Raw genomic sequence first — 72,089 nt, forward strand, 5'->3', positions numbered from 1 at the left:
ACTTATAAACTGGCATATTATGAATTTCCCCCTAGGGGACTCCACTGGCAAGCTAGGAATATTTTTTAATTTCCCTCTATCCAGTCAAACTTTGACTGTTTTTGATAAGGAAGAAGTAAGAAAACCTAAAAAATTTAGAGAATTTTTGTTATCAATGCCTTAATCCATATTAAGGCATCTAATGGGGTGTAATTTCTGAAAAGGTTGACAAATATGTGAGAAATTTTGGGCAAGTTTTTGGGCAGGCTTGGTCAAACACATCAAACAGCGTATTCTCTGCTAGGAAAATCTAGCCCCCTGAAGCTGGCATTCTCAGACTCCATTTCTCGCTATCTGATTTGACATGATTCCTTTTCTTGTTCACTCAACTCAAGAAATTCCTCTTCAAATGACATTTCCCTATTTCTGCTAATGACCTCATCATTCTGTCATTCACACAGATGCAAAAATGTGATGTTTACCTGAATTTGTCCTTCTACTAAACTCTCTTATCCAGTTTAGTCTTTTGGCTCTTTCTCAGCTCTTTTTTTTTCTTTTTTTTTTTTGGCTTTTACGAGGGTGATTTATTAGGTATCGAATTTACAATTATAAGGCCATAAAGGTGTACAAACGAATGTATCAACAAGAGGATACCTTCACTGAAGAAAGGCTGCTGGTGCCAGAACATCTGTCAGCTGGGAAGGCATGTGGCTGGCATCTGCTGGTCCTTTGCTCCTGGGTTGCATTGCTTTCAGCTTCTGACTCCAGTGGCTTCCTCCAGAATGTCTCTGGGCTTCTGTCTAATCATCTCTCTTAGCTCTTGTGCATTCTTGCTTGTTTCTCCCAGGGTGTTTCTCTCTAAGTATCTGGAGGTCCTCTCTTAGCTTTTCTGGGGCAAACTTGGGGCTTCATCTCTTAGCTTAGCACCTCCAGACATCCTTATGTCTGCATCTCCAAGCATCTGGGTCTGTGTTGGCTCTGAGCTCTCTTAAGGACTCTAGTAAACTAAGACTCACCTTGAATGGGTGGGGTCGCATATTCACAGAAATAATATAATCAAAAGTTCCCACCCACAATTGGGTGGGTCACATCTCCATGGAATCAGCCTAATCCAAGGGTGCTGCCCACAGTAGGTCTGCCCCCACAAGAGTGGTTTAAAGAACATAGTCTTTTATGGAGTACATAACAGTTTCAAACCAGCGTAATGACCAAGTTCATAATTGTTTCTAGTAACTCATCTCCTTATTTCTTCTCAATATAGTTTCAAAATATTCCCCTTATGTACACAGGTATGTTTCCTCAACAATTTCCATAATCTATTACATTCATTCATTTATTCATTCATTTAGCACAAATAATTTAGTATCTGCCATAGTGCAGGCATTGTGCCTGACATTGGGAATATACTGGTTAGCAAAAACAGTAAAGATCCTGACAAAGATCTTCTTTCCTTGACTAAGCTGCCAGCCTTATTCCTTTCCTGCCATTATCTGCTACCTCCCCATTCCTGACTAATTTTAAACCAATCAGTCTTACATATGAGGGACTGTAGTGAAAAGCAACCCAGACAGCTGAGAAAGGAAAAAAAAAAAAAAAAAGGAAAAAAGACACTCCAGATCCTAAGTATTCTAAATATCAAACTCTCCCCCACTCTCCTCTTCCTGTCTGCCTTTCACCTTGGCTACCAGGCACATGAGAGGCTCCTGAATGAGGAGCTCCTTATTTCTCTCCTCTCCTTGCCCTTATGTACTAGGACTGCTTTGTTTACTTTCAACAAACCAGTTGTTTGAATTTTCTCAGCTCTTTTTGCTCTTTTCTCTCTACCATGACTCCAGTTTAAACACTTTAGTTTACTTCTTGTTGACTATTGTAGTTAGTCTGTCCACACATCCTTGCCACCACACATCCTTTGCTTCCTAAAATACGCATCTATGTATTCATTGCACTGCTCAAAAATCTCAATTCCATCTTCTCATTGCCTACATAATAAACTCCAAACTTCTTACTCTAGCTTTCAGTATCTGCCACATTCTAGCAACAATTTACCTTTCCAGCTTTATGTTCTACTCCTTCCCCACACTGAATTATTCTTTCTTCACCAAACTCATCCCATATCCATTCTATTCTATTTTTTCTTTGTCTGAAATGGTTTTCCTCAACTTCAAGTGAAACCTTGCTCATCTTCCAAAGCCAAAATCAAAAGAAATATCAAATGTGATGACTGTTGGATCCTCCCAGCCAGAAGTTTTCCCACTCTTTCCTAAAAATCCATGGCACTTCATACCACTTCTAAGCCACATACTGAATTCTAAATTAGGTTTCAGTTATTTGCCTATATGATTCATCCCTTGTGTATTTTAAGTTCCCTGAGACAAGAAATCATATCATTCCATGTGTAGTAGTTTGCACATCTGCTTTACTTAGAGGTAGTTTTTCCTGAGTTGAACTGTAATGGAACTAGTTGAATAAGTACTTGGTTTCGGGTTGGTGGGTAGGAACACAGTATAGTGTGGTTGAGAAAAAAACTTTGGAGGCCAAATAACCTCAGATTTAAATTCAGTTTTACCAGTTCCTAACTAGATGATCATGGGCAAGTTATTCTCTCTGTGCCTCAGTTTCCTCATCTGTAAAATGGGACTAATCATAACTATTTCATAGATTCAGTGTCATAATTATATGAGGTATTGAGCATAAAATGCATAACTTAATAAATAATTATCTTCCTATCCTCTATTGTACCTAGCACAGAGTCTTGCAATAATGTACATTTATCAAACAAATGAATTATTTAGAAAAAAATGCATTATGAATTTTGAATTACATTTCAAATTTGCATGTACAATTAACAATTAAGAAAAACATTGGAAGGGTGTAGAAAAAGGAACAAAAATGGGAGATCAAAGTGAGTAGTCAGGATATTACTCTATGTTTTTAAGTGACAAGAAGAAATTTAATTTTCACCACAGACATATTGGCATAGTCATAACTCTACAGAATAGGCTGGGAATTTCTTAAAATTTTCTAATGGGAAAAATTCAATTATCTATTGTTACTTCTAACAGTTCGCATCTTAAATTACATATAAAAATATTTAAATACTGCAGCTTATGGGAGGCCTGGGCAGGCTCCAGATTCCCAGCCACTGGGGTATTTGTGAGCTGGACCACCCACTGTGAAAGTAGAGAGTTGGTACCTTTGACAGTGTGGAAATTTCTTGCAAAAAGAGCTTTAAGCTGTTGTAAACATTTCCCCCCAGGAAGACTGAGGGGGGAAATAAACACATGTGAAATTACTGGACAAACACTATTTGTAATAATCAAAGCTAATATTTATGCTGTTAACACCCCGGCTCTCCCAAATGTATGTCTGTTTATGGAGATTTGGTTGTCTAGTTTCAGTCCTCTTCTTTGGAGGGCACAAACTTATATGAAGAAAGCTAGAATTTCAAGGCAAGTCATGTTATTTAGTCATACTTTGATTTGGAATTTTGTGCTTTTTTTAAATAATCTTTCTCAAGTATGTCTTTAGCAACAAGTTGTCCCACTAGTAGCACTGAGATAGCACTTGCATTTAAAATCTCTTTCAAGTTCCTTGAGATAACCTTTAATTATGAAAGCAAAAAAGCCACCCAAATGGTGGTAGGTGAAAGCTGGAGAAGGTATGAAAAGATGCACAGAATCTTCACTCATAACTTTCTCATTTTGTAAAGACGTCCTTAAAGGTATCATCACATCTATAAGTAGGAATAGTCTGAAAATCTACATTAAAGCAGAAGTAGATGTTTGTGGAAGTGGCTGAAATCTAACAGAGTTTCAATAAATATTGTGCTGGCAAAAAAAGATTAGCAGGTATGTGTGTGTTTATGTATACAACTCTCCTAGTCATTCCCTCAATAATCCCAGGCAGCGTCATCAGAGAGCCACTAGAAAAAGAGATATTTTTACTTACACTTAGGCCTCTGAGGAACCCAAAAGGCTGTTTCAAATCATGCCTCCAAAAGAACTTCTTTCTGCTCTCCCCAGGGGAGACCATTCATGGGTTGGAGACCATTCATTGGTTCTTACTTCAGTCTACCAAAGTGAGAACACTTTGGATTGCAAGTGACAAACCCAATCTGCAATCTCTTAGGCAAAACAGGAAATTTAGTGACTTGAGTAGCAAACTCTCAGGAAGGGCACAGGTTTAACTGGACCCCAAGGATCAAGGAACAGATACATCACTAAGACTCCATCCAACTTTCATCTGGCTTCTCTCTAAGTCCACCGTCTTGCTGGAGACTGCAATCTGTACTAGAGAACCTGGCTTTTGAGTACTCATCTTTTCAATGAAAAAGACTACTTCTCTTCCCTGAGTTTCTATTAGAAAAATGTCAGGGAAGGACCAAAGGGCGAGCCCAGATCACATGCCTGCTCTTCTAATATAGGTGGCTTCCAAAAGAATATATATTTTGAGTAAGGAGAAGAGCAGTTTCCCAAGAAGGGAGAGTGGGGGTAGGGGGTTGGAGTAGTGCAGACAAAACAAATATTTTTGAAAGTTTATATTTTAAAAAATCAGAATTAGATTTATTAAATACCAAATAATGGTATCTTTTTTTCATTGCTTGTTATTTCCTATACAGTGTCTTTCTCAGTAGTGTTTATCTCATATTTCTTCCCTCTCAAATGTTTTACTTATACAGCACCACTAAATCCAATCATTTCCCTTCTCCAAATCTCTGCTTAGGATTCATTTCCTGGAACTATTGGTGAAATGTGGTGAATTGAACAAATTTGTTGATTTCTATTTCCCCCCAAATACTATTAAAATGGCAGTTAAAAAAAAAAAAAAGGAAAAAAAAATGAGCAAACAAAAATCCCTTCAAAGAAGAAGGGGAGAGGCCACAACAGGTGAAAATGACAAAAAAATTTTGGAAGATAGAAAGTGGACATGTAGAATATTATCTATTGCAGTATAACAAATTATACCAAAACTTAGCATCTTAAAACAATAAATATCTATTTCATGCAGTTTTTTAAATTCAGTTTCATTGAATTATATTCACATACCCTACTATCATCCACTGTGTATAATCGACTGTTCACAGTACCATCATACAGTTGTGCATTCATCACCAAAATCAATTTTTGAACATTTTCATTACTCAATAAATAAATAAATAAATAAAAACCAGAATAAAAATACAAGAAGAACACCCAAAACATTCCATCCTCCCATCCCCGTTATTTTTCATTTAATTTTTGTTCCCATTTTTCTACTCATCTGTCCATACACTGGATAAAGGGAGTATGAGCCATAAGGTTTTCATAATTGCACAGTCACACCATTTAAGCTACATTATCTCATACAGTTTTGATGGTCAGGAATTTGGGAAGAGCTTAGATGGTTGTGCTGGCCCAGAGCCTCTCCTGAGGTTGCAGTCAACTTGTTGGCTAGGGCTGTAGCCATTTGGAGTGTCTGCTTCCCAGCTCACTCGGGTGGCTGTAGGCAGGAAGCTTCATTTCCTCACCATATGAGACTCTCCATAAAGCTGTTCATGAAATACCTAGTAACCAAAATGTAAAAAAAGTGTAACATTATAATGGAGAAGCTAGGCAGACACAAACTTAATTAAGTAATCAACAAAATATCACCAATATTGGACAAAGTAACATTGTGTGTCTCATAATATGATACACTAAGGAGAACATAACATTTCTGTGCATAACCTGGATCTAATCATGTGAAAATACCACACACATAAAATTGAGGGACATTCTACAAAATTACTGCCTATGTTCTTCAAAAATGTTAAGATCAGAAAGTGTGTTAAGTGCACTGGCAGGGATATGGAACACAAAGGAGAGGCACCTTTACCCAATTTGATGTCAAGGTGTTAAGCCTGAGATCTGGAGTTAGCCTTGAAAAAGGAAAAAGTGGGGGGTGGGGGTGAGGGAGGCAAGAAAGGAAGGAGCATGTAATGATGTACAAGGCCCAATAAAAATCACGTGATCATTTGCCAAGTAATGTGTATGTATGTGTGCATAGATTTTATATATATGTAAAACAGAGTTTGCTATCTTTCCTATCATATCTTAAATGTCCCATAACTTGACAAGTTATGCCTGTTCTTTTAGTATAAGAAATGTACTTTAAAACATGTGAAAGAGTAGAATGACTTTACTCTTGATTGGCTTAGTCACCAAAATTATCTTTTTTTTTTCAATCACTTCTCACCTCATAACTAGGTGATATTATTTTCACAGAACTTTTAATGTATTTTTCCTTTTATTTTATGAATGATGTTTTCTAATCATCTTGACAAAAATTGATACAGGACATCAGCAATTCTTTCACAGAAGCAGAGTTGTTTAGTGATTCAGAGAACAAATCTCTGTCAGATTATGCTTGATTTGAGTCCTATTCTAGGCCTGACTCTGCCACTCATTAACCAAGCAGCTTCAGGCAAGTAACTTCTGAGAATCTGTTTTCTCATCTATCAGATAAGAAAATAATAGTATGAGGGTATAGGATTATTGTGAGAACTGATTGAGATAATGTATGAAATGCACAGTGCCTGGCTCAAAGAAAGTGTTCGATCAATAATATTCTGCATCATTCTATATTGTTATATTTATGAAAGGTTATGTATAAAATAGTGGTAAAAATATATTGGGTGCTGTGAAAATAATATTGTCCTAGTGCTTTATGAGTGTGTAGATGGATTTTTTTTTAATGATGCTTATAGTGGCTCAACCAAGCAAAGCTATTTTTATTCCACTCTATCATATTTTATGAGTTCCCAGTCATCCTCCTACTTGGTTGTTTGAATTCCCAACCATTTAACCCTCCCTGGAGTACCCTCTAAGAAATGTGTGGCTGGAAGTAGTGATTCTCCAACAGAGACAAGGGTCTTCAAAAGTCTGCAAGGAACTGCAAAATCAAATTAGTTGTAATTCCAGTTCCTACCATTTACTTGTTTGCTTATTCATTTACTTATTTGTTCATTTATTTAGCACATAAGGTAAAACATTTTTTTCTGGTACTTATTAAGAATTACCAAATACTTTAAAGGTGTCTCATTAAATGTTGATTCCACTTTCACATTGTTTCTGGTGACGTGTGTTTAGTTTATTGTTTATGGTAGCACCTGGAAAGTGAGAGTGGATAGGGTGAGTGTTCTAAGGAATATTTTGTTACCAATAAATTAATTTATAAATATTTGAGGCCAGTAGGACAACAATTAGCAGAAATAAAGACAACTTAAGGCAACAAAATGGTCTATGACTTTAGTCCAAGTTTGATGGGGCTAATACTTTTTGTTCTTATTTTTATCTAACTCCAACATTTTTAACTTTCCAGTTTCTCTCATCTGTAACTATAAGAGTCAAAGTTAAAACAATTTTGCCCATAGTATATTTTGACGTGGTATATTTTACTATATATTGTGAATAGTGAAATTAAAATTGTGAGATTTGGAAATCATAATCCTTTAACTAGTAAAATGATTCTAAGTTCTGATAATTGTAAGCTGGAAATGTCTATGTCATCTGTATGTCCTCTATACTCTCCACACAAACTCCTCTTTTCTCTATCTCCCTTATCACATATACTCCTTATATTTTTAAACAAAACTTTTATTTACTGTATATATCAAGAAATATTAAAATGTGTCCAATAGCTTATGAATCCTGGTTGTATGCCTCATCATATGAAAAATGCTTTGAATTGGTGAAGATGTTGATGGTGATGATGAAGATGAAAAAGATGGAACGTGTGTTATGGAATTCTTTAACATCACCAACTTGTTGAGAAAAGTATTAGAAATTAATCAGAGTTAATCCGAGATGCAATTTATTCCCATTCAATAAATTTTCATGTCTTGTAACTTTTATCTTTGTGAACAAAATTTTAATTATATTGTTTGTTGATTAAGCATTTGTTGAACATCTACTACCAGTATTATCCTACCAGGTATTATTCCAGGCTTCCACAAGAAGTTTAAAAGAAAATGACCCCCAAAATCTCAACTCATAATAAAACACCCTAATTGCCAAAGGTTTGTAATATGGACAAAAAGTAGTTTTCAGGTTTGGGAACAATGAGTACCCAGAAAAACAATAATGTAAAAAGGGAGAGAATTGTCATACTTAGAAATGTCAAATTTACCTCCAAGAGAGATGTTGGTGAAAGTTCAAAGGAGAAAAAATGGGAAAGAAGGGGTCAAAGGAGGATGGAAATGGGGCAGCTCTTCTGTGGAAGAAGAGAGAGCTTTCAACCATGTCGCAATTTAAAAGAGCAGCAGGATGACAAAGTATTTTCCAAACATAAGAAAAATCACCACAATGTTCTTGAGCCAATAGCATAGGATATAGCACAAGGAAAAGACATACCTTAATATGGAAAGATGCAAAGAGGAACTCTTATTAGCACACTAACTATACCAAAGACTGTGTCTGTGTTTTTCTTGGAATGCATAATTTTGACAATGCATGTATGTCCTTGAGTAGTAGTTTCAGGAGAGGAAGAGCTTCCAAGATGAGAATAGTAAACTAAACTAAGATTTACCACTTTAGTGGGCATAATGCCAAGCAAAATGTTGCCTGGAGAGAAAGGGGTGTGCTCACCATCCTTCAGGGATACCTAGCATGTAGTGGGGCTCTATTAAAGAATGTGCTCAGTCATTCTTGAGTTCTGAAAAGACAAGTTCAGATACTGCATGCTTTACTTACTGGCCCTAACATATTTATTGCTCATATAATCACTCCATATTTATCAATACAAATGCTTTACAGGTAGATGCTTGATTAGATAAAACAACTTTCCAAATCTGGAAAAGTAACTACTAAAAACTATCTGAAACCTTAATTCTAAAGATGGAACAAGTAAAGGATAATCTGGGAGCAGCCAGAGTTCTGAGCAGAGTCAACTTGGGAGAAAATAAAGGGAAGGTGAAGGAAAGGGGAAGGGAGGTAGAGAGAGACATCTCTCTCCTTCTTGAGGCTGTGTTAGCTATTACTAATCCCCTATTCTCTGATGAAGCATTTTGTGTAAATTCAGGGTCCTGAAGACTTAGGGTTGCCAGGCTGCTCCAGCCACTGTGGCCTCATTCTCTCTCCACCCTCATGGCGGCACCCCACCCAGATTCCTTTCTTGTCAAACTTGTTTCCAGTCACCCAAGCCCTCTAGTCTGTGACCTCTTGGTCAAACTGTCTGTTACCCAGGACACAAATAGATTGAGGGTGTCAGATAACATGGTAATTTGGTTGGGGATAAGACAGATTGACTGAACTCTGCAACACCCTTTATAATAACCCTTCCCCCAAACACCCGCTCCTCTAAAAGTGAATGCTGTTTTCCCACCTACATTTCCCTGCATCTCTGAGTCACTATAGGTCAGCTGGATATATGATTCATTATTCTGTTTATTTGCTTTGATGTGTTCATTGTGTCTCTGGACCTAACTGGTAGAACATTTGAGTCAATTCTCTTTTTCTTGGGAAAATAGAGTAATGCAAAACTTAAGAGATGACACTTCCGGGCTGTATTGCTTTATGGGAATGACATAGAACATTGTGTGCACTGGAGTTAGAGGAGTGACCCTATATGAAGTGATGAATACCCTCTAACCACATTTTCTCTTGAAACTAACTGATTGGTGATGTCCAACTAATGCACATGTACAGTATTCACCACATGCTTGATGCCTGCTGAGTGACAAACCTTGTTCCCTGGATATCTCTGCTGCCACCCTCCACCCCCTCCCAGAAATCCTCAGGAGCACCATATGGCCTGTAAACATCCTGAAGGAGAAGCAAGCAGCCTTTGAAAAAGCTAAGATGTGATGAGAGTAATGGAGTGATGCAGACTTCACACCACACATGCACATCACCTCAGCAACTTTCTCACATGCCAAAGTAGAAAGCATCAGTACCCCCATTCTCTCATCAATGGGTACAAGTGAGTTCTAGCTTTGTGTGTGGAGACTGATATACCTTCCCACTTGCTGAAAAAGGTCAAGGTCTTCTTGGCTGATCCATCTGCATTTGTGGCTACTGCCCCTTTGACCGTCACCACTATTGCTGCTCCTGCTGCCACTGCAGCCCTAGTTAAGGTTTAAGCAAAGGAAGATGCAGAGGTATGGGGCAAGGATATGGGATTTGGTCTCTGACTAGTCAACAAAAAGCAGCCAACTCAACTAACTTTATTTGTGAAATGAGGAAATAAAGGCTTACTTCTCTTTAAAAGAAAAAAAGTTTTCTTGGTAAGAACTCTACTTCATCAAGGAACAGGTCAGAGGCAGAGTTTAAGGGAAGGGGTATTTGCTGTTCAAAAAAAAAAATGTTTGCTGAGAAGTGATTATGGACCAGGCACTGCATTTTGAGTATTGCAACTATTTTGCATAAGAACTAAATTTAAATCTTTCTAAGAGTGACAAGAATTTGCACATTGGTTGGCAATTCCTGAAACCTCTATGTAGCATCACATCTTTCTCTTACTTGCACCCCCCTTATCTCTTTTTTTGAGTTGTGTTTGTATAGGGTAGGGGGATGGAACGGATAAGCAGAGGGAGAGAGACAGAGGTAGAAAAATAGAAACACCTTCCTATTCTGGGATTTGCCGAGCAGCAAGAGATGCTTATGTTTCCTGGGCAAGGACACAGGAATCTTGAATTCTTCCTTCAGCTGTTATCTTTTTGTAAATTCTGTATACTTCTCTGGGCACGTGAGACTAGCACAAAAGTCAGTGAAGATGCAACATTGTTACTATACCTTACTTATATTTAAGGAAACAAATAGATTAGAGTCGGAAAGGGGCACCCAGGCACCGGGGGCGGGTCAGGCGCCTGGATTTGCACTGCGGCGCAGGCCAGAGCTTGCGCTTGATCTCAGCCCCCAGGCCAGGCGAAGCGTCCCTTGCGCAGCCGCGTCTCTGGGCTTCCCACCGCGTGGCTCTCGGCCTGGATTCTCAGTTCCTGCCGCTGCCACTCCCTACCCGCCCAATCTCTGCCTTTCAGAGTCTCCCGGAGTTGATCCCGGGAGTCCACCGCTCAGCCTGGGTGCGGCCATCCTCGGCCCTGTGAGCACCGTGTCTCCCCATTAACCTCTGTAAGAAATAAAAAGCTGTTTCAGGCCTTTCTGTATGCCTCCAAGTGTGAGAGGATAGAGAATTCGCTCGTGTGGGAAGGACTTGTTAACCTCAGGCTCCGCAAGAAAGGTTGGCTCCATAACCCCCACCCCCACCCCGTTCCTCCAGCCCCGCATCCGTCTTCAGCCGCCTGCGGCCGGATGTTCCCTGAGAAGTAGCAGCCAGAAGGGTCTGTGCATGGGCTGGGGACACCGCCGGGGCTGCGCTAGGCACGGAACTCTCTATAGGTCCTCTCTCTGAGGATCGGATAGATGATTCATTTTTATATGTAACGTTTTACCCCACTCTATAGCTTCGGTCGGTTAATGTTCAACCCCCAGGGTTGAGGGAGGCAGGTAGTGATGACCCAGTCAAGGTATATGCCCACTCGGGATTGGAAGCGCAGAGGCCCATGAGAGGGTGGGAAGGGGAAATGGCCAGCGACCCCTTGGGCCCGAGCCTTTTTGGCAGGCCCTGAAAGGGCAGACAGGAGGTCAGGTCTGCGGCCTTAGCCCAGCGCGATCCTTGAGGCGCAGCCCTGAAGGCCGTGCCCTCGCTGGGCCCTAACCGCGCACTACACCTCCGCCCATGCCCGGAGCCGCGCGTGCGGGGACAGCCAGAGAGCAGGCGCGAGGGTGGGCAAGTGCAGGGTGGGCGAGAACCCAGCCGGTGGGCGCCAGACCAGCATGTGCAGGGCGGAGCGGGCGGGCGCTCGGGCCCAGCGGGATCCCGAGGACCGCCCTTGCTGCCCCAGTGATGGGGCTCCGTTGCCGCTTGGGGCTGTGGGCGCGGCAGTAGTTGAGGATGGGATTCCGGTTTTGTTGTCTCGAGGGAGTAACAGTCACCAGGTGTGGGGACCCGTTCGTGCGACCCGGGAGGTGCACTGGTGGCCAACTCTTGCGCGGCCGCACCGCCGCGGTGCATGTGGGTCTCTCGGAAAATCCCGTCAGGAAAATGCTGGGCAACATGCCTTGCCGCCGCCCTTCCTTCATGTCGCTGGCCAAAACAAAAACAAAAACAAAACAAACAAACAAAGAACCGAACAGCAACTCTTCCGGTCAATGGGAAGTATTAGGATGATAGGACGTGGTTGTGCCCGAGCTTCAGATCACATGGCCAGTGAGGCCGAGGAGAAGCCGCCCCTGCGGACACTTTCAGGTGGTGCGGTGCGGCTGCAACCTCATGCCCTGCTAAGAGTTAGGCCGCACGGCCCCCACGGAATCCATCCGTCCAAAAGGTCCCGGTCCTCTGTCCAAGCTTCCAGCCCCTGGTACTTGGCGGTTGACAGGCTGGTCCAGCTGCCCTAGAGAAGTAGACTCTGGGTTGGGGAGCCTAGCTCCGGGAGCGCGGGGGAGCAGCAGCTGAGCATTCGCCGGCAGGGTTTCTTTTCTGTCTGTCAGAGAAACAAACAAGATACCCCGCCTCATAAGATAAAAGCAGATTTCACCGATACCACTCAGGGACTGGAGGTGCTGAGGTCAGTAGAGTCCTGTGAATGAACATTGCCCGAAGTCCCCGCCCTTAAAAGAAGGGTTTTATTTTACTATGTTTCGTTGGATATTATTTTACTTTCTAAGAAAGTAACCTGTAGGCTTGGGCTCTGGCTGCAAAGACCCTTCCTTGGCACCCGGGAAAGTCTGCTGGGTCTCCACCTCTGTCCACATCAGCGACCCTCGTCCCCTTCGCCCGCCCACAGCGGGAGTGAATCTGTCAAGAAGTCTCACAGTCACTCCGGTGCGGGCAACCGCGTGAAGTGACCCCCTAGAAAGCCCTGCCAGTCCACCAGGTAGGTTGAGACAGACGCCATCAGGCCTCAGCTGGGTGCAGCAAACCCACCCAGCAACCTCCCAGAGAAGTGGAGTCGAGGGGGCTGTTGATAGAGGCAGACCTGGGGAAAGCACCCAAGTCCTAGGTTGCTACTAGTCTGGGTTCCAAGTCACATTCGATACGACGCCCCACCGCCTTCTCAGGGACAGCAGAGACGGTTCTAGGTTTCGTCTATCCAGAACGCTGCGGAGGAAGGTTCCTGCCCAGGACTGCTTGCGAGGGGGTCCCGCGATGCTGTAAACTGTTGGCGAGAGGCTTTACTGCTTCTGGACGGAGGAAACGTTGGAACAAGGGTTAGAGGGCGTTTCAGAGCTCTAAGGAAATCACTCCAATCCTTAGTCTTGCTGCGTCAAGTACCAGCATGGAGCAGGCCATTTCCTACGTTGATAAAACAGAAAAAGTTTTGCCGTGGATAAAAAGGAGGGGAAGAGGGAATAGGAGGACCGAAACGGGCTGGGGGTGGGGGAAGCAACTTAAACATTTTTGCCGGAAGAATAAATAGTAGAATCAGGTCTGGAAAGATCCATCAAAGTCGCAGGCAGCAGACACATACCCAGCTCAGGGAGGGCTCAGCCACTTACCCAGAGTCTGAATTTCTAAGTCCTTCTGAGGGAAAAAATATATATGCAATGCCCCCACACTACTTCCACAATGTAACTACCTTTGCTAAATATTCATTAAATGTTAAAAAAATAAAAAGAAATTTAGTGGTTGTTTTAGCCATTCCTTGGCTGAGTAACTTAAGTCTCAAGAGTATCATGCTTTCCACAGCTGTCACTGAACTATTAACGAAGAATTGTTATAACAGAGGTAGCAATGCCCATTTAAAAAAAAGTGAATTAAGTAGAATTAAATACCTCTTCAATGGGATATTTTATTTCTTGCTAGCCTCTTCTCTTTAAACAAAAAACGTTTACATAAAATGCATAAAATACTCAACGCAGAAGTGAATGGAGTTATGCGTCCCAAACACAATAAATTCTGGTTTCTGTCTTCTCAGATAGAGAGTCAACAATGAGAGGGTCTCCTTTTTTGGGGTGGGAGAAGGGGGAGGAGGGGTGGCGAGGACGATAAATAAACTTCCAAGATTAGTATAAAATGTCTCCTATTTCCTCTGCTAAGACCTGAAAAGGTAAATCAGTTGTGTTTACAATCGTGTTTCTACTTAACCCATAGTTTTAAAATATCTCATCTTGAATTAACTTTTTGCCAGACTGAGTTAAAAGGCAATTGTCATATTGGGAGGAAGGGTATTTTTTAAAATCCCTCTTGACAGTCTGCCGCCACAAATTTCTCGCGTTTACTTCAAGACCTCTCCTCCCTCTGTCAGCCACGTTTGTTGCTTCACCATGTGCTTAGATTAGCTGCAGTTTACTGGGGGGTTTTATAAGTCAATCAACAGGGCTTCTACATTCGTAAAGGCCTCTTATCTGATTACAGCCCTCCGCCTTTTTGCTTTCTAAAAAAAAAAAAAAAAAAAAAAATTAAATCGGCTAGCCAGTGGCTCCCGACTTGGCCCGCGCAAACTATGGGCGGCTGGGGAGCCCCGGCAGTGCCGGCGGGGACGCCCGTGGATTAAGATGTGGATTGCAGGACAGACCTTTGTTTGGTCACATTCGCGATGGGGGTGGGGGAGAGGGTGGCCCACCTTCGAGATCGCGCCGAGTGTTTATAGATTCTCCTTAAAAGAGCTCCTCGCTATTCCCAGGGCTAGTTTTATGGGACTTTCTAGGAATATTGAGACTTTTAAGACGCTGTTTGTTTTTTCCCCGTTAATTTTTTTTTTTTTTTTTTTACACTCCTGAAAGGTCTCGGGAGTTTCGGCACCTCGCAGGAAGAAGGTGAGGTGGGAGAAAGAGCAGGACCGGGAGCCGAAGGGAAGGATTCGCCTCCTAATTAAACCGCCTACACCGATCAGGCTTCCCAACATTTTCTAAAATTAAAATTTTAACCGGGTTGTGGACATTAAAACTCAGATTTAAGAACTGGGAGAAAACCGAGATAAATACGGGCTGTATTCGGCTTTCCCCCGGTCTCCACCAACCTGAATTCGGTATTTGGGAAATGAAGAGTTCGGGGGCTTAGAAATTTAAGAAGTAAAAACAAACAAAAAAGAAAAGAAAAGAAAAGAAAGAAGGAAAGGGAAGAAAAGAAAAAGGGCAGGTCAGAGGTACCCAGGGGAGAGAAGGTGCAAGTGAGTGACAGGTGAGGGAGGGGAGGAGAGAGCCCCTCAGACCGAGGTCGTCCTTGCGGGGTTCCCGCCCCCAGGCCCGGCCTTTCTCTGCGCGCGCTGGGAGGAGAGGCTGTGAAGGGCTGAAGCCGGCGAGACCTCGGCTCCTGGGGGCCCCCGACCTCACCCTCGCCATCTTTGAACCCAAGCAGAGGAGGTCGGTGATCATGCTATGGATTACGTTAAAGTTTCCTTTAAGCACTTTAATACACAACTAGCTCAGAAATCATTAAGAGACCTAGAGAAGAAGAGAAAAATACCCTCACACTCACCGGTAATGTGTTGACATGCAGCAAAAATCGATTGAGTGGAACCGAGGTGGCGGCAGCAGCGACGGCTGGAGGGTGGGGGTAGGCGTGCGAGCGGGAGGGGCGAGGGGACAGACTCCACCGGCTGGGGAACTAGGTTTTGCTCGCTTGGAAGAAAAAGAAGGTGCGGAAAAGAGCCCGCCATCGGGCGGGCGAGCGAACAGGGATGGGTATAAGAATGGGGGAGGAGGGGGAGAGGGTAAATCTTCCCTCTGGGAGTCCGAGGAGAGGAGCTGAGATGGGAGAAAGGGCCTCTCATCTCTCCCGAGTCTCCGCCCCCAGTCCTCACCACTCGAGGCGGGGAAGTGACAACTCTTCCCAAACCTCGACTTCCATTTTTGTTTCCTGCAGATCCATTGACTTCCTCGCGTAGAGTTCTAGTTCAGCAACTAAACCAGGCTGAGAACCTCTACCTCTACCCAGAGCTTCCACTGTGATTCCCGGGCCTGCAGAAGACGCAAATCCTCCCAGCAGGTCTCGTTAGTGCTTCCAGTCCCCATCCCCAGATCCCTTCTCCCAGTCCCCCGCCTGTTCCCTCTGCTGCCCCTCCCCCCCACACCAGGCGGAGACCCGGAGGCCCGCACGGATGGGCCCCTTGGCTCCAGAAGCCAAAGTCCGCCGGTGGGGACCGTTTTCCTCTCCACTGCTCTCAAGTGAACCACAAGGACGGAGGTGACCCTCGTCCAAAGGGCTTTTATCTGCCTCCCACTGCCGCGTGATCCCGGCTGCAAGTCCGAGACACAGCTTAGAAAAGAAAGAAAGAAAAAGTTAAAGTGTGCGTTGAGCACTGATCTTGAATCCGGGACATTATCTGCGATCTCTTTAAGTGGCAGCGGTAGTTCCATGCGGAACAAAGACTCAGTGTCTGAACTCCAAAGCTTATAGGTAAAGTTTCAGTCAGAAAAAAGCTGCCTAAGCGCAAAAACACAGGTTTTCTCGGCTCCAGAATACCGGCGGCTACTTTTAGCTCTCCATTCCAGGGTGGTGTTTGTCCTCTGCTACTGATTGGGGGGTAGAGGGGTGGGACAAAAAGTGACAAAAGTAACAAAAGACTTAAGCACTTTTTTCTTCTCCATCGACCCTTCTAGACCCCCGGTGATGAATTCTTTGGGACTAAATTGTATTTGCTATTTGTAATGAAATCATATATATTCATATATATAATCATATATATTCATATTCTATATATAGAAGCAAAAACCACCAACAAAGGAGGAGCGAATGCTTAGATTTCCTTTAAACACTCAGGCCGACCGTTTAGATGTCAGAAGATGGGAGGGAGGGCCAGGGCTGTAATTCATCTTGATTTGCTTCATTGTCCCGCCGTTTGCAAACTATAATCCTGTATAATTTCAGGAACAAGCAGGTTTAGAATTAATGGGTCAATATTATTTAAAACAAAACACAGGGAGCGTGACCTTTGCCTCAACTACATATTGGTCGACAAGACTCAGGAAACTCCACTCTAACCTCTCAACCCCTGGGCTCTTTGAGAAACTGAAAGGCTGTGATTATTGGAAACGGTCTTTGTTTCTTTTAATGCTTCAAAAGGATTTGGAAATAGTAATGCAATATAACGTGAAGGATCTCTCTACTTAAGCCTGAAAGATAAACGTGGAGGCCTAAATATTTTGAACTGGAGGTGTATCCTTGTAAACTTATTATAGATGTTTTTCTCTAGAGAAGAATGTATATAAACTATGCATGTATACATACACACATGCTTCTCCAGAACAATTTACTGGAGGTGCCAGTTTTTCCCCCTAAAGGAGTAAATGAGAGCCATTCCAAGGTGGCTTATTTTCTGTCTTTCTCCTTTCTCTCTTATATTATTTGCTTGCAATAATGGAATCCTCTGGGTTTAAGCCAAAAAAAAATCTGAGAGACAAGACCAGACTTTGCAGCCTTTTTTATTTTTTATTTTCTGGGAGTGTCTTTTTTTTTTTTTTTTTTAAAGTTTCTGATGAATGGCTATAATTTATTTTTACCAAATTTAAATGAGTACTGCTGCCTTGTATGTTTAATTGGACAGGCAGAGGGCTGGTTAATTTAGAAGGCAGTAAATGAGAAGCCCCGGTCAGAAGACAGAGGAGGGCAAAAAGAATCCAGAGCAATTTGTATGCAGTATATTTTACTCCCATGAAATAAAACACATTTTTTTCATATTTGCTGAAAAGTAAAACAATAGTATGTATGAAATGTTATACACAGGGTAAGTTGTACATAGCAGTTTCAGAAACATCATTGCATCCACCAGAGAAACTATTCTAAAACTGATATTCACACATTTTTATAATAATATGTTAGAAACATACAGTGTGGCATTTAGTATATACATTCCCTTGCTTGCAAGCGAAAAATCCTAATCGCCTCTGTATAACATGCTTTATTTTAAAGCCTAACCTTTAAAAACACTGTTGTGATATTACTAACAACTGCTTTTATAAAATTAATTTGACATTTCGATATATATACATCCTTTCAGTCATTTTAATGTTAACAATGCTAAAATTAAAAAATAACAAGCTTATAGTAATGTTAAAATGTCATATCCAGTCAAACATTTGTTTATGTGTCCTTGCAACTGTTGGAAATACTTTTAGTGAAAGATGTCAGACGCTGAGGAATTTCCTTTGAAATCAAAGGAAGGCTCTCTAATTCAGTGGTTTTCCTTCTCTATATCTTCTCTTTCCCTCACTCTCTTTAGTGCCCACGACCTTCTAGCATAATTCCCAGTCTTTCAAGGGCGGACTTGCTCCCATCCGGCACGGTCCTAGGATCCCGGTATTCCGGAGCCGCTCACACCGGCCGGTCCACCGCGTACTGGCAAGCACTCAGGTTGGACGCCGGGTTCTGCACACTGGCGTAGCCGAAGCTGGAGTGCTGCTTTGCTTTCAGTCTCAGGCTGGCCAGGCTCGAATTACACGTGTCCCTGTAAACGTATGGCGGAGTCGGTGGTGCGTAAGGACAGGCAGGCGTCGGTACCGCGGAATTCAGCGACGGGCTGCTCAAGTTGTTCAAGTTATTCAAGCTGTTGAGGCTGGAACCTGGGACGCCCGTCACCGCTGAGGGCACCATGCTGGACGACATGCTCATGGAAGAAATGGAGTTGGGCGGGGAGAACATGCTCTGCGAGGACAAGGGATTGACGTTCATCGAGTTGAAGAAGGGGAAACTCTTAGTGGACAGGGAAGCCGACGTGAGGCCTTTGGCGGCCCAGTTGTTATACGAGTAGCCAGGGTACATGTCGTCGTAGGAATGCATAAGCCCGTTGAACTGCGGCCCGAAACCATTCTTGCACAGCTCTGCCTGCTGGTTGCGCTCCCGTTTTCTCCACTTGGCCCGGCGATTCTTGAACCAAACCTGGGGGCGGCGGGCAGAAGACAAGGGAGCAAACAGATGCCACAGCGCAGATTAGTCAAACCTTAATCCCGGAAAGCACCAGAGCCCCCTACACACATACACACACACACACAAACACACACACTCCCTCGCCGCCCCACTCCTCCAGCTTCCCCAAGGTCCCAAGCCACCGGCCCGCACCGGGATACGGAGCGGGAGATCCATCCTGCTCAGGCCTGAGAGCCGGGAGCTGTGATCGGAGCCACAAACCTCAGCGGAACGCCGGGCGGCTTGATCACTATCCTAAGCCTTCCTCTGGATCCAAAAACACTTACTGTAATATAAACGCCGGGCAACCGCTTTCCTTCTCAAACATTCCCCAGTCACCTTGCAAACTTGCTTGCATTCCAAAGCCACAGACCCCGGGACTAAGGCAAGGGACTGGGCGGGAGGGGAGGCCCGCTCTCTTCCACACACCTCCTCCCTTTCCTGTCGGACTTCCACTGTCGCCCCCTACCTCCTGGAACCTGCGCCCTCAGCAGGCGCCAGTCCGCCACCCCCTTCCTAGCAAAACAACCAAATAAAAAGCAAAAGACCAACTCTCCAACAGCTCGTTAAAGCTCCATGAGCTTGGCGATGAATCGCCAGGAACCCATAACGGGTCACCCTGCAACCTCCCCCTCTCTTCCCCCCGCTACATCCCATCCTCCACCCACTACTGGCTTGGCCGGCGCGCCAGGTCTTGCTCGGACTCCGGGCTGCCCGACTGCCTGGTCCTGCAGGCGGCCGGCCAGGCAGGCTAGCCTCCGCCAGCGTCCGGTGGCCCCGCCACAACCCCGCTCCCAATCCACATCGGTCCCGCCCGTCGCCCCAGATGGCGGCTTTTGTGTATTGGAGCGAGGCCTGGCCCGAGATCTCAGAGATGACACCAGTGATGTTTCACATTACACATCTCCGCCGAACCCAGCCGCCTAATCCATTTTTTTTTTTTCCTTTTCCCTTTCATTCTCGGTTTCCTTTTTATCCCCCTTCCTCTCTACCGTTCGTCTGCTATAAAAAGCACGCCTCTCACCCACTCTGTCCGGCAAGCTGCCGGCCTGGAAAAAGGCAGCCAAAGGGAGCGCGACGGCGGCAGGGGACTAGGGGGTCTGCAGTAAACTCAGGGAGGGGGAATCTTTTCCGAATGATTCCAGAGAACCCACAAATTGTGGGTTTATTTTAATTACTCGCCATTTCTACCCTAGGTCTTCTAAACTTTGCCCAGGCGAGAAGAGTACGTGCGAGGCCTGTTCCCTTCACGCGCACACTAGCTAATGAAAGACTGACCTTGCGCACAACCACGCGGCTCCGGCAGAACGCTGGCTCGGCGCAGTTAAACTAAAACTATTTCCAACCTCATCCCAGCTCTTTTACCGACCAACATAACCTCACAACCTGTACAAATGCAGCCCCGAGAGCGCCTTCCTTCCCTCTGCTTTGGGAGCGTATTTTGGTCTTTATTCTTTTCATTTTTATTGTTATATAATGTTTTCTTTTCTGCTTTTCTGCCCTAAGTGGGTGCTCTGTTATTTTATCCAGAGCACTTTTTTTTTCTTTGTAAAGGAAAGCCTATGGACCCTGTTTGTGTCTGTTTTCTGCTTCCAGATTCCTAACAAATTTGGAATTTTCCACCGCCCAGCATAAACCAGGATGTTGCCATTGGGTAATTCATTTAAGCTCATTTTTGCCAATCCATAAAGTACAGATTTGCTACAAAATTAAGGTAAGCTCTTTTTATAAAACTACAATTAAAATTAGGAAGGGGTTTGACGAACAAACTCCAAAGAGCCGAACTCCTAAGTAAATATAAACCAAACCGAAAAGCCTTTCTTTATTCTTTTTCTTTCTAAAAGGACGAGCAAAATAGAAGCTGTGTGGTTAAACTTTGTTTTCATAGGTCACAAAACTAGGCAATAGGGTGAGGGAGAGACCCGAATGGCTGAAAAACCTCAAAGAGGGAAAGGAGGGCGAGCCCAGGAAAGAAAAAGCCGGCCCGGCGCCAAGGTTTCCCAGGGAAGACCAACACTTGCGTTTCTCTGGAGAGTTTTCCTTTTTAAAGGCACACAGGTTGGAACCGTTCTCGGTTCCTGGTCTGGGAGGGATTTTATCACCACTAGCTTGGCGATTGCAAGCTGGAAACACAATGGCCTGTGCAGGGAAATGCCCCACGCGGACCAGCTTGAGAGGACCCGGGGGTGGCGCGTCAGTGAGCCTTTGCGACTACGCGAGCCTGCGTCAGGCCGGCGGCCAGGCCTGCGAAGCAGCAGCTGCAACCTTGCAACTGGGGCTTCCCTGAGGCCTTCTGCCTTTGCAAAGTTGCTTCCCATCCGCGCCCTCTGAGGAGGCGCTGCCTTCTTCACCCCCTCCGGGTCTGCCCGGCCTGCATTCCCCCAAGGCCCCCGCCCTTCCAGGCTCCGCGCGGGCTCCTACCCGAACTCTGGCTTCCGTGAGGTTGGTCCACACGGCAATTTCTTCGCGCGTGGACATGTCGGGATAGCGGTTTCTCTGGAAAGTGGCCTCCAACTCTTGCAGCTGCTGGCTGGTGAAGTGAGTCCGCTGTCGCCGTTGTCGTTTCTTCTTGGATGGGTCTTCGGCACCCACGTCCTCATTCTTCCCCTGCTGGCTCTTATCTTTTTCTGAAAACGAAACACACACAGAGGCCGGGTCAGGACGCCCACCTGCAACCCGCGAACTCCAACTGGACAGGACAAGCGAGTCTGGGGAAAGTGTAGGGCTGCCTCCCGGGGGAGGAGTGTGCGCGCGGCCGCTCCGGGCGGCGGGAGAGCTGCGTATGTGGGGTGTGCAGAAGTGAGGATGGGTGTGCGCGCCCCATCTCCTCCCCTCCCCCAGCGCCGCACGTTTTATTTACATGTTTATCTTTCTGCAGCAGCACGTTCATTTTTATAGCCTGTGCTTTCAAGTATATTTATACACCTCTGGGCAGACAAACCAAATTTTCCAGATCATGCACACGCGGCGGTTTACAAGACCGCCCCCCCCCCCAGAAACTTCAGAGTGAGATGAGGTTAGGAAAGGCTAGGAAATGTAGACTTTGGGATCTGCTTAGGCATCCAGCTTTTTAGAAAAACAGACCCTTTCCGAGGCGCAGTTTCGGAAATATTTTTCTAAACGGAAGACCTCTGGAGCTAAAAGCTGAGAGGAGAAAGGGGATAGACGTGAGGAGGCCTCTGAACTCCTCGAATCAAGATGTTGGGATTTTTGTGACCCTAGGAACAGCTGGAGGACAGGGTAGGCACAGAGAGGACGCCAGAATTGTCCACGTAATTCAGGCCACCTGAACTGGGCGAGATGAGGCAGAGCGAAAGGAGCACAGAATTGTCGAAACACCGGCTCCGGAAGTTCTGCGGAGAACAAGCTAAACGCCCACTCCCACCACGCCTGCCCCGGGAGAGGCAGAACCTCCTTCGGAGCGAGAGGGGCAGGCGGTCCGGTGTCCGCGGAGCGGCGACTTACCTGCGGCCTCGGGGCTGGAGGTGTCGGAGATGGTGTGCACCTCTAGCCTGTGCTTGGAGGAGTCCAGGGAGCGGGGCTGACCGGGGGCCAGGACCGAAGCCATAGCCAGCGACTGGGAATGGTGACAGGAGGAGGACGAGGAGGCTGCCGACAGCTTAGTTCCCGCTACTTGGTGCTCCAAGTGCAGCGGGCCTTTCATGCAGTTCATGGACGAGGGAGCGCGCGGCCCCACGAGTCCCGGGCTCCCTCCCCGCCGAGCCCCGTGGCCGCAGCCTCTCGCTCCGGGTCGCGCTCTAGGCGCGGAGTTTCGCTGCGGTGGCCGCCGGGGGTGGAACCCAGGGACGTATGCCGCGGTCAAAACAACCTCCGCCGAGTCTTCGAACCGGGTTGCCCCCGTCTCTTCCGGAAGGTTCAAGCGAAAGAGTCCGGCAGCCAAAAGTCAGCGGGCAAACGGAGACATGAGAATGTGGGTAGGACGGCACCGCTCTGAGTGTCTTTGGGGAGCTGGTTTCCCGGCTCCAAAGCGAAACAAGAGTGGGCGAAGACCCCCTTCCTCCCACCCTCCAAGTACCCCTCCAATAAGGAAAGCTAACGCCGATCGCGCTGAGAAAGGCGAGCTCTGCCCGCCCCCTGCGCGGCAGCCCTGACAGCGAAGTGTCAAGAGTGACAGGGACAGGCAGCTGATATTAGATCTCCGGCGGCGGCGGAGGCGGCGCGGGCCTCTGGACGCACCCTCCGCGGCGCGCACACGCACACCCCCCTCGGGCCGTCGAGCTCGGCCTCGCCGCAGCTCTGCTCCCGGCACCGAGGCGAGCGACAGATCAGCTCTGCGGCTATGCGCTTCCCTGTTGGCCTAACATCTTAAAACGGAGGCGGGCTTCCTGGTGCCCAGACGTCACTCTCCTGCGGACCTCCCAGCCCTCCCCGCCTACGCCTCCTGCCAGACACTTCGCGGGGAGGGAATGGCGTGGCTCCGCACCAATCAAGAGGCCGTGAGCCGCGGCAGGGACGGTCTTGTCTGCACCTATCAGCAGTAATGGGCCGGGCTAATTCCTCGCGGTGCCCACAGGGTCTACACCGGCCCGCTCCCGGGAATGCTGCTCCCTCCCGGCCAAAGGCGAACCAACTTTCAGTTCGGGCGGAGAGGTGCAGAGATGAGGATGGGAGTAGAAAGCTAGGGAGAAGGGAGTGAAAAGGTCGAGGGCTGAAAGGTAGAAGGATAAACAAGGGCAACCTCCTCCCCCTTCCTTTTTCACTGCATCCATTTCCAATCAAGAGTTTCTTCCTATGTACAAAAGAGACGTGCTACTTAAAACTAAATGTTTTTTTAGACCAACAAACCACCTCTCCGATCTTAAATTTTCCAAACAGCCTGTCAAGTGAATGCTGCGCTAATCTGAATACGCTTTACTTTAACTGCAAAGAAGGCAGAGCCCCGAAAAGGCAGGCTAATAAATTAGAAATCGAGAAGCAAATGGACCCATCAAAAGAAAATTACCTTGACTTTAAACGAACTGTTTGGAGGTTCACTCTGGATTTATATGAGAATAAAAAGTCGCCTCTGATCACGTTCTCTGTAATGCTTATTAGTCCCCAGACAGAAAACACAATAGAATAGAAACCCTAACCCAGCGTTTTCAAAATGCTGAAAGCTTATCCAGCCTACTTAACGCTGATTAAGACACATATCCTAGATCTTTCAAATTCCTTGTACACTGTATTAAGCTCGTCCTAACCCAAGAGAGCCACACTTTAAATTCAACTCTTTTGTTTGCTTTATTATCAATCAGATTCAAATCCATAAAGCCTGTAAAATCAACAACCTTGAGCTAATTATATATAAAATATGCTTTAATGAATTCCATACAATTAAGAATGTTGCCAAATAACCAATTTCAAGGATAATTTTTAAAGTCACTTTCTTTTTTTAAGGAGACCAGGGTTGTCTTGAATCGTTAAAGTCCAAGCAGGCAGAGGTAGGAGGGTGTGGGCTAAGGGGAAAAGCTGAGGAGAGAGCTCAACTCGGAAAAACAAAGAATATCCTACCATTTACATAAAACAAAGAAAAAATAAAAATATCACCTTAGGGGACATCCAACTCTTTAAATCACAAAGAAATGAAAAGAAAGAAATCCAAATGTATCACTCAAATAATTTTTGAAAGTCCTTTTGTTCCCTGACTTAGGTCAGGCAGAGAACACAAACTAATCTCCTCTGGGTTTCTGCATTGGCGATTGTTTTATTGTGGAGTTAGTGTTATCATCCCCGAATGTGTATTTGTTTGACATTACAGTCAATGATTTGCAATGCCAGTGTGAGGTATCTTCAGAAAGCTCCCTCCTTGTCCTTGTTCACAAGATTGGGAAACTTATCCAGTCTGGGGCAAAATGGATGAAGCAGACTGCAAATATGTTTGTAACCTATGTGTCTCTTCTTTGTCTTGCAGTCTCCCCTCCCCACCCCCACCCCCACCCACAAAAAAAAAAAAACCCTATCTGCAACCCCTCCTCCATTTTAAACATGCTCTAGCAGTCCAAGAAACCAAATGAGAATTTATTTGTTCTCCAGTCTCTCCCCACAAGTATCATCCCACTTTAAGTGGAATTTAAGAAGAAAGGGGAAATTTTTCTTAATAGTAAGTTTTAAATTGCTGTTTCTGGTTTTAACCTTTTATTGCAGTTCAGTCCACTCCGTGCATGCACACACCTGCTCAGAGCAGAACATGTCCCCATGTGACAGGTCTGCATTAGCTGTGGCTCATACATTCAGCTATATTGGGTCTTGCAATCTTATCAGTAAATTATACATATTACAGCAGCAGTCTGTTGGTAAAGAAGGTTAAATTAATTTACATTCTACTCATTATCTGGTGCTTAAATGATGCATTTTATCCCTGAGATTTGGCAGAGAATCTCCTTCTCAGACCTCACAGTGTTCCACTGAAGACAATGCTCTCACATTTGTAGTGGTTTTTAATCTGATAAGACTCTAATTTGTGTAAGTCTTTCAAATAAGGGTTTTAAATGTTTCTAGCCATTTTCTTATTGAATTTTCTCTAATTCCCCCAAGATCATAAAGTATATGTGTAAAGTAAATATTTCCTCCCACTGCACTGTTAGCCGATGACCTATAACTGAGTCAATATGAATATAGCTCTATTCTGCCCAATGTGTTTACTAATCATATTCCAGTTTCTTCTTTTAAACCTCTGCATAGCTGTGGGCCCCACAGTGTCATGCCATTAAAGCTTCCTCTCACCAAGAGACTCCGTCTGTCATATCAAAGGATGAAAAATAGTCCATTGAAGTTGAGCATTACCTCTTTTTTTCTGTCTTCAAGATTCAATCCTCAGAGCTGCAATTTTGGGTGAATTATCGAGGTATTCTTCAAAGCACCTTACTCTGGAAAGCTTAGAAGCTCTGCAGAGTCATATAGATTTCTAAGCTGTTCCCCATCTCTCATTAAGCCCCCAGAATTCTGATTTAAACTCCAGTGGCTCTGCTCTACTTAGAAAACTTTCATGACGGCAAATACACATATATGAAGGACCTCAACCAGATTTCAAAGTGGGCAAAACACCCAAAAGCAAATGATGGTTCCTCACAGTGTCAAAATGTGGAGAAGATGGAAACACTGGTGGTCCGCAGGCTTTCTAAAGAACCCCAAAAGATAACCCATTGAAAAGTCAAATGGAGAAAAAGGACAATTATCTGGAGAACTCAGATTACAGTTAAAAAAAAAAAAGAAACTACATATAATATACACCTTTACACACACACGCACATATACACAAACAACTGAGACAAAGAAGAGGTTTTCTTTGCATTTTTCCAGATGGAATTTCAACTCTTCCCTAATCACTTCACACACTAGGCAGCCGGGATTGGGTGACTCTCTTCCCAAGCCCAACAGGGTTCATTCCATGGTTGGCAGAAGAAAATCAACATGAAAAGGCCATATGGGGAAAAGGAGGTGTGCGGTGGGGACTAAGAGTCTCTTTTCAATGAAAAATTCGTGGTGATGGTAGTGGGCAACTTTGGAGATTTAATCTGCAATAAGACTTGTGGGTACACAGGCATAGGCAGCATAGATGAGGAAGGGGCTGGAAGTACAGAAAGCGTATATATTTTGTAGCTTTGTCTCTACTGTAACCCCCGTCCGATTCTTCTTTGATTAATTCTAGAAATTACTGTGACTACAGCCTCCTCCACAGAAGTTTTCAGTCCAGAAAAAATAGCGTGGTCCGTTCATTGAGACTGGAGGTGCCCCATATCCATCGTGAGGCAAAGAAAAGAATCACGCCGGATTTGGGATTTCGGGTCTGGAGGACATCAGGGGTCGTCTCAGGTTTTCCTGATCATTTTTTCAAAGAAAGATCCTTTCGGAGGGAAATGTGTGACATGGGGTCAGGCGTGTTTTGAGCTGGTATTTGCCACCGATTACAGTCTCAACGTCTTATTTAATTTCACACTAGTTAGCGTCAGTAGCGCAAAAAGCCCCTCTGGCCGTGGTGCCTAGCGGGTGGGCTGCACCGCCAAACTCTCAGCGGCGGCGGCCTGGGTATGCGCTGGGTCTCAATCCAGCAATCCCCGGCTTTCGGAAATAATCTGCCCTCAGAGCTCACCTGGAAGATGGCTCAATTAGAAGTCTCCCTGCTCTGTCAGACCATATTGGGGCAGGAGTCCAGCTCCGGCCCAGTCAGCTCAAGGACGAGGTCCGCCCGGACTGAGCTCGCAGCCACGTGACGGGCATGAGCGTGTGCGCGCGTGTGGTATCGGACCAGAGGTCAGACGGAGACCTTGCACCCTGCCCAAGAGGCGGTCCTTCCTCCCCTCGTTCCTCTGCCTGGCTCTTCTCCGCACCCATACAGATCTAGAAAGGGACCGGCTCCCCCCAAAGCCATGATGGCGAAGGATCCAGAATTAAAGGCTTCGCTGTGACTGATATTTTCCTCCCATTCTCCAAATGGAATGAAAAAGTGCTGGTTTGTAAAAAAGAGGCAGATACTTTTCTGAATTAAAAGTCTCGAGATGTACTGAGCAACGCTCGCCTTCTCTGAGTCCCTGCAGATGCCACCCATGTTTCTGTCCGACACACTCTGGTTGTCCAAGCATTTGAAGTTTGGGGTAACTGGTTGGGAGGGCAGAATTCGGGTAGCCGTGGGTCCCTGGAGGAGGACAGCGGGGATTAGAGGAGGAGGCGCGGGGACGGCTGAAATCACTGAGCTGACAACCAGTAATGCCTACTCACATTTGCATGTTAGCGCTACAGGTTTACTAGGCGTTTATTTAATCTCTGGAATACAACCGACTTTTTCCATCTCTTAACTGGGAATTGGTTGTAAGAACTAAGTAAAATAAAGAGGATGGTATAAAAGAGTGTTGGGGAGAGTGGCGTGTGTGTGTGCGTGCGGGTACACACATGGGGGAGGGGGGGAGAGAGAGAGGGAGAGAGAGAGAGAGAGAGAGAGAGACAGAGACAGAGACAGAGACAGAGACAGAGACAGAGAGAGAATGAGAATGAACATCGATATCCAGATCCTGAGAGAGGGAAGTGGCAAGGAACTAATGAAGTCATTTTTATATTTATTTTTTTTACAACAGTTGGATTAAAATGCTCCTCTCTCTCTTTTCTCTCCTTCTCCCTGTCCTGCTCATGTCTTTCTCCCTTTGATGTTTCTCTCACTCTCATTTATTTCTATCTTCCTTCTCCCAGACAGGCTAGTAGCTAACATTCAGCATTAGTTGTCATGGTGACCATAAATCACATAAATCCAAAAATACCCACGTATAATCTGAGATGAAGCTTTTATTTCCCTAGCGAAATAATATTTTAAAAGCTGTCAGCTGACACACACACACACACACACACACACACAAAGGAACCCACCTCATTGTTGTAACCCAAGTAATAAATTATTTCCAAAGGTTTAAATTAAAAGGTCAGCCTGTTAAAAACATGCTGGGAGAATCTTGGGTTCTCTTTGTGTCAGATCCTCGCCATGAAGTTGACTTCATGACTTCTGATCTCTCTTACACACGCATACACACACACCGTACACAATGTTGCATTATTTTCCATTGCTTTCTTTCCTCCCCTCCTAACTACCTCAGACCCCACAGACTCTACCTGTGGGTTGTAAAAGAAAGAAGTCTGAGCCTTTTGGAGACCTCGTGTGTTGAACCAATGGTTATCAATTATTTTCCTCTAAATGAAAGACAGGGGCTGTAGGGAAAAGGCGCTGGTTGGGGCCATTATGGGAGCGACATCCTAGAGCAGTTAAGCAGAATGAAATGCAGAGAAAAGGGCTAGTGGGGGAAAGTAGTAGTGGAGAACTGAGCTGTGCATCAAGGTGCCTCATTTAAGTCAAGCCCTGAACCGGTAGCTATATTCTCCCATTCCTGCTTGTTTTCCTCCTCTGAGAGGAAACTTTCCCAACCGAAGACCCTAGCGGGGGGGGTGGGGGGCGGCGAGGGAAGGAAAGGGCGGCCGCAGTTGGGCCTTTTGTCTTCTACCTTGGGCTTGTTGTTTTATGCCTATCTTGGATTACAGAGTATTCGCCTAGATGAAGAGCCATTAATTACCCATTCAGTCAATATTAGGAAGACGACAAAGCTTTTTACATGGGATTAAGAAGACATCAGATTGTTCCATTAGTATATTCCTGCTCACGAATAAGCTTTCGTTATACATTTCCTTTTCCCCGGAGTCACTCTAACAACTGCTGCATATATTAACAGCGGGCGGTGCGGAATAACAGCCCAACCAGCCCTAAGAAACTTTCAGTGCGTGCGGTTTCAGCAGGGAGCAACGCGACGCCTAAAAGACCACCGCTGCGGGTGGGAATACGCAGAGACTGACAATCGGTACAGTTTCCGCTGGAGGGGAAAAACCACAAAACAGAGAGACAGTTTCTGCCAATGAGCTGCAGATTTGACGCGGGGTGGAATGCGGGGAGAAAAGAAAATGGAAACCTCTCCTCACGCATCTCCCCTCTCTCCTCAGGTCTCACTCCCTCTTCAGCATCTAGATTGCTCTACCTCCTGACCCTGCGCTGCAGTAAGAGCCCCCCCCCCCCTTTCTAAACGTTCCCTTTCTTTCTGACAATGCTCAAGCCGGGTGCGCCGCCGGACGCACCACCATTTGCGTTTTGCTAGAGAAGGTCTGGGCTGCTCTCTCCGGTATCCGTCTTAGCATTAAAGTCGCTTAATAACGGTGAAGTGCCACCGGATTATCTACTTTCAGGGGGTACATTGGGAGTCCACGTAGTCTGTGTAAGGCAAACATTTGCTGATTGAATGAACAGGGGGTCCGCGGCCGCCCAGGCGGCACGGATTGACGCGGGGGCTCTGAAGAAGCTGCTGCCACGTAAGAAGATGTATGTCTGGGTGGGGGCTCCGCGAGGGACCGTGGAGTTCCCCCTCAGAGACAGGAAGTCTACGTCCACTAAGGACCTGAGTCTAACACTTTTCAGCCCATCCCCTCTGCCAAAGCTATTTAAAAATTAATGTTATGGCCGCGGGAGGCCGGAGAAGGTAGCTGTCCCACGTCGGGGCGCGAAGCCAGTTGCGGGCGCCAAGGCTCAGCAGCGCGGTCCAATTTCAGTCCCGAAACTTTCTGAGTCACAGACTGGGAGGATCCGTCTGTCCCCTCCTTTAGGTAAAGGCCGCTTTATGCGTCCCGCCAAACGGAGGCTCCTTTCGGTACTGCCAAAGCAAGGAAAAGCCAAGGGCCTCTGTTCTAAGGAGACGTTCTTAGCGGACCCCTGAACCTTCTTTGGGGGAGGTAGGGTAGCTATTTAACTTGCCGACTCTTCCTACCCCCACACGCTGTGCCTTGCCTTTCCTCTTACCGCCCTCTCTCAAACATCTGACCTTTGGGGACTGCAGAGGCCCTCGTTCCTCCTCTGTTTTCGGGGTATGAACCAGGCGGGAGGTCCGCCAATGTATGTCACGGGAGGGGTCTCGCTTGGGAAGTGAAGCAAAACCAGAGCCTCCCAGAAGCCGACCCTATCTACTCAGAGAGCATTTCAAACAGCCTTCAACCAGGACAAAGTAGTTTGGGTTTTTTATTTGGGGGGGGGAGGGGTAAAAATAATAGAACACCATAGCCCTTTTGAAAAATTGCATGCCATCTTTTCCTTTTAAAAGCAAATAAAAACTGTAAAAAACATTAAAGGAAATACATAGTTTTTTAAACAGCAAGCTGTGGCCAGGAGTTTGCACATTTCCATTAAGTTAAACTCACTTCTGTTCGGTAAAGAGGACTCAGGCAACCCTCCTTCGGTGATGCTATACCTTTCTTCACTCATGTCTAACATTTTTGGTCTACCAGTTCCCTAAAAGCCAATAAAATCAAGATTTTCAGCATTTCTTCCCATCACATGCCTCTTCTTAATTAATGGCATTAAACATGTTTGGGCAGCAATTTTCTTCTTCTGTCGAAAAGGTAGAAAGAGGTATTGGCAGTGTAGGGAAAGAGCCTTTCACGTGCACTAAAATAATCCGGGCATGAAAGTAATGGTTAAGAAAACAATCGTTCATTATTACTAGTTCTTTATTTATTTGCTACTTTTCAAAAGCGAACGCCCAGGGGCGTCTGCCCGGCAGGTGACACGAGCGGACATGACTCCTCGGCTCTCCGCCGCCTCCTGACCACCTACGGAGGCTCCCACCCCACCCCAGGTCTCTCTTGTCCCTGTCTGTCATCTCACACAGAACCGCCTGCCCTCAGAAACCATTTTCAGGGTCAAGAAAACTCTGGGTGGGGATCGAGGTTGGGAGGAGACGTTTCGTTTCTCTCAGGCTCCCAGAGCAGCGAGAAATGTTAGCCCAAGAGCAGCGTCTGTCCGTCACTTGCAAGCGAGATTGGGGAGCTCATGTAGTCTGCCGGAGCCAGATCTGAGCCTGCACAAGGCGTTTTCCCCAGGAGTCATAGCTGCTCTTGATTTTTAACCATAACCCAAACATAATCTAGTCTAATAATTTATTTTTACGACCGATTATCAAACAGAAGAAGAATGTAACACAACCTTAATGACAGAAATCACTGGGCGTTATCTCTGCACTGCCCCCATTTAACCCCATCGGGTTAATCCCGGACAAGTGAGCGTTTAACTGGCCCGAGCAGGACTCACGATGTGGTGCAGCGTCGAGGCTGTTCTGCTCCAGACTGCTTTTGACTTTTTATTTCAACAAACGATGTTTTTCTCTCAGATTCACGGAGAACCCCAAATGCAGGGTCTTTGTTTTCTTCTTGGTAATACGGTTTGTTTACTTGGCGGGGGTTCCAATTTGCCCCCTCCGGCACGCATTGCATTTGTATTCTTACACTTTAATCCGGAAAGAGAAGGTTAGGGGTCGAGGGCTGTGGGAGGGGGGAAAGGGCTTTATCTCCGCACACTATCAAAGATCAACAATCTCCTAAGGCTTGGCACTTAGTTATTATGGAGCCAAGAAAACCCGGAGACTAGAGGAAGGGTACATTTGAGTTTTTCATGCATTCCAAAGAAAATGCCCCCCCCCATCCCTTACACACACACACACACACACACACACACACACACACACACACGGACAAGTTTCAATTAGCAAAGGCCTGTGCAGTGGTTGGAAACGTTTTAACTTTTTACGCAAGGCTGCAAACTTTGAGCATCAATGCCCCTTGACTCGTCCAGAGTGCAACCAGCCAATCAAGCTACGACACCACCAAAACCCGAGCCCCTGCAACCAGCACAACAGGTAGGCTCGCGTCCACAGGGGCGTACACTCCATTTCACCCTCGGCTGCTCCGCACAGTCGCACCTTAGGCTTCCAAGTCTGTCGTTAGCTCCTCCAACCCCTCAAAGCGAACCTTCGCCAAACTAAGCCTCCTTTGCTCCTGTCCCGCGGTAAACCCCGCACCCACAAGCCTGGGCGGGGCACTGCTCAGAGCCGCCGAGCTGGGATGGGCCTCAGTGGTGCCGCGCGCAGTGGGACGTGGCGAGCGGCAGAGGTCGCTGTTGGACCACTTTTCCGTGCCAGCTAGAGCGCGGAGGTACGCTGGGGCGTGCTTAACAACTCAGGCCAAGGGAAGAGAGCGAGAAAGAGCGGGAGGGAGAGGTGTTGGGTCTCAGGAGGGCAGTATAATTTGGAGGAAAGGAATTAACATCCCAGGGAATGCCGCTTCCCATCCTACCCAGGGGCCGAGTGTCTCAGTTCAAGCAGCAGGCGCGCCCTGCCTGGCGGCCTCGTCTGCATGCGCCTCACCCGAAGCCCAAAGGCCCGGAGGGGGTGCCCAGCGCGCGGCCCGCTCTTTCCTCCCTGCCTTACCATTGGCGCCGGGATGCTGCCGCGAGAAGAGCTTGCTGCTGGCCGCCTCTTTCCGGCTCTCGGGAGAGTCGGTGAACTCGACCTTTTTGATTTCGGAGTCTTTGGAGAAGAGGCATTCAACCGCTGCCGGCTGCACGCCTGGGTCGCGAGCGCGCGCCCGCCCCACGTGCCGGGGAGAGAGATGCCCCAGGCGGCGGCGAAAGGGAGCGGAGTGTAGGTGGGTGGTGCGAGGGAGGACGGAGAAGAAAAAGGGACAAAGAGCAGAGACCCGGTTAGAGGAAAGAGCGGAGAGCACTCACGTCTCCCGGACCCTCTTAAGAACCCGACGCAGGGCGGCGGACTTTATCCGGCTCCCGCTCGTAGGAGCAGGCCGGAGGTTTCCGGACGCGCGGCGCGGCTCCCTCCGCACTCACCCGCCCCCCGCCGAGAGAGGCAGCGGGCATCCAGGTTGTGATTTTTTTCCAGCCTAGGCCGGCCCTCCAGGAAGCGCCCCACACCGCGGGGCCGGTGCCCCCTCGCCGCCCTCGCGTGGTGCGGCCTCGCATCCGGTGACCCGGACAGGAGAAGTGGACTCTTACCTAATTGCACACACGCCGACACTAGTTTGCGGCAGTTGGTCTCCATTCCCTGTTATCTGCAAAACAAAAGAGAGGAGGGCTGTGAGAAGGGGCCCTGGGCGAGTGCGCAGGGCTCAGTGGACACTACCTGTGGGGCGGTCAACTTCAACTTTAGCTGTTAGGCGCCTACTGTGTGCCAAGTTTCCCGCGTGTTTCTGGGATCTGAGAGCCTCTGGCTGCCCAGCCGCATCCCCACCCCCGCTCCTCCTTTGGGGCATCTGAGTGTTAACTAAGAGGGGCATCTCACTCCAGAGTTACAGGAAATGGACCCAGGGGCGGGGGGGGCCGACAAAGCCACCATGTGCTGGAGACCCAACGTGTGGACTACTTACAAGGATGTCTGTATCGTTGGTTAAAAGCCCGTGTGAACACGAGGACACCCTTAGCAGATACAAAATTTTAGGGGTAGGTGGATGGATAGGACTTTTCTCTTTGTGAAGTTGTGTGCAAAGGCCACCGTTCAGTATAGGTTTTGTCCGTTAGTTGGAGTTCCGAAAGCATTTGGAGAATGTCAGGGTCAACTTGCCACTGTGCTAGACGGCAGTTTCCCTCGGGTTTCTGTAATTCTGAAACGAAGGGGACTCTAAGGCGCTTGGCCTAGAGTGTTTCAGTAGAGAGCTAGCTTCGGGCCTCTCATCCATCAGGATCCACTTTTCCATATTTAGCCACGCTTTTCCCTGGAGATACTCACCCGGCCATTTATTTACCCTAAAGCATGATTTAAGATCCCACAGGAGGGAAACGGGGTGGACCGAGTAAGACTGAGGAAGGCAGGCAAAAGTCCCCAGAGGGCTTACTGCCCGCCAAGGACGAAGAAGTAGCTCCTAGGAGAACAGCTCCCCCAGTTCTCCCCCCTTCTCCTCCCCGGCAAGCCATATCTTTTTCAAATTTCCAACCACAGCGCAGCGAGCCAAGCGTTTAACGCGCCCCCTTTCTCCGCCACAGGCAAACCGGGAGAGGTGGGTGGCGAGGGGCTCGGTCGGGGTGGGTAGACAAGAATCAGCAGCTTTAAAGACAGAAGAAAAGAAAGAGAAGGTCCCGGCTCTCTAGGCCCCTTCGATCTCGGTGCCTGCCTCTCTCCACGCTAACCAGGGTACGCCTGCGGCTGGATGGCCCACTTCGCGCGGGTCGTTGGCTGGAGGTGGGGCGGGCGCCGCTGGGTCGGCAGGGGGGACAGAGAACGGGCAGGGAGCTGCGGGACTGATCCTGGCCTGAGTCGCATTTCCCTGCTGCTCGGTCTCTTTTGGAGCTAGCCGGGCCTGTGAGCCCCTTTGGCCAAGGTCGCTGCCTGGAGGAGGGGCTGCCTGGCGCAGTGGGGTGGGGATCCAAGGGTGGAGATGGCCAGGCGTTCCCCTACCCGCTAGCGGGGACGCGGACAGGGGCTCTGCCGATTCTTGCGGGCCCGAGGGCCCAGAAGTAGCAGTTTGGCGGCTCCAGTTTTAGTGATTCTGCAGTAAAATCACAGGATTAGTCCCTGATTGAGATGTCTGTTCGTGAGATATTACAAAATTCATTATCACAGCTCTCTACTAACTCGATATGAAGTAACACAGATGGGATTTTATTAGTCCAGACTTCAAATGTTTACTTATGATAATTTCAGGGGAAATTTGCATGTCATCATCATTTCGATAATCTTTTTTTTCTTTTCTTTTCTTTTTTAATGTCTGAACTGGCTGCATTATTAGCCCAGTGGTCGAGTACAGCAGACGGTAACTGCAAATTGTGTTTATATTTTAAAAGAATGAAATATACAAAAGAGAGAGATCGGGTCACTCCTTGTAAAGTCAGTCAGTTATTACACATTCTCCCCCACACCCCCAATTCTTCAGTGCTGAAGACCAAACAAAGGAATACAAAACAAATCTAGAACTCAGAGGGCTTGACTCTAAGGACTGAAAAGAAGGTCAAGGAGTCTTCCGTAGCTCTGTCCTATGTGTCCTTGTGATTTGAGGATTTATTTTGCAGTCAAAATCAGCTCTGAGACCTGCATTTTATGGTCATGTAATGATGGGGCCTAGTAGATAAATTGAGTGGAAATAACTGGGGGAGATAGGTTTTTAAAGGAGACCTCCAATTCCCACCTGCTGATCCTTAAACTTGCCCTGTCAAGACAAATCTTGTGTGACAAATTCGGTTGCCAGACTTCTGGGCCAGCTTCAAGGGCTAACTGATCTCACAAATTGAGATACACAACTTTTCCTGTTGGGAAGTTGTTCTCAACCCCAAAATTTGTGTCCTGTGTTTGGAATGTATATGCCAGGCAATCTTGTTTTAGCCAACTTGGGTTTTATATTGTGAGCATGCTAAAAAGCATTGCACAGCAAATGGAGCACACTGAATCACACTGGCCAAGGCATGTAGGAATCTCCTAAGAAATAAAACAATTTGCTTAAAAATATTTTTAACAATTGCCTTAAGAATGACATTGCAGGAAAAAATATATAGTTTTCACAATTCTAAATCCTTTCCATTTACTTTGTTTCCTGAAACAAAATCTTTAATGGAAAGTTTAAAAATAAACAGCACAAGAACACATGTTTTAAATGAACTAAACTGGTGAGATTAGCCAGTAAATTAATTTGCAGTGGGTAATCATATTAGGAAATTAAAATAGTACTTGATGTAGTTCTGTTTTAGTTGCCATGTTTAAGTCTTCTTTTAAACCAATTAATATTGATGCTTTAGGGATATCTGAAGACAAACATGATCAATTTAAGGAATAATAAACCTGAATAATTAAAGTGTAGTTTTGTAAAGTAAAACGTTCCATAAATGAAGCAGCGATTTAATTTTTAGGGAAAGTTTGAGTATTGAAATCTTGTATGCCTAATTTTTGTAACACCAACTAAAAGCCTCAATCTATTTTGCTGAAGTGCTTTGTTTCCTTGACATTATTGGTATTGGATTTTAGATGGATTTCCTCCAAAAGGAGAGTTTATGTGATAAAAAGCACCTTTAATTCTTATTAATGGCCCAGGAGTAGTATGTAGAAATCTCTCTAAATCAGATTAATATTCAGTAAAATATTTTAGAATTTCTGAATTTGTTTTTTTATTCCATAATAGTGAAAGTTTTCTCCATTTAGTTTACTTTTTAATCTGGCAAAATGCTCACACAAAAGAGAGTGAAAATTACACTACCTCATAACAGTTAGATTTCAAAATCCCTTCAGAAAATAAACTGATTAAATTGGAATAAAAAGAGGGACATATGTCTCAGGTTTAGAATTGCAATTTTTTCTTAGCCATTTGGAAAATAGCTTTCTCCCCTGCACCCCCTTAAAATGTGTCTCCTGAAGTGCAAGATCGGAGTTGACTGGTGATCAATTTAAAGAATTTATAATCCAACGTAATTGTGCATGCTTGGCATGGAGGCTTGGCTCCCAGGTAGTTGCTTGGGCCTGAGAGGTCACAAACTGCCAGTTAAGATGGGAGGCTTTTTTTTTTTTTCCTCCAGTGGGCAACAATGGGAAGGGGGCTAATCTTTCAGTTAGGAAACTTTGTATCCGACCCTTTATCTTGAGAATGCTAATCCTTGGCCTGAGGATTTGTCCATGCCGTGTGGGCACCGAGATTTAAGGGAAGATTCCTCGTTTTAAATGCCACCCATAGTCTCACTTCCCACTCGACTTCAATACCCCATAGATTGTTAGTGTCTATGTTTGTGGACGAAAGAACAGGGCTTTGCAAGGTTTGTTTGCCAACTGCGTTACCTCGGGGAAACCGCAGCCCCGCGAGCCACAAATCACCTACGGTGAAGATTCTCCGAAGTGGAACAAATTTCCAGACTCGCATTATCTCACATCCCTGCAGGAGAGACCGCCTTCACTTACCCGCTACCGAGAAGAGAGTTGCTGTCTCCGTGTCCCACCGCTTCCCGGGGAGATTTCCAGCGAACCGAGGCGCGGGCTGGACCGCGAGTGCCCGAAAACCGGGCCCGAGAGGACAGCAGGGCCCCGGAGGATGCCAAGTTCCGAGAGAGTGCACGGTTGCACGGTGGACTCCGAAATCTAGCCGTCTCTGGCAGTTTCTTTCTGCTCCTCTCCAGCTTTCTCGCTCGGTCTCACCCTCTCTCTCCCCTCCCTCCCTCTCACTCCCTCGCTCTTCCCTTAGCTCGGGCTCAGTGTGGGGAGTGACGTGACGTCAGCAGAGATTCCACCAAACTCCACTGCACAGTGGCGGGCAGGCGGGCGGGCGGCAGCCGAGACGGGCTGCGCGGCTGGCTAGTTAGGAGCTAGCGCAGCGCTAGGGCGAGTGCGGCGGGAGCGCTCAGGGACCGCGAGAAGGGGAGCAGGGGAGGGAGGCAGAGGCAAGCGGGCCGAAGAGTCGGGAACCGGAGAAAGAGCCTGGGGGAGCAAAAGAAGGAGCGGGAGCCCGGCAGGGCGCTTAGACCCGAGTCGTTTAAGCAGCAGGCGCACGCACTCCCACTGTGGAAAGGAGGACAAGAAGGGAGGATGGGGTGGAGAAGAAAGAGGAATCCGCGTGAAACCAGGACCCCTGATAAATCTGATGGTGGGGGGGGGGGGGACAGGGCGTCAGGGAGACCGAAACGTACTCCTTGGGAGCAAACCGGGACGGGTTGGGAGGAAGGGACAAGCAAAGTGGTCCAAGAAATGGAACAAAGGACATAGTGCGTGGGTTTGTTTGGGACAAGGTGCGTGGAGTATACGTGTATGTGGACGGGTGTGCGTGTGTATATGACCTTTCAGCCCAGCACGGTTGAGGGAGGAGGTCGCAGCAACGAGGGACTGCTTGGAAAAGTGAGGGGCCAAAAGGAGGCGGGAATGGAGGAGGGCGGGGTGGGTGGGTGGGGGTAGAGGATGACTGAGGAGAAATCTGGAAAAACGGGGTGAGCAGGGAGGAAGTGTGGGAGGGCAACAACCTGGAGCGAGCGAGTGAGCGAGCGAGACTAGTCAGCGTAGGCGGACGCTCCAGTCCGCGTATAACCAGGGCGCTTGGTCCAGCACGGCCTGGACACCCCGCCCGAGGTCAAAGGCGGGTGGACCAGGCGCTCCGCTCCGCGTGTCTGCGCGCAGGTGGACACAGCCCCGCACTGACCAGTGTTCGCGAAGAGATTGCGCTGGGCAAGGCTCGGGCGCTTATAGAGTCTAGAATTTCCTCTGCTGTACCTACACTCAACAAGTTCACCCCGGGTCACGGATATCTCATTTTTTTAAAATGACGAGGTTAAGGTTTCTGGCGAGGATGCGATTAAATTGCACGGGATGGGGGTGGGGGTAGGGGAGGAAGCTTCTCTCAAATCCACATTTGCTCCTATGAAGCGAAGAGCATGTGAAGTTAGAGGAGCAATTCTCAACCCGAAAAGTATTACCTACTTCTGAACCCTGATTTTCAGACTTCTTGCATAGAGGAAGGGCATGTATTTTGTTAGCCAGAAGGCTATTTTTGTTCCGTCCTGCCTTTGGGTGGAAGGGATATAAATATGATTTGCTTGGAGGACTAAGCGCGAAGTCTTCTGTCAAGCATATTGGACGAAGTTCTTTCAGTCCCAAGGGCGTCCTTTTAATGTATATATTTGGAAAGTGTGGGAAACGAACCATAGCTCGTGGGTTTGGGTTTTCCCACCAATATTAATTTCTGCGTGAGCGCAAAATTCAGCTGGGCCCGCCGTTAAAGAGTCCCCACCTTTGGTCCTTAATGGAGAATAAAGTTCCCTGTAAAAGTTGTATCGCTCTTTCTAAATCAATATACCAATAATGTCTTCTTGTGAGCGCATGTATGAAATATGTACATGTATATACATGTATGAAATATACATTTTTAAAAAGCCAGGTTTTAAAAATAACCCATCTAGCCACATAGGTGCTGGGCTTTCCCTACATTTGGAGGCTCTCGGGAACATGTTATATTTTTTCTTGAATTACTCAGTGTCTTAAATTCATTCTAGTTAGCAGTAAAAACAGGCAAACAAACTTGCTCAATTTGTTTTGAGTGCTAAATCCCTTTACTTTGAAATAGCTAACAGTCGACAGATGGACTCATTTTATGGAAAGGGTTAGCCTCTTCAGCCACGAAGAAAACTGACGGGAGATCTACATTTTTAAAGCCATTTCTAACCTCCACATAACATCCGTGAAAACTCAAACTTTCTCTCTTTACCCAGTGGAAATTCAAGACAGTTTTGGTTAATGGGAGAGAAATGAGGGAAACATGTCCATGTGTTTAAAATTTTTTTTTTAATTTTCTCTTCTGTTTCTGAGAATTTTATTTTAGCTTCTGAAATTTTGCTGAGGCAAGAAAATAAAATTTCTTCGTGTCCCGCAAGTGAACTCGAAAATCACAGCATACTGGAAAATGTCCGAGAAAGGCATTTTCATCTCCACCCGTGGGCGTTTAAGCTAGCTGTTTGCTGCCTTCCCACCGTTCCTCACCGCCGCCCCCCGCCCCCCGAAATGGGTTAATGCTCTCTCTCTTGCTCTTTTTTCTTTTCTTTTCTTTTCTTTCTTTCTTTCTTTCTTTTTTTTTTTTTTTTTTTTTGTCTTTTCCCTTTCATTTTATAGAGATTAAGAGACGCTCATAGCCTCGCCTCCAGCTGGTGGCGAAGATAGGGAATTGTCTCCCGGAAAAGCGGAAGAGCGAGGAAGTCAGAGACAAGAAGATTCAGAGATGCGCAGAGAGACTGGGAGAAAGGGAAAAGGGCTGCGCTGTAGCGACGCGCAGATGTGCGAGTGCAACGCCCTCCCCTCCCCCCACTTCAGGATTCAGAGGTTTTGCAAACCAGGGCTGGGATGAAGGGGCTCCGGGAAGCTCACGTTCCCCTCGCCCCCCTTCTGTCTGGAGTCTCGCCCGCCGGAGGCTGTTTAACCCCAGTCCCGGCCGCCGCAGACACTGCGCAGAGCTTTGGGTCCTCGCCTCGCCCAGCGTCAGTGCAGCTGAAGTGAGCAGCTGGTGGGAAATGCAAATGGCTCCTGGAGAAATAGAAGATACAGAATGATTCTCATTCCCTCCTCGAGTGTGTGGAAGGAGCTGGACATACGTTTCACGCTCCTAATCCTTCTTTTACATTTTTAGTCATACTCCTATTAAACAACTAATTAATGCCCAGAATCACCAGGGAATACATTAGGCATGCAGCGGAGAGGCAGGGTGCTGGGGGGCTACAAACCACCGAACTGATTTAAGACATGGATTTCAGATTTTTTTTCCTCGTCAGAGCAGTAATGGAAGAGTGAGCCATGGAGATTGCAGATTCCCATTACTTCAAATTAGAAGGAGATGAGGGGTTGTCCAAGCAAAGTAAGCAATTCCCTGCCCTGCAGATGTAAACAAGATTGTAGCATCAAAGGTACCAGCTCCTTAAGGGCCAGATCTCCTAGAATGGAAGCCGAGCGTGGGGAGACGCTGACCTTATGTATCTGTGAATTTCAAGGATGTTACACTTTTACATAAATATCTCCGGGGCGGGTCTCCTGGTAATCCCTGGTGAGACCCACTGTTCTAGAATATCTTTAAAAATCTCCGAAACATATATCCTTTTTACTTTCCCCCAAATTTGAGCTGTCTAAAGATAATCCTTCCAGGACACCAGTGCACTGGACCGTTTTCTTCTGCCTTTTGGGTTATCTGATTGAAGGTCTGGGGGGCACAAGGTATAAACATAGCTTAAAAAAAAAAAGAAAAAAAAACAAAAAAAAACTGAGCATGGGAAGAGCGGCTCGGATTAAATGGGTTCAGAGAAATTTTAGTGAGATTCTGATTTATTCTCCACCCCCCAATATTTTGACGCAAGTGACAGAACTGTTAGAACGAGAATCAAATTGTGAAGCTCAGGGAGGACGAAACTTTTTGCGATCAAATGAGGGACAAAACTGAGGACAAATATAGGGTGATCTCTGCCAACTTTCTCTTATCCAAGAGCCAGGATTTGGGAAAGGTACTGTATTATTTTAGAGCCGGCCGTGACGGGCTGCGTACTACCATTTACTTTCTTCACTCTGAATTATGATCTCAGCCCTGGCAAGCAATTTCCCCAGCTCCTTATCTGACAACAAGCAAGTATGTAAATACCAATGGCTAGCGATGTTTAACTACCTCAAACATTATTGATTTGCTGGCTGTTCTAAATTTTCTTTCCAGTCCACGTCTTGTTTCCGGATTGTCTGTTCAAGCGGTTTGATCCGTGCCTCCGATACTACAATACAATAATTGTTTAAAAAAAAAAAGCATTTAAAAGGAACCGATTGATTTGCATATAAATTAAAATCACTATGCGTTGCCTATTCCGGTGTTTTATAATCATTTCGAAATTAGTACTTAACCACTTGAGCTAAAAGAATATATAAATATCTGTATTGACTCACTAATGAATTACCTAATTAAAACGTCCCGGGGATGTAGGGCGTTGGAAAGATTGTTAAATCAAGACATATTAGGGGAGGGATTGGATATCGGAAAGGTAGCAGACCAATATCGGGAACTCAGAACTCTGTTTCACTAGGTGATTCCTAGCTTTAATTTTGGAGCACGGGTCCTTCACCTCTGTGGTTAATGATTTTGTGCTTGCTTCTAAATACATGAAGTGGAAGGAGCGCTCCAGTGGCCGCGGTCGTTCAGGCTTTTTGCTCAGACTCGGACCTTACAGTTCTAACCCCGAAGCGCTAAACTCGAGGAGCGGTCGGGCTGGCCCTGGAGATGCGTGGCCCGGCCACTCGCCAGGCCGGGCTTTCCCTTTCCCGCTGACCCTCCGGCTGCTAGACGAACAGCGGCAGCACGCTCTCAGTGCGATCTGAGAGCCGGAACCAAAGTCGACATTTAATAGATATGCTAACTGAGCACTTACCTTCGTCCTGAGAATAGGAATAAAAGGTAGCTCTTCTTAAGAGAGGCAGTGCAAAGGCACGTTAGGAGTTCAGAAAGGGCTGGCGGCTGGAAATCTGTAGCCTGGGGGCTAGCCAACATCCCCTTTCATTTCAAGCACTTATTGATTTGCTGTTGTCATCTTTGGCGACGCAGAAGGACACTTGAAAGAATTTCTGATGGGGCTCTGATCTGAGAAAGGAGGTGACCTGCCAGGCTCCCACCAAATTCTTAATTACCACATCAACTGCTTCTTATCCCCCGGCCCCACCTCCTTCCCCCATGGCAACTGAGTTTGCTTATTCTTAACTTTTTAATTATTCAGAAACTCCCTTACCTCTCTGTGGCTTCCCTTCTGCCGCAGTTTTCTATTCAAATCTCCCCTCCCCCTTTCCTGTGGTAGGGCCTGTGTATATTGATCCCTTTGACCTTTGGCACATCTGGGCTCTCCAAAATCTCTCAATCTTTTTAGATTTGGGGATGGAAGGCTCCACCCTCTCCACTATGTGCACATTTAGAGATATGAAGACTTTCACAGACTGCCCTCAAACTCAGGGGATCTAACAGATGTTCCCTTTTCAGCCCATCCCTTGAAATCTGAAGTGCCTGCCTGATTGCAACTTGGATACTACTCCTGTTTGCCCATTCCCTTTTCAAAGCAGATTGAACATATTTGCAAATGTGCTTGCAACATCTCCACCCACATTCTTTACCAAACTGTAGATAAAGAGGAACCAGTGCAGTAGATTGGTATACACATTGCATCAGGATCAGAATCCCCAATTTCAGGATTCCTCAATCAACTCTGCAGTTATCATCCACATTTGGAGGGTAGGAGGCCCACAGGAATCTGTATTATGGGACAACATGAAAAACCACAGTAAAAAGCAGGATAATTTCAGGTTCATTTAGTTAAAATACAGATTATATTTCTGTGTTTTGTTTGTAATTGCTTACTTTTAGTTACATGCTGAATTAGGAAAAAAAGTATGTCAACATGATTATTAGCATTAGAGAGGAAAAATATCTTGGGCTCATTAGTGTAAAGAAACGAAGGCCCCAAAAGCACAACTTTCAGTGTTTTAACTTCATTTATAATAATGGGAATGAATAACACACAAACTGCTTTGTCGATTTCATTTCCACCGAACAATACGAGTTTCCCTTAAAAGCAGCTACCCAGAATTTCTTCTATCTTCTGACAGCAAGTTCAGGAAGTAAAGTCAAACAGACATCCTGAACTGGGTAACTGTTCCTGTTAGTTCTGGAGTACAACATTGTTCTCCTATGGTCTTTTTGGGCAATTTGCTAGAGTTTGTAAGCCCTTACCAGACTTGACATCAATGTTGGGTCCACAGTCATAAGCAAAAAATTTGATTACTGTGCTGATTTGAAAATAACCTTTTCTGCCAGCATAATTTTGGTTTTTACATAAAAAAAATCTTTAGTTTAATATACAAAGTTCCCAGTTTTCACCTCCTTCAGAATTTCCATTCTAATTGTTGCATATAGTAATAATTTGTATTACTATGTGTATTTATTACCTTACTTTTTGGGGGGCATGTGTGTGCTGGATTCCAAAGATGACACTATCATCACCATCAGCACAAACAGTGAAATCTAAAAGCTAATCTCTTTCTTGTATAATAATTGGCTCTTGGAATGTTTCTGACTTACTCAACATTGTCCTACAAATGGACTTTGTGGACTTTCTTGGAATTGCTAGCAGGAGTTTGTAATCACCGGCACAACTTCTCCCTTGGAAGATATCCTCCTTGCTGGGCTCTCAGTTTCTGGAGGGAGAGTCTTGGAGCTATGAGGGAGGAAAGGGACATTGGAAGCTGGCAGCCACTTAGCTGAAATAAGTGTGGGGTCCATGAGGTGAGAGATGTAGTGGTTAGATCCCCCACCCTGCATTTCTCATTAATTGACACATAGATTTCCCCACTGTGGGATCCCAAAGCACTAGGTGTATATATTGATTTCCCACTTGTGGTCTTCACTGTGTGGTTTCACAGAAGATCTTTGTTCAATGATATTTTGTAATTGTAGCTTTCATACTTATTATAGTTTTTATAATCTCAATGTTTAGTTTTTGATCTGTGTAGGTGAAACAGCCCCTGGCAGATGGCCCCCTAGATGGAAGGGGAGCGAGGGGAACGTGAGTTTCCTGGAGCCCCTTCATCTCAGCCTTGGCTTGCAAACTTCTGATTCCTAAAGGGGGGTGGATGGGCATTACACTGCACATCTGCGCATCTCTATGGTGCAGCCCTTATCCCTTTCCTGCCTCTCTATGCATCTCTGAATCTTCAGAAGAAAGGGGGAAAGTAAGGACTCACCAGAACTCACATTCAGACATGTTTAAACGTCTTTGGGTAAAAAAGTATGGCAAAACCTCTTGCTGCCCCAGCTTTCTACTCTACTCCTCACATGGACCATGAGGGAAAGCTCTTGTTAATCAGGTATGACATAGTCTGAGTTTTAGAAATAATAATGTTTGCATTAAGAACAAAGTGAAGTAAGGAAGTTGGTATATACAAAATGGATCTGGTAGTTTGAATTAATAGCAATGATAATAACTAATATTTATAGAGTACTTATTTTAGCCACTGTGCTGAATGCTGTTATATTGATCATCATATTTATTCCTTATACCAACCCTACAAGGTAGGTACCATTATTTTACAGATGAGGACAATGTGGTTTAGCATGATTATGTAACTTGCCCAAGGTCACACAGCTGGACAGAGCATGAGCTTATAACCATTGAAGCACAGAGTGGGTGGGTCATTACTTCGAGTCACATAGTTGGTAAGTGGCACAATGAGAATTTGAATCTGGGTTTGTCAGACTCTAAAGTCACCCTTGCTTACTAGCACAGGTTGAAAAGAACTGGAAAGTAAGAAACCTCGGAGTTGGGGGAAAGAAATATAGAACTTCTGTATGGAACATTTCAAAAAGAGAAGGAAAATGTAGAGACAGGAAAAGCAAATATATTACCCTGGAAGTGGAGAAAGTAAGAAATGTTTTAAATTCTAGAGTGGCCAAAAGGAGGAGTGATTAAATGAAAGAGGACATAAAGACCAATCTCCAACATTTATTCTGGATAGTTCATGCCCGGAAAGAGAAAGACAAGTTCAGAGACATTTCTGAGCTCTGGAAAAATTAATGTTCAGATAGGTTGTCCTGAGCCTAATATAAGATCCCAGGAATCTGGTTTTGGGAACTCTTTCCCAAAGACTCCAAGGAACAATGAAATCTTTGAGTTGGAGCTTGAGTAGTTTTATCTTAAGAACCAAAGAGAGATGCAAGTAAGAACAGAATAATAAAAGAATCCATGTTGAAGGAACATACAAATTGAGTGAGGAGTGAAATCTAGAAATCTAGTGAAATCTAGAAAAATCTATCAGGAATCTGGTTATTGTAATAAAGTCACTTAAAATTTAAGTGAGATGACTTCTTGTGCTGAAGAAAAACTTTGAGTAGAGGGGTGTCAGGAGACAAATAAAGGGGAAAGATAATGACCCAAGGACACAGTCTTTATGTGTCCATGTGATATGTTGGGGCAGAACTTTAGGGAGCCTTCTATAAGATCCATCTAATCACAACAGGGCAGTCACTGTTCTCAAAGGTGATTCCCAATTGAGGTTCTGTCCCATAGTGGAAAATTATACAAAATTGGCTCTATGTTTGGCCTTTTCCAGAGTGGAGTGGATGCATACAAGAACGTGTGTGGCTTCCCAGTTTTATGAAGTATAGGAAAGGAGAGATGGAAAAATCAATCCAGTTTCCTTTTGCTTTCTGGCAAAAATTCTCTTATGCTTATGTGCTGTGTGTACAATATGGTGACAAGGAGGAGTGGGGTCATATCAAGAAAAAAGGTAGATGAGTTCATTTAAAGGTGGACTTCTATCTGTGCTGTGTCAGGAACCTAAGATTATCTCCTCCGATTGCTATGATATTTTTGAAAGTCAGTTTTGAGGGCACACAGACCATTATTTTTCATCTCAACAGTCTGGGGCTTGTATTTTTCTAAATGCGAAAGAGAAATGAGGATCCAGAGAAAGTAAGGACTGGAAAGGATCTAGAGGTTGCCCCCTCCTCCCTGTCCCCAGCCTATGTTTAAATTATTTCCAGAAACATAGCCAGTGCCCTTTTCAGCAAAGAAGCCCCCTATGCGGTCCTAGCAATGCTTTCTGAAGCTTTATTTGACATCTATACTGCGGGATACTGATTACGTGCTTCGACTTGGCGGGCCTGGGCTGGGGGACCTGATCAGCCCCTGGGGAGGGTGGTGGGCACGGGCGACAGCGCCCTCCACTGCCCCCCAGGCCTGAGAAAGTGAGGCCGGAGGCAGGCCCCATTTCCTCACCCAAAATACCACCGTTAGGGGAGGCTTGCCGGAGGGAACCGCCTTTTCCCCACCCCCTTATCTTGCCCGGACACTCCCCGTTGCCAGTGCAACTCCCATCACCACCAGTGCGCATACATTGTTGCCAGACACCGTTGCCAGAGCAACTCCCGCCCCTTTTCAAACTACCTCCGTGCCCTCTTAGAACCAATCCTAACCTCCGCACCCTCTCAGAACCAATCCTACCCTTTATCCCCTCAGCATTGGCTTGTAACAACCCCCGCCCTCTATGCCAGCCTATATAACCTGTGCTCACCCCTAATAAACGCTCTTGGCTTTACCCCCCTGAATAAACCCCCCTTTTGTTCTACCCCTACTGGAGGAAGAGTGTCTTGTCTTTCCCTTCTCGCCGCCCTCCACACCTTGCACGCCTCCGCCGGGGACCGGGCCCAGTCCCCCGCCTCGCCCTCGCCTCCGGGAAAGAGCCCCCGCCGCCGGTACCCTCCGAGCAACGCCGAGAGCCGAGGGTTCAGCAACCGGCCGCCCCCCCCCCAGACAAATCAACTGCGACCGCACTATACCATCAGTCTATTGACTGAAATCTAACTACTGAGAAAAATGGTGTCATGTCAAATAGCTCCAATTAATAGATGACCCTTTTTCCAGGGACCTCCAAGTATTTCATATGTCTTTTACCATCAAAAATACATGACAATATTATTAGCCTCATTTAACAGGTGGAAAGCTGTGGCATAAAGCTTTTTAAAGAGTTATCCTGAGTTCTTCAGTATGTCTCTGGCAGAACCAAATTAAAAGCAAAAAGTCAGAAAATTCTATGTTTAGAGCTTTCTTAGCAGACGTTTCACTTCCTGGGGGTTAGTTATTATCTTTCTGCCTAAGTAGAGTACATGTTTGATCGTAACTGTGTGTCCTTCTGTTTGTCTGCCTGTGAGTAGTTTATCTTTTAATCCATCAATTTACTTCCTTGCTAGTTTTCTAATACCCCATAAGTTAACCAATGTTGATAAAATTTCACCCTTACCATGAGTGCTACTTGAGCAGAATGAAATGGTTGTCATGTTTTTTAAAGATCACATGTAACTAGCAGTGCGGCTACTGTTTGAATGTCATGATTTTGTGTTATTATCTGGAAATTGTACACACTCCACATCTTCTGTCATGAGGGCACTGCTTTCACTTATAAACACTTTTGGTATTTGCCCTGTCTCTTAGGAGGATGTTGATAATTTTGTCCATGTCACTATTGAGGTTGTAAGAATTGCCTTTTTGTTTAGATGTGTGTTTCCTCACAGGTGTATTTAGCTTCTTTCCCAAGCCCTAATTCAAGAAAACAGTGATTCACTGAAAAATATTTAAATTTCCTACAAGAAAATGTTGGAATAATCCTGGAACAAGTATGAATTTCCACACATGGCCCTATCTGAGAGTAAATGTCCTTTCTTCTTTCAAAGTCACATATTCCAAAAAATTTTTAAAACCGTTTCTTTTCCTGAATATAATTTATGAATCAAAATAATGGGATTCCTATGCATTTTCCTTTTTGGTGGTTGTCCTCCTTATACTACCCTGAAATGTCTCCTCTTTTCTCTCAGAGGTGCATCTGTGTGTTCTATCCTGTCCTGTGTTATCTTCCTCTCCACAGAGGAAAGCAGCGTGAGAGCACCTGGGTTAAAGCTGTGCCCTCCTAATTCTTATTTTTTTTGCTACACTTGGCAACTCACTTTTCTTTTCCCAAAGCATTAATATCACTCTACTAATAGTTTGTTTATAAAAATCTGCAAAAGGAAAAAAAAAAAAAAGGAAAAAAGAAAATAATACTTTCCATCTTGAATTTTTTTATTGTTTTCTTACATTTTAGAGAGGAAACACAAATCACATCCCCTTTCCTCGTCCTCCACACTCTCCACATCCACAAGAATGTGTTGAATAGAGAGATAAAAAGCAAGAAAGGAAGAGGAATGACTGATATAGAATGAGAAAAAGAAAATAGAGGCAGGGGCTATGATTGTGGCTCATTAAGATGATACAGTTAAACTAGTAGATTCATTTTGTGGTAACTTGTTAAGCTAAGTTCTGGATGATGGAAATAATATTTCTAGATCTCCCATTAGCAAAGCTAAGCATATAAAAGGATCAACTGGATCTTTTAATTATATGCAGATGATCACAGAAAAAGGAAAGAAAAGAAAGATGGTTACACTGAGGGGATAGGGTGAAGGGTTGGGGAAGAAAATGGAATAATAGAAAGGGAAATGTTTGCAAGATTGACTTTAGGAGACTGCTAGGATCTTTCTCTCCCCATGCCCCTCACCAAAAGAATTAAAATTTCTAAATAGAAAATTTACTTCTAATTGCAGGTGAATTTAAATTCTCACCTCCCTAACCATTTTATTACTGATAATCTTTTTTTATTGTAAGGAATGCAGTGATTTTGTTTAAATGTTGTTACCTTAGCCTTTCCCTTTAAAGATCTGTTTTGGGAAATTTGAGAAAGCTGGAAAAGTGCATTATTTCCAGGTCCTTCCAAGGATTATTTCATTTAGAACCTGTAACCCCATCAGTGAGCAAGACCAAGCTGCAGAAGGCTCTTGGGGTTTGAAGATAGTCAAGACCACGTTCAAGGCTGCTCTCACTTGGCTTTACTTCCAAACCAGCAAATGTGGACCTTCCACAGGTGAGGACATTTGTGAGAGTTCCTCAAAAGATGAACCTCTGAAGTTTGAAGTTTGGTCCTACAGCCCATGTGGAGTGAGTGTTCTGTCAGGACAGAGAAGCTCAGGGCCTTGAGGCTAGGGTAGAAGCTATGGCGGCCATCAAGTTTCCCCTCTATTACCATGAATGGGAGTCCTTGCTGCCCCATAGGAACTAACTTTACTACTCTAGTTGTTATGGGGTCACTGGGCCTATGCCAGCCTGGTTATGGCCTATGGATAGTGAAAGATTAACTCACGATATGTGTAGTTGAAGAATGGGGAGAAAGCAATTTAAAAAATCAACATTTCATTGTGAAACTTAAAAACAATGGACTTACCTCTAAAATAGGATAAATTACTGATCTGGATAAGATTCATTGATTTGTGTTTGTTCATCATGTCTGATTTCCTACCTCAGGTTATAAGCAGATACTTGAAAACTGTAATATCAATGCAAATTTAGTCATCAAAACAACTGATGTCCAAGTAATAATAATAGCCACATATTCTCTGTTAGCATTAGGTTTTAGGTGATAAACACTACTATTGAGCTGAAAAAGCAATTGGTAATTTTAATTATTATTCACCGTTACTACTTCAGAACATTATTACATTCTACATACTTTAGAATATTACTATATACTTCAGAACATCGCTACCTCAGAACATTACTATGTTCAGAAACTGTAGTTACTGATTCTGAAGTCATTATTGGTAGTTTTCATTTTTATTTTAAACAATGAACTTTTATTTTGAGTTTGTTAATCTTACCAGAATTTCTTTCTTTATATTTCAGTTAATATCTAAAAAGAAAAAAAAATACAAATCAACTGTCCTCATGAAACATTTACAAAAGCTAAATCAGATCTCTCTACTGAATTTCAAAGTAAAATTAGTAAACTTCTTACCAATATTTTATTTCATTTAATTTTTTAGCCCTCTAATTAAAAATGACAGTTTAAAATATTTAGATAATATATACTCCTTCTATATATCCTATACACTACATATAGGGATTGAATATATGTTTAAATATTCACAATAGGAATTTCATGTAGAGCATTGAGATTTTAAATAGGCCACAATGTATAAATGTGTGTATAAATATTTATGCATGTATATACACGTACATTATATAAATCAACATTTCTTGTGCAAGTCCTATCTGCTTATAATTTTGACAACAAAAACAAATGAAGGATAGCATAAATAACCAAAATGGGAAAACTCTTCAACATATTTAGAGAACTCAAGTTAAATTCTTTAAGCACTCCCAATTTATTTATCAAAGATGTCTCATTCCCCAGTGAGTTTATGTAGTCTCTGCTTAAGACCTAGTACAAAATTTGACTGCAGACTCTTATCTATTCAATATTGAGTAATACCTAAAATGCGGAAACAATGCTTGATAGTTTTACAAAGCAGTCTCTGAAGTGTTGACGAATTGTAGAAAAGCAAGCAATCAAGTTCAGACTCTCCCTGCCTCTCCTACCCCTACCCTCTTCATTCATAGGCGTGATTTCCCTATAATAGTAATAGCTAGTTAGAATATATTTAATAAAGGATTGAGTCAATTTAAATAAGAGTAAAGTCCCCATGGTATGATTCTTTGTAAGGGTTATGAAGGAGCTTTTTAATTTTTCTCCCCAAGAACACCTTGGCATAGTTACACTTAATTAAGAAAGTATATGTATAGCTTTATCTGAAAGCTGACTCTTCTTCTTTGGAATAATGTTGGTGAGAGTTAATGAAAACCTCCTTGTCTCAGGCCAATTAAAAAAATAAGTGACATGATTTTGGTAATATAAGATGATAGGTTGAAATATTTTTTTAGATTACATAGCCATTCTTTCCATTCTTCCCTATACTCTATGTTGAAAGAGCTGGCTGATTAGTATATATTAAAACACAACAAATTTAGAATTTCTGGAAACTTTAACTCTCCTTACAAATATAATGTTTCATATGAATATTAACCATTCCAGATTACATTCAGGATCCTTTGCTTTTATAATTTACTTATATTTTAAAAAAACTAGAAATGTGATCTGTTGCACTCTCTCTTAATGAGGAGAACACTCCTGCCTGATCTGGCCGCTGTTTGTCAAGCAAGTGATCCCACAGAGTTAGAAAAACAAAACAGAACACTAGATAAAGTAATGAAAGTCACATTAGTGAAAGTGTAAACTGAAAAATATTTTAAATGAAAGGCAGTTTTATTTTCTTTCAAGTATACATACAGTATCCTGGGTCTAGTTCCTAAATGTTGTCTACTTGAGATATTCACGTTACTCCAGATAGCTTTTGCAATAAGGAAGGAGTAAATATGTACAACTAGTAGAGACAAACAAAATTAATGAATCTAAGTGACAGCCTGAGAACTCACTTGCATTTGTCAAAAAGTTCTAACAGTTGTCTATATTTTAATTTTTTCAAAATAGTTTTAGTTAATGAACTGTCAAAATAAAAACTATCAAATAAAACCATATACTTCCATATGCCATTTAGTCAAAGATTTAAAGACCTTATTCAACAAATTCTTTAATTTTCCCAATAATTTTGAGAAATAAGGCATGAATGTAATTAGTTCTATTATAAAGAAGGAAAACATGAGATTATCTAGACTTCTTGCAGGATTACTGCTGTGTTGTAGACATAGATAAGTTTTCGGAGGGCAGGAGCTCAAAATTATGCATCTCTGTGCTCTTAGCACAGTCCCTTGATATCAGCAATTGCCATTTATTGAATAGAAAAATAAATGGTTCAAATTGACAAACTCTCCTTGTGATGAAAATAATCAAGCTAAAACTGGCCTATCTGGCAATTTTGATAACAATAACCATAATGGACTGAACTGTTGGCCTACTGGCTTATTTCATTGTGTTTTTCTCAGACCAATTTGCCCATTGTGGGATTGTTGCATGCCCTGTTTACACAAATACTCCTTGTCTATTGGTTAATGGAATGAGCAAGCTCTCTACCAGGCAATAGAGTGGGGAACTCTTTTATGTGCTTTCCTTAAAAATTATTTTGCAGTTAAACATGTTATTAATTCAGACTGATGCCTCTCCCATTCCCAAGACTAAAGTAGTAAGATTTCATTTTTATACCTATATATTTTGGGTGATGATCGTACCTCATATATACTGAGAATACTAGGCTAAGCAATTTACTACGTAGGTACTATTACTGTCACCATTTGCAAATGGGAAAACTAAGGCTTAAGGAGGGATAGTAACTTTCCCAAGGTCTTACAAAAACAGAGAGTGAGCAAATAGTAACTAGCTTGGACATAAACCTAGGTTTGTCCAACTCCAGAGCCTAAACTTTCATGCTTGCTTTAAGTGTCTCTATTAATGATGAGTGTAATTCTAGCACAGGCACTTTTTGGGAACTTCATAATTATGGTTAGGTGTCATAGGGGTATTTTCTTGAATAAGAGCTGTGGGGATGGTTTGGGTATGAAAAAAATCAATATTAACAAAACAAAAATTTATTTCAGAAAACATTCGTTATATATCTTGACAGCTTGGGGCATTGGATGTGCTCATGATAAGTAAATTTGAGCATGACAATGGAACGGGCTTCTGCACCTTAAGAACAAGCACTCTCCTTGTCATTATTTTATTTTCTTTAAATCACCTCTAGCAGCAAATTAGAGTGAGATTCCAGTTTTCAGTCTGGCATTTGCAAGAAACAGGGGAGTCTGGGTACTGTGATATTCAATCTGTATCCGCACTGCAGAAGTGTCTGAAGGAGGACCCCCTCTGAGTCAGCTGCGGGAGCCTAGTTTCATTTCAAGGGACTTCTGAATCAGCTTCCTCGACCCTACCACCTGATCTCCACCCATCTGTTTGCTCATATCCAAGTATTCTTTGACATGCCTCTATAGTTAGAGACAAAATAATTGAAAAACTGCTTCAGGTAACATTTTTGTATGAATCAATTTTAGTTTAATCAATAAATGACTAAACAACAAGTTCCCTTGCTTGGAAGGGCTGCCTTCAAAAGGGAAAACAAAAGTGTAGGAAAGGCAGTGAAAAGGGAACTTCAGACACTTTGTGATTTTGTTTAAGATCAGATCTGTGTGCTTTCACCTGGGCAGGACAAAGAGAAGGAAACGATGCATACCAGGCAGATACTGCCAAACGCCTTCCATGCCTTCTGTAGCGGAATTCGCATTCTTATAGTTTTCCCATTTTCCAGATGAGCCAACAGGTCCTGGAAGGTTAAATGACTTGTTCAAGTTCTCTTAGACTTGGGAATGAACTCAGATTGAACTGAATTCAAAACCCATATGCTTTCCATTCCACCATAATGTGTCCCCAGCACAGTACACAACCTTATGTGTATCAAACATTTATGACTCACCACTAGGCAGCTCTGCTTCAGAGTATGATAGCCTTTTCCTTCTTTCCTTCCTTGTGCCAGTTTGAATGTATTATGTCCCCCAAAATGCCATTATCTTTGATGCAATCTTGTGTGGGCAGACGTATTAGTGTTGATTAGATTGTAATTCTTTGATTGGATGTTTCCATGGAGATATGACCCACCCAACTGTGGGTGATCATTTTGATTGGATAATTTCCATGGAGGTGCTATCCCATCCATTCAAGGTAGGTCTAAATTAAATCACTGGAGCCATATAAATGAGCTGACAAACAGAAGGAACTCAGTGCAGCTGTGAGTGACATTTTTGAAGAGCAACTGAGAGTGACATTTTGAAGAGGAGCTACAGCCAAGAGGGACACTTTGAAGAATGCATAGGAGCTGAGAGAGGAGCTGCAACTTAGACATTTTGAAGACAGCCATTGAAAGCAGACACCAGCCAAGTGCCTTCCCAGCTAACAGAGGTTTCTGGACACCATTGGCCATCCTCCAGTGAAGGTACCTGATTGCTGATGACTTACCTTGGACATTTTACGGCTGTAAGACTGTAACTGTGTAGCGAAATAAACCTCCTTTATAAAAGCCAATCCATCTCTGGTATTTTGCATAAGGCAGTATCATCAAACCAAAACACTCCTCCTTCTTTTTATTCTTTTTTGATAGCATAAACTTTGTATAAAACAGTTTGATTTTGTGGGGACCTATTTTAGCATCACTGAGAGATTCTGGGGATTATAGTTTTAGTTAATGCAATGGCTTATTTATCTCTGTGCTGTAGCCTTCATTTCCTGGCACAAGAAAGGCTTTCACCAATGTTTGTTGAAGGAAAGACTAGCCATGATAATATTACTTTTGTCTGTTTTCTAACTGTGCATATGCTGGACTTTGAGAAATGTTTGGAATTTTCTGTAGAATTATAAAGTGTTGAGGCTGGAAGAATACTCAAAGAACAGCCAAGCAACCCCTCATTTATAGATAAGAAAACCGAGGCCTTAAAAGCTTTCTTGGATGATTTCTTCTTGGTTGAAATCATCCAAGATCACACACCTGGTTGGCAACATTGTTGGGACTGGTATCTGGTCCTCTTTTCTGTCTTTCTTTCCAGGGCATCACCACACGATCTCTCATTTTAGTATTTTTTTTTTTGATGAGCTGAGGGGGATGGGGTTCTAAAACTCCATCATTATATTTTACTGTTTTTTCTTAGTTGTCCTTCTGGTGGAGCAGGAGAGACAGCATAGAACTGATGTTATTTCTATAATTTCTGACTTCATAGACTCCAAGAGAGATTGGGTGCCTGGAGTTGGGGTGGAGAGCTGAAGACCTACAGGAAGAGATGAGTGTTTTTGTTGTGATGTAGACAGAGGCAATGGTGATCCTTTGCAAATGACACTGAAGTTGACACTACCACTGCAGGAACAACTGAAGCACTTCTTTCTTCCATCAGCTCTATACTGGGCTTAAGTTGGACAGCAGTTTAATAGTTGTTCTTTTGTCACAGTCTGAGGTAAAAAGGACTACTCAATTCCTGTTAAAATAGAAGGCTGCAGTTTTCTGCTCCTGTTTTTTCCCTAGTCTACTTGTGTGGTATTCTTATTCATGTCATTTTTTTTTTATAGTAGCCAGTATAAGACATTCTTGTTGAGTGAATGAATGAATGAAAGTAACATTTTTAGTGAAGATACTGGATATGCCTCAACAATAGAGTAGCAATCAGAGGAACTAATAAGACTTGTAGTAATCAATAAATGTAATAATTTATTAACTGGTGCTTTTAATAGAAACATTACAGAATTCTTTGGAAACCAAATAAGCAAATAGGTAGTACTAAGGAAAGAATAAAAATAAAGGGAACTATTGCAGGAGTTTTGGTTATTTCTGAGATTATGTAAGTTCAGGTTCTAGTGCAGGCATTAACACTTTGTAGATCACAGCAATTCAGAAAGTTTAGTTCTTCAGAGAGTACCAGGAGATTGTTTCATTATTGGGATAGGTAGAGATTTTTAGGTGATCCTCAATATTATTTTCCACTTTTCATTTAGTAATATAAAGTCTTAATTTTAGCTGGGCAAATAGCTGCCCAAAACAAAGACCATAATTTCCTGCTTCCCTTGCAGCTAGATTTTCCATCTGATTGAATTCTGGCCAATGTGAGGCAAGTGGTAGTGATGTGAAAAATTTCCAGGAAATGTTCTTAAAGAAAGGGATTGTGTTCTTCTAATTTTTTTTTGTTTTTGTTTTTTACTGTCCAGGTGGGTGTAATGCAGATGTGATGGCTGGAGGTAGAGCAGTTATCTTGGTCCATGAGGTGAACATGGTAACAGAGTTCATCCTCATACAAACAACAATATAGAAGTAGTTTGGATCCTTGACAACATGGAGAACTATACTAGCATTGTTCTCACTGCTTGAGCTTTACCTTGAGAGAAAAATAAACTTCTGTCTTATTTAACCTACTATTATTTTGAGACTTCTCTCATTTGCAGCTAAACACAATACTAATATAGCTTACAAGGGCTTAAATGAACAAATAGGAGATTCATCTGAGTAATAAAATGATAATGTACATACAGACCTGATTATTTCATCTTGGGCACTATGTTTATGCCAGGCATAGAAGAAGTCATTAAAACCATTTATCTGTCATGCTGAAAAAAAATTGTTTTTATTCAGAGTATATATAGTGGGATTATCCATGAGACCAATCCCACCAGCATATTAGAAACCTATACTACTCATATATAGGTATACATTTCTCTTTGAAGTTTTATCAACTGGCTCATGTTCATCAATGAAAATCAAATTAACAACTTTTGCTTATAATGGTACTGCATTTCCTAGGCAAATGGATGAAGTATTTCATTATCTTTAGCAGGAATTCAGTTTCTATAGTAACAAAAAGCAGTGATTAGTTTTGGCAATAAAAAAGTGATTATAAACACTTTATCAAATTTTCAGAATGATACTCTATTAAATAAATTATTAAAATAAATCTTACTGCTGAATATTGCCTATCAATATAAGTATACTATACTTATTTGCCACCATTACAGATGAACCTGGGTGCTTTTTTTTTTTGCTTAAAAATATATGATTTATTTTCATGAAAGTTTTAATTATTTTACCAATTAGAGATTCACTAGTTTGTGAGCATTCTACTCTCACAATGCCTCCTGGAAGGTTAAGTAGGACAAATTTGATCTTTTCACTCTCTCCCACCTCCTGTCCCACTCTTAAACACACAACTTCTTATTGTACTCAGAATATAATCCAGATTTCTTAACCCAGCCTTCAAGTCCCTAATGACATGGCACCCACTTGTGGGTCTAGTCTTATGTGAGCCAATCTCCCCCATCCCACATTGTCCTAGCCACAGAGACCTTCTTTCAGTTCCCTGAGCACTTCAAATTCTTTCTTTCTTGACACTTTCACACATGCTGTTCCCTCTGCCTGGAATACACTTTTCCCAACTCTTCGTCTGATTAACTCCTATTTGTCCTTCAAGTCTCAGCTTGCTTGTTGTGGTCTCAGACAGGTTGCTTTGATTACAAGCTTTAAAGTAGGTTGCTTGCTCTCCCTCCTACTAAACATTTTCCTTCATGGCACTTACCACACAATTTGTAATAGTTTGTTTTATTTTATTCATAGTTTTTACTCACTTGTTTAATGTTCGTTTTTTATGCTAGAATCTCCCGAAACCAGGGACTAGGTCCCTTGCTCATACTCTTTACCTCCTACTTGTATGTAGCACAGTACCTGGGAAATAGAAGGTGCTCAGGAAATACTTGTTGAATGAATGAATGAAAGCAACATTTTTAGTGAAGATACTGGATGTGCCATAATAGCTTAAATAGCAACTTTGGGCTAATTAAGGAAATAAAAGAGGTTATAATAAGGAAAATATAGGTTGATGATTGTGATGGTTTGGAGCTGTGTACCCCAGAAAAACATGTTCTTAGACTTGAACCATTCCTGTGGGTGTGAACTCTTGTAAATGGGACCTTTTGATGAGGTTACTTTTGTTAAGGTGTGGTCCAGTTGAGTTGGGATGTATGGGTCTTAATCCTATTACTGCAGGCCTTATAGGGAAGGTCACAGAGAGAGAGAGAGAGTGTGTGTGTGCTGGAGGGAGCGGCCAGCAGCTGAACATGATGGACCCAGAAGAGGAGGGAGAAGCCAGAAGAGGCTGCCATGTGCATTGCCGTATGACATAAAAGCCAATGCCCGGCCATTGCTGGCACCCAGCCCCAGAAAGCCATGGTATCCTGGGAGAAAGCATTGCCTTGATGATGTCTTGATTTTGGACTTCTCCTAATCTCAAAACAGTGAGCCAACAAATTCCCTTTGTTTAAGCCAACCCATTGCATGGTATTTGCTTTAGCAACGAGGAAACCAAAACAATGATATAAGTAGAACAGTGTTTTTCAACCCTGCCTGATCATTCAAATCACATAGGGAGCTTTTGTAATATGCTGATGATGTTCATGCCCCACCCCAGAAGTTCTGATTTGTTTGGTCTGAGATGAGGCCCAAACATCAGTATTTCTAAAAATTCTGGTTGTGATATGTATCCAAGATTGGGAACCACTGGTGCAGGTTCTGGGTGGTAACTAATAATAGGATGTAATCTTTTCTTCTGATATATTCTTTCATTTTATTATCATTATTCATGTCATTGTATTTTGAACAAAGACGGCAATGAGGAGAAGGAAGAAAGATAAAAAATAAATTTTGTATGTTATCTTATAATATCTGCAGCATATTTTGTGTAGTAAAATTCAAAATGTTTTTCTACAAATTGAAATTATATCATATAAACAACATTATACTTTTGGATGAAAAAAGACTAACTTTTGTAACTGTTTTTACAGGCAGTGATGTAAGCCTGGGAAAACAAGCAAAAGTGTCAGAAATTTCTACCTTATCTTTTGTTACTTATACAAGAAACTGATCTCAATTGGGGAAGGAATGTCTGCATTTTTATCTTCCCATAAATAAAGCTGAAGGCATTCCTACATAGTGAGATGTTACTGTGCAGGAATTTCCTAGGGCCTATCTGTACAAATGTTGTTGAGGAACAAATACCATGGTTAGGTAGGAGACACGCTGTGCTGAGAAGCAACATGTGGAAAGCGAGGACTGCTTTGATTGCCCCAAGTGCTCTGTCTTGGGTGCCCTATCTCCCAGGCTCCTATTGAGACTTTCCCATATTTCCATTATAGCAATTATATTATTGTATTGTACTTGTATGACTGTTCTTCCCACTGGCCTGTAAACTCTTTGAGGTTAGAATGATACATTTAATTTACTGTGCTATTCCTAATACTTTACATACTTTTTGGCACACTGAGCACTTAATTGAAATTTCTGAATAAATGTATTTTTGAGTCTGATAGACTTGACTTGTGTCAGCATCCAGGCTCATTCATAATTGTGACATTGGCAAGTTTTGTTATCCCTTGGGATGGTTACTTTTTCATCTGTAAGCTAGATATAACCTTTTAAGTTCATTGTAAGGGTGATCATCTCAGCCACGTATGGTGGATTGAATCATTGGTCTCCTTTCTTCACCCCTTCCTAAAACCACACTGTTTTCCATGTAACTTTGCAGTTCCTCGCAAGGTGTCCTTCTTCATCTCTTGACTGGTGGACAATCTCGTGAGACTGTCTTCTCAAAGGACACATGCGTTGCTGCATCTTAGAGTAGTCCATGGGGATGACAAAGGGAACACAATGTATCTATTTTTCCCATTCCCCATTGGTCAAAAGTATGTTTCTTGGGTGATAATTCCTCTTCACCTTTGGGTTCTTCGTGCATGGGTCATCAGCAAGTCTTGGGGCATCTTATACTCCAGGGACAAAGGAATGCTCCAGAATGAGAGGAGAGAGGTGTGCAGCACATGAGAAGTAAGAGCTGTGGATGGTTGTATCAGTCAGAGCTCTCCAGGGAAACAGAACTGACAGGATATATATTTATTATAGGAATTGGCTCATGCAATCATGGAAACTGTCAAGTCTGAATTCAGTAGGGCAGGCTGCCAGTTGGAAACTTGATAAAGGGAGAGTTGAATTCTCCAGGAGAAGCCACAAGTTGGAAACTCCAATGAAGATGATGTTGAATTCCTTTGGAGAAGTTGGCTGGCTGAAATAGAGATAGAAGTTCCTCTTTCTGACTGCTGAAATCCTCAGTTCTCACTTCAAGATCTCTGGCCGGTTGAGGAGACTCCTCTCATTGCTGAGGGCAATCTCCTTTGTTGATTGTAGATGCAATCAACTGATTAATAATGTAAATCCTTCTATAAAATACCCTCACAGTAACAATCAGTCCAGTGCTTGATGGACCAAACAACTGGACACCATAAGCTAGCCAAATTGAACATGAACGTAGCCATCACAGTGGTGATGAGGCATTGTGATTCTAGGGGGCTGGGAGGATTTCCTGCTGAGATGGTCTCCTGAGGAAAGCAAAACAAGTGACCAAGGGACCCAGAGGAAGGAGAGGCTCAGAGGCTCAGAGCTGACATATAAGAGGTGCCTGATACTATGCTTTAATTAATGGTAGCAGTTATTATTAATATACTTTGGGGGAACTGATTAATTGAAACAGATTTCAATTTTAAAGATATTCCATGAAGAAGCAGGTCTTTATGCTTTGCTGTTTTCAAAAATGAAAAAGTTTTAAATTTGGAACATTAGCACTTGAGTGAGCATAGGATTATTGTTATCTCTTTTCTTTTGCTTTTAGGTATTCCAATTCTTTGCCTTGCAACATCTTTAACATGTATGTTATTTTGTAAATATGTATCTATGTAAGATTCCTAGAGGATCTGTAAGCATTTCATAACTGAAATAAAATCCTGATGTTTACACTGTACTTTAACTACAACTTGAAATAATTGACAAATACAGAGAACTAAGACTTTTGGGGAGTTGTTGGAAATGTTAAGCTTTCGTCATTATAATATCAAGAGAGGTGAGATTTAGGATAGTGCTCTGAGGTGATGACTTTTATAGGGAATTTCTCAAAGGCACTAATTTTGCTGAATTTATAATGAGTAAGGTTAACAGAGTCAAAATAGTAGTGAAAGTGATAAAGTTAGGAAGACATAAAAAGAAAATACTTCAGTAAAGAACAAATTAATAGGCAAAGCTTTTTAAACTGAAGTTTCCTGCTGCAAAGGCTGATCTAATTTATTGTTTCTTTCTTACCAGTAGGGATTTATATAATAAAAGGTGCTTGAAATACTAAAATCTTAATACATATGATCACAGACAAAGATGTCTGTTTCTGGGGAAAATTAAGTCAATGCTATTGCTGTGGGGATGATTAACTAAAAATCAGAACTCTTGTGAGCCTAGAGTAAATGGGAGAAAATAAAGGTATTTAAGTGCCAGATGGTTCTTTGGCCTATATTGCTGGTTATCCACCAGCTCCTTAAAAATCCACACCACACCAAGCTTGCCAACTCTTAAGGAAAAAGAAGTAAACTACAAGAGTGTTGTTACATCTTGTATACCGAAAGATAAAGATAATACTTATTTACTGACATTTATGGATAATATAATCCTTAGAGTGCTTAAAATAAATGTTTAAGTTAATCCACTTTACATAGTAAAGCCTCAAGGCTAAAGCAAATTCTTGGACACTAAATTAATATAATTTTATAGAATTTTCAGAAAATGAATAACCTAAAAAAAGAAGAGACAACTTTCCAAGGGGCACATGCCATTTGGGCTTATTTTGAACAGAAATTCTTCATTAGCAGCTATATAAGAAAGAGGCATGTGAAGTGAACCTTTTCCATGATGAAAATTATAGATATTTACCTTTATTTGAATTCATTTTTTTTTTGCACATCTTAAATTCTTTTTCATTTATGTTATTCTGACTCACCAATAATTCCATTAATAATTTAAGCCCTGGTAAGGTGTGGATTCGAGTTCTTAGGAAGTAATCCGTAAAGAACTGCTGCCTAGAAGTAGTCAGCTGACTAAAGGGCAATGCAAGGTTCAGGAGAGTGAAAATGTCACTGTGATGTGGACCAAACCAGGCCTTCCCCAGCCTCATCCCTGCCAGGCAAGCAGTGATCTGAGGATTCTGCCCATGCTGGACTTCCAGGAACTGGAGCTGGGTGTGGGAGCTTCTGTCCTGAGATTGCAGGGCATGAAGCAATGGGACCTTGGGGTCAAGGGTGGAACAGGAAACAAAGGAACTGGTAAAGCCTCCAGTTAAGGAAGCTGGCAGAGCATAAAAACAGAGAGCTGAAGAGAATTGATGGGTGTGGATCACACAACAGGCAAAACTGAAGGAGCAGGTTTGGGAGATGGGGGCTTGAAAAAAATTCTAGAGGCTATATGACTATGACTGAGCCTGGTTCCAACAGTCAGACCCAGTCAGGCAAGAGTTTACACACTGTACTGCTTGATACTATGTGCTTTCTCACTTTCTATCTATCTATCTATCTATCTATCTATCTATCTATCTATCTATCTATCTATCTATCTCTCAATGGGTGAAGATGGTCAATCAAGAGACTCTTGGCTTATAGATTCACGACACTGCTCAGGAATAGCCAATCAGGAGGGAATTCATTTCCTTCCTGTTTATTTGGGAAACTTTCCTTTCAGTATTTCAGAAGCAAGTGCTTTGAAATAAAGGCAAAACAAGAGGTTGTGTAAGTTTTCAGACACTAAAGTTTGTGGTTTTTATGTAGTTGTTTTTTTCCCTAAGCCGTTTTGTGCTCCTTTACATGCTTGCTCTGAGGGAAGAACGTGCCAACAGTTTGGTGGCCCATGGCACTATCTTGTTGGGAAATGTGTACAGTGAGAGAAGAAGTGCAGCCGGAATTACTCGTACAGCTGTGCCTGTACCGCACCCACAATCACCATCACGAACACCACCAGCACTGATGAACACTAGGAACAGGGCCCTGCCTGACTGAATCTACCCCTACTTTTATGAACGAATGTATGTTTCAGGGCAATTCATTTCAGAACAGAAATACGGTGGTGTAAAACTAAGATATTAAGTACTTTGGTAATTTATTACATCACCTGAAGTTTATTTTACTCCTTTTTGACTCATTTTTGAGGCCCAGATGGACACGGAGGTGATATTCACAGCACTGCACAAGCAGCACTGTCTGGGCCCTGGCTAGGCAGAAGGGATGCCGGCTGCAGTGCTGCAGCAGCCCAGGAGCCCCCTGCTCTCCTGGGGCTGCCTCTGTAGGTGCAGGACGGCGGTGGGGAGGGCAGTGAGGTAGCATTCTGGGGGGATCAGAACATCAACTATTTACCAATCTATAAAGAAGGTATTTACCTTTTTGTACCAACCGGATGGCCCTACTAGCCAAATATCAGCCCTGCCGCTTGGAAATTGCCTCTATGTCCCCACCCTATGTCACATAAATGACATCTTTCAGCTCTTCCAGAATTGCACTTAACTGGACTCCTTAGGCCTCCATTTCCACAGGATGGGCTCTTTCTCTTGGCTTCTGAATGAGGAATTCACCCACCTCTTTCCCCTAAAGGAGTTCATATGAAATGGTCACTCAAAGTATGGCTTGGAGAGCTCTAGATCTCTTACTTTACTCTATGACTTTGGACCCATTCTGTGAACTCCTTGTATTATACAGCAAATTGAAATTTGAACAAATCTAAAATGTGTTGAGATCTTTAGATGGTGGTTAGGAACCAAATATAAAAAGGCACTATTCACATTCAAATTCTTTCTAACAACGTTGGGCTCCCACAGAATGGCTTGTGTGAGATGCTGTGGGAGTGCTAACTGCCAACATGTGTTTTGTTGAAATGTATTTGCTAATGTAAACAACTTAGGCCTGCCTGTGGCACCCAAGAGTGTCACGTGAAGCTTGCATGATACTTGGAGAATGCTGCTTTTTCAAAATTAATACATGTAAATCTGTAACTCATATTTATGTATTGACATGTCTCACGCAATTAAAGAGAAAGAGAACTCATTTATATTAGGCCAGCACTCTGAAAACTTTAGCATTTGATCAATAGAAACAGAAGGCAAAATCAATGAAAACTGTGGCGGGGGAGGGGGGTTCAGAAAAAAAATGAATTAAGTGGTAGTTTTTCCCCTGTATCTTTTAGTTTGAACTTATTTACTGTGGCCTTTTTCTTTTTTTAATTGGAAATATGCTTTTCAAGTAACATCTTTTCTAATGATAGAAAAGGTAATAGCTTAGGAGCCGTTTTGAATTTCTAACTAGAGAGAAGATAGCTTTTTGACTAACAAAATATTCTAAGGCAGTGCTTCTCAAACTTGAGTGTGTCTCAGAATCAACTGGAAGCTTCTAAAACACAGCTTGCTGGACCCCACCCCCAGAGTTTCTGATTCCGTCGCTGTGAAGCGGCTTTGGATAATTTGCATTTCTAACAAGTTTCCAGGTATTGCTGATGCTTTGGTCCCATGGCCACACTTAGATGCAATCTCTGATGCACAGCAGAATCACCAGGAGAGTTTTTAAACAACGCCTGGTCTGGTAGAGCCTCAAACCCAGAAACTCTGGTTTAATTATTCTGCGAAGGGTCCTAGGGAATTGGCCATGCCTAATAACTCTTCAGGCGATTCTACTCTTCAGCTGGAATTGAGAACCACTGCTTAAGAATTTATCACTAGCATGTGATCTGTTATTGGTTGATTTTTAGCTGACTATTAAAAGACTTTTAATCTAGGAGTAGCTTTCACAGTCTGCATATAACCAGGGAAACTTTTGATCAACCGTAGAATTTGGAGGTTAAACACTTAAGTGCTAACACATTATTATTACAATTAGCAGCTACTTGAACATAATGACTAACTCAATTTCCTCCATATTCAGGTACGGGGAGAGTATGGGGAGGAAAGAAGGGTTGGTTGAGACAGGAGTCTTGCCCTGTCTTCCACCCCTACCCTCACTTCCAGTTTCTGAGCCTTCTTCCTTTTGCCCAACCTTTTGTTCAAAGTTCAGTTGGCTGGCAGCTGGAGCTGTGTTGGTCTGAACAGAAAAAAGCTCTAAGAGTGGCCACCAGAGGGCTCAAGGGCACCCCCTAGAGGTGTAATGATTTATTTTACAGAGCACTAGTCTGAGAGTCAATGACCTGTTTTCAGATTTGTATTTCTTTCTCTGCCTGATGTGATCTCAGTCAATTCACTTCACTGTGCTGAATTTCACTTTTCTTATCCATAAAATGGGGATAACAGCTCCCTCTTGTGAGTTTGTTTTAAGGACTGAATAAGACCGCAGGTATGAGGCATCAAAGTCTCCTTGTTCACTGGCACCAGCATGCCTGGGACAATGTTAGCACACAGGAGGTGCTTGATAAATATTGGGAAAATTAAAATACACTTTGTAAGTGCTAAAGTACCAAATAAAAGAGCAGAATTACCCCGAGTGAACATGCTTTCTAGCCTCAAGCCCTCTGTACTTCATATGCACGTTGGCCTATGTATGCAGCTTCGTCAACCCACAGCCTTCTTTGGCTCCATTGGGTAAAGCATATTTAAAACCAGATCACGTGATTAAAGCAAGAGTTGATGTGAATCAATTCTTCTTTGCAGGAATAAACATCATCTGGTTATCATATTTTATTTCTAAAATGTTCTTTCACAAAAGAAGGCAAAATGTAATCTTGCTGACATTCTTCTCATTAAATTATTTCTTTTCTAGAACTTCAGATGAATTTCTTTCTTTCAGTTGAGACAGAGTTGAGGTCCTGGATTCTATTTATTCTGAACAGTACTGTGGTACCTCATGTTTTATAAAGAAACTTTATTGACTTAGCTTTGGCATGTCTCAGGTCACTGATTACAATTATGTCAAAATAACATCTTTGTCTCTTTTAATAATAATTTATTGGTTTTGTTATATACTTGGACCGATACAACAGAATCAGTTGGACTACTGAATGAATTGGGGTGGGGGTGCAGTTCCCATTTGTCAAATTACATGTAAGAGTGGGAGCAATCCAGATTTGGCTACAAGAGCAATAGGCAATATGCTTGGGAAAGAATCTCCACTGAACATTTCAGTAGAACAAGTTTTATCATGGCATATAAAGTTCCTTGGTTAGTGAATGCTTGTAAAATATCTGAGTCAAGAGGCTGGACATATGCATGCATATGAAACATAGGGAAGATCTTACTTGTAATCTTACTTGTAAACTCTATTTTATGAGTTATGGTGGTTTGTTAATGCCTCTGTGCAAAGCTGACATGTTGATCCATCCTCTTTGTTTTCATTGAATAGTAAGCATCAGCGAGAAATAATGACACCATAGCTACCCAGCTCTTTTATACCGAGTATTTAATTTTGAATAGAGGTTTTATAAGATATACATTTAATATATAAGGATATTATATAGATATTATTATGGCATGGTGTTTTTCCTGCATTGATACAAACAAAACTCTCCAAAACTACAACCTTGATGGGAAATCCATAATTTATGAAATGGTCAGAAAGTTCTAGCTCTCCCAAAACAGCAAATCTCAGAGAAAGCTCCTTTCCTACACCCTCACCCTTTGGCCTGGATTTCACAAGCAACAGCTTTTTTTTTCTTTTTTTTTTTTGCAGTTGTAAAGTTAGTCTTCAAATATAAACGGAGGTCCTGGGCTCCATTACTGCTGCTAGCCAGAGAACTAGAGTCAGTGTTATCTCTAAGTTTGTGAAATTCAGAAAAAACAGCTCTGTGGTGGCAGGGCTAGAATTTTATAGCCTCGGTAAGGAATGCCATTGAAGTTGTCAGACTCGTAAACTTAAAATGTTTAGATGTTTTGTAGGGAAGGAGCATGGTGTGGGATGGTGGAAGCAAAGAACTCCAAGTCTTTAGCAGAGTGATTTTCTTCCTAAGATTCTCATATATTTTCATAACTTCAAACTGGTGTCTCCCTGCCTCAGTTTCTCCCCTATGGAATAATTCGCCACACATGGAATAATTGTAAGAATTAGCATATCTTTGCTTGAGTTCTCAGCCTAGATGCCACTTTCTCTTGGGAAGCCTTCTTTGAACCTCTGATTTTTGGGTTGGGGCTTATTTTTTGTACACTCCCTTCACTCACCATCCTACTAACCCCTTCCCCCTGAACTCCATGCTTAGTTACCACATACGTTTTATGTTTGCCTATTTCCTTCTCTTTCTTCACCTCTCCTTCAAAATTGTAAACTCTGTTTGGTCTAAAACTGGACATTTCACTGTTATAATCCTAGTGCCTAGCTCTGTGTCTGGGCACCGGGATGCTCAAGAAATGTTTATTGACAGAACAAAGTGAATGAAAGGATGAATATTCTTCTGAGTGCCTTAGAACAAGTCTATGTGACATAATTGTTGCAAGATTAAAAGTTTTTTGCATGTGTATATATGTGTGGGTGGCAAGTGATATAGCCTTATTAGCATGGCTCAAGAAGAAAACAGAAGGTCATGCTGGTGAATGATTCTTAACATCCAGAAATGATTCATGGAGGAATGCATGCTTGGCACACATTTGCTGCTGTAGTGACAGGCAGGCCACAGCTGGCTTGGGAGCAGTTCTTCCTGCTGTACTGACAGCCTATAACCACAAAAGGGAGGGACGCGCCTTTCTGTTCTACTGATAGGGACACACCGTATGACTGTGGAGTAATGGGACAACCCAGATTACTTTGTCAGTCTGCTTTGGTAGCCTGTAAATAATGGCTAATGTTTATTGAGCATTTACTATATCCAGACACTTTTCTAAGCACTTACACAAATTGATTCAAGAAATCTTTTCCCTAGGGAGTGTTATGATGCACATTTTAGAGATTTTTAAGGCACTAAGAAGTGAGGTCAATTGCCTTAGCTCACTTAATCAGAAATTGGGGGAAGCAGGATTCAAATCCAGATAGTTGGGAGCTGGCACCTGTGTGTGTACCCCTCACGCAACCCTTCCTCTTGGGAGTGAGACTTCCTGTTTGCTCTCGGTTAAGAAGCTAGGAGGGCAGGTCCCTATAGCTGTCGACCAAGCAACCAGTTGATACTTTGGACTACAGCTTGGTCCAGTGGCTGTTGAGGCCCTACTCTGGGAGCCTTGCAGTCATGCAAGTCAGGCGCATTCTTAGAAAACACTTCTGGACGAGGTCTAATTATCTGCTCATTTGCATGATGTAGTGAAGGCCACTTATTCCCAGATACTGGAAATCCTTCCTGCCCTCGTGGGGGTATATTGTATATCCCTCAACTGAAATGAGCCAAATTGTCAACTCCCTTAGGAGTTACTTCTGCCTCTCCTCTGAGGAAACACTATGCAGGCAGGGCTGGCTTGACCACTCCTGAGGCAGAGGAGGACTGAGGAAAGGATTAATAATAATCATCATCATAAAACATAGCATTTATTGAACACTTATGTCTCATGCACTGTTCTAATACATATTTACTTGTATATTCTCAATACATAATTACTCATGTCATCATCATGGTAACACTCTGTAACACTATTATTATTTAATCTTTACAAATGACAAAATGGAAGCACAGTGAGAGAAAGTGAGTTTTCTAGATTAAGCAAATTTGCTAGTTAAAAGGCAAATTCTGGGCTTTTATTATTTTCTTTTAAGAAACATGTGTCAGAAACTGCTCTAAGTGCTTTGCGTATATTAACAGATTTAACCTTCTTAACAAACTCATTTTTCAGATGGGGAAACTGAGGCAGAGCAAGGGTACACAACTAGTATTTCTAACTAGAAGTCTGTTTGATATTAAGGCCCAGTCTCGAAACCACTCTGCCTTATAGCCTCTGCCTGACTTTCTCTCATGACTTACCCAAGACTCCTTGGGTTTTGTTAACTGAAAAAAACAACATAAATACTACTAATACTTATCTTACAGGATTGCTGTGGGGATTAAATGTGATGGGGGGTTTATATGAAGCACTTGGCATATATGAAGCATTTAGCAGAGGGCTCAGCACATTTTAAAGGTTCAATTAATGTTGATGTAAAATGTTACAAGAATTAATAAATTTTTATTTTCTTTGGAATTAGAATTAGGTTCAAAAATTTATTTTCCCTCATGAGCTTGGGCAATGTCCTTAACTTTTCTGTGCCTCAGCGTCCTTCCCTGTAAAATGGAGGAAATAATAGTATCTCCCTTAGAGGATTGTTGGGAAGATTAGATGAGACAATCTATTTAAAGCCCCAAGCTCTGTGGCAAGTGCCCAATTAATATCATCATCTATTATTAGGCAAAGTAAGGGAATGGAGTTGGGAGGGACACAAGGAATGTTTACTATGGAGACTTCACGGGAGCAATTAAATGTGGGTGAGTCCGAGGCAGGCCCCACAGTGGGGGCAAGAGAGCAGCTTGCCAGGACCACCTGACCTATGGCAGCCACCCCCACCCCACCCCACCCCACCCCCACAGAGCTGGAGCGCCAGGGCTGTGGAGCCAGGCAGACCTGAGTTCTGGTCCACATTCTGCGAGCACTCAGGCAGATTATTTAAGCCTGTGATTCCTCATCTGGGCAATGGGGATAACACTACCACCCTCATAGCATTGTGATGAGGATTAACTGAGATATTCTGTGTAATTCACTTGGCACAGTGCCAGGCAAATAAAACACTCCCAGTAAGAGGTAACTGTCAGTGTTACTAAAAGTTGTCAAGGAGGGTAGAAAACACAGCCTCACAACTTATGCAATCATGTACCCATTTCTGACTAATACATGGACTGCTCCCACCTTCCTAAGGATTTTTACTGTGAAGGTATGCCAATTGTCATCCCTGCTACAAGCTTGGCCTTGTAGTTACAGGGTCAAGGAAACTTTAGAACTGGAAGAATGGTTGGTAGAGTTGAACAGGATTTTAGAGATGGCCTAATTTAATCTTGTTCTTTAATAAGTGAGGAAAAGGAGGTCAAAAGCCTTTAGGGGACTTGTCCAAGGTCAAAGAGCTGAGTCCAGGTTCAGGGACATGAGAACCCATGTGTTCTGATTCCCGTATTTGTTAAAGTTAACAAGAAGCTTTCTAATCATTTCGGTTTTATATTGCTGTGGGGGGAGTTGCTAAAGGTAGTCCTAGTTACTTAAAAAGAGTTAATATGCTGAATGAAACATTGAGGAGAACCTGATTTAATGGGTTTTTATTTATGAAGACCCCTGAATGAAAGTTCTATGTATACATGCCCCTCTACAAAATGTGTCCAGAACAATGTGTATTCCTCACTTAAGATATGTAAGAGACTATAAAATTGCAAAAATAAATCAATAAGCAAACCAACCAACAATTACTTCAAAGTGTATTTATTTGAATATTCTTTTTACAAACACCAAGAAAAAGTTATGCATTATAAATGTAATATATGATGTGTAATTACTTAATAAATACGTCCACATGGACAACTCATACCTTGCTTTCTATCTTTAATTCATAGAAGATTTATTACTTAGGTAAATGATTCTTCCAATTTTTTTTTTTTTTTAGCAAAATCTGAAAAAGGAGAATTAAGTAGATGATCTATCGAATTACCTGAATTAAAGAGTTCTCATTGACCAGATCATTGCTATTTCTAAAATTTGTTTTACTGTTTGAAATAGATCTCATCTTTACATCAATATAATTAATATTTAGGCCACAGAGAAATCACATGGTGAATTGCATAGAAAAAGAGCCAATCATGGGGAAGAGAAGGAAAAGGGTCATTTTAAAGGCTAACTCAAAATTCCAACTATGACTCCAGTATCTTGTTAGATAAATCTTTTATAGTTTAAATACCATAGTTGTTTAATTGACAAATATGTGTTTTGTACACATAAACCAAACACTTTTTATGTTTAAAGCTAAAATCTTATAATTTGTACCATTTAGGATATGTTTGATTGCACAGGAGGAAAAAATCCCTCCAAAATAAAAGTAGCTTAACAATATAAACATTTATTTTTCTCTCAGATTAAAGAGCTCTAGATGTAAGCAGCATGGAGCATAGCACCAAGGTGCAGTCAAGGACCCAGTCTCCTGTCATCCTGCCTCACCATCTGTCTGGAGACGGCTGGCTGTTTATTAAAACCTGTTTCTCCCCCTCTTCCACAGTAATAAAATTGCAGCTGAGATGTGGCTGTCCAATTAGGCACTGAATTTCCAAGGCTCCTTTGCAGCTGGATATGACCATGTAATGAAGTTCTTACCAATGGAATGTGAGCAGGAATGATGTACACAACTTCCTCCTCACTTGCCTAAGAGGACATCACTGTCCTGGCCTTCCACTCTTTCCCCCTTTTAGCTTTGCCTAGGTGGTGCTAGCTAGAGTGTCCTTGGAAGGCATACAATGTATATGACAGAGCAAACATAAATCTGAGTTCTTGAATGAGTGGAGCAAAACTGCCAGAAACTCTCGCTTTGGTAGTTCCAACAAGAGAGAAGTAACTTTTGTTTTCCAAGTCACTGAATCTGAATTTCTTTGTTACAGCAGCTTAGCCTATCTTAACTAAGATATCATCGTAGGCCTAACTTCTATTCTCAATGTCCCCTCATGGCCCAAGATGGCTGCTTGAGATCCAGCCATCAGATCCTTGTTGCACATCAGGAAGAGGTAAGACAGAAGGACAAAGAGCTCTCCTGTCTGAGTGAGGTCCTTCCAACAGGCCTTTGGGAATCACTTGCTTACCTCTCATTGGTTGTAACTTTGTCACATGGTCACAAATCCAGCTGCAGGGAGGTTGGGAAATAAAATATTTTGTTCAGGGTGGTAATATGCCCAGCTGAAAATCAGAGTTCTGGTCTGAAGAAAGATATTGAAGGTAAGCAGCTAGCAGTCTCTGTTACAGATGCCTTCTTCATTTTCCAGAGAAAAAGACAAGAGATTCCAACCACTCCAAATGTTAGATAGACTTAATGAATTCTCTGAAAAGTGTCAACAAGCAATATAATTATCTTTCTTAATTATGTTCTTGATAGGTAGTTGCTGAGTGCGTGTATGTGTGACTGTGGTATTTGGATGGTGGGGTTTGGCTGACAAGGCCTGTGCTCTAGGATGATGCTTTTTGTTCTAGGAGGAAAATACAGTTCTTCCAGGATTCAGAGAATATCATCTTTCCTCCAGAGTTGGAGATGTTACAGATGTTACAGCTTACCCTTGGGAGATCCTGCCAAGGGGATCTTACTCAGTTGATGAAATATGTTTCTGCATGGCTGTTTGTAGTGTTACATAGTAGAGGGAGTTTCTCCAGAAGATTCTCTCTTCTTCTGCAATTTATATTGTTAAGCTCTCAAATAAACTCAGTTCAGGGATTTTCTAACTGGCTTCCAGACCCATATTTAATGTAGCCTTATACAAGATGTTTGACAGCATTCTTATAATGTAACATAACTACTGGATGGTCTGTATACATGCTGTGGTCAGTGGTTAGCATCTCAAATATCCTGTCACAAGGAATGTCCCTCTTGGTAGCATTGCATAAATACATACAACACAATTTTGGTTGGAACAGGATATGATTCAATTTAACCTCAGATTTTAGTGCTCTATCCTTTTATTAATGTAGTGACTACTTTGGGTAGGTAAAGTAAAAGAGGTTGGGAGATATGCACTTAACCCCCATTTTAGAACTATATTAAAAAAAACAGTAT

At 43.2% G+C, this 72,089-nt stretch overlaps 1 protein-coding gene across 3 annotated transcripts; it reads right to left on the reverse strand.

Annotated features, from left to right (window-relative positions):
* Positions 1–18,208: 18,208 nt before the first annotated feature.
* Positions 18,209–33,236, reverse strand: PITX2 (paired like homeodomain 2). Of its 3 annotated transcripts, none has more exons than XM_037829036.1 (4): positions 33,191–33,236; positions 32,613–32,711; positions 21,259–21,464; positions 18,209–18,810 (listed from the first exon to the last, which is right to left on the reverse strand). In XM_037829036.1, the coding sequence occupies exons 1-4, from the start codon at positions 33,234–33,236 to the stop codon at positions 18,247–18,249; spliced, it is 915 nt and encodes a 304-aa protein (XP_037684964.1). In that variant the 3' UTR covers positions 18,209–18,246. The 3 variants fall into 3 exon arrangements, with proteins under 3 accessions (XP_037684964.1, XP_037684963.1, XP_037684962.1); XM_037829035.1 differs by having other exon boundaries at positions 32,613–32,750; XM_037829034.1 differs by lacking the exons at positions 32,613–32,711; positions 33,191–33,236 and adding an exon at positions 22,303–22,510.
* Between the last annotated feature and the right edge of the window lie 38,853 nt (positions 33,237–72,089).

Source organism: Choloepus didactylus, chromosome 3 (assembly GCF_015220235.1).
Source record: "Choloepus didactylus isolate mChoDid1 chromosome 3, mChoDid1.pri, whole genome shotgun sequence".
Taxonomy (NCBI): Eukaryota; Metazoa; Chordata; class Mammalia; order Pilosa; family Megalonychidae; genus Choloepus; species Choloepus didactylus.

Excerpts from the sequence above, each read along its gene's own strand:
- PITX2 (XM_037829034.1), bottom strand. The coding sequence starts at position 22,510 with ATGAACTGCATGAAAGGCCCGCTGCACTTGGAGCACCAAGTAGCGGGA. Across the intron at positions 21,465-22,302 it reads CTCCAGCCCCGAGGCCGCAG|AAAAAGATAAGAGCCAGCAG; the intron begins GTAAGTCGCCGC and ends TTTCGTTTTCAG. Across the intron at positions 18,811-21,258 it reads TCACGGAAGCCAGAGTTCGG|GTTTGGTTCAAGAATCGCCG; the intron begins GTAGGAGCCCGC and ends CGCCGCCCCCAG.